The sequence below is a fragment of the Thalassophryne amazonica genome, chromosome 7 (genome assembly GCF_902500255.1).
Source record: "Thalassophryne amazonica chromosome 7, fThaAma1.1, whole genome shotgun sequence".
Classification (NCBI taxonomy): domain Eukaryota; kingdom Metazoa; phylum Chordata; class Actinopteri; order Batrachoidiformes; family Batrachoididae; genus Thalassophryne; species Thalassophryne amazonica.
Window position 1 is genome coordinate 102,932,456 of NC_047109.1, and position 72,089 is coordinate 103,004,544.

The 72,089-nt window shown below is 40.2% G+C and overlaps 1 protein-coding gene across 1 annotated transcript; it reads right to left on the reverse strand.

The window, feature by feature from the left end:
• Nucleotides 1-16,270: 16,270 nt before the first annotated feature.
• irx2a (iroquois homeobox 2a) lies at nt 16,271-20,845 on the reverse strand. Its single transcript, XM_034175256.1, has 3 exons — nt 20,259-20,845; nt 18,851-19,256; nt 16,271-17,796 (listed from the first exon to the last, which is right to left on the reverse strand). The coding sequence occupies exons 1-3, from the start codon at nt 20,496-20,498 to the stop codon at nt 16,967-16,969; spliced, it is 1,476 nt and encodes a 491-aa protein (XP_034031147.1). The 5' UTR covers nt 20,499-20,845; the 3' UTR covers nt 16,271-16,966.
• Nucleotides 20,846-72,089: the final 51,244 nt, after the last annotated feature.

Genomic DNA, 72,089 nt, shown 5'->3' on the forward strand with positions numbered 1-72,089 from the left:
CAGAGCGTCTCAAATGCATTTCTTCTGTCGTGAATGCACTGAGATTACCCATAATGCACCTGGACACAGCATGTCCACACTAAAACCTTCAAAATTAGTACATTACTTTAAAACTAAAACATATACCTGATATTTTCACTTTATAAAACTTCAGACATGACATTAATTGAAATAACTTGTCCGAAATTAGTTTGGTTAAAATTTTAACCATAAGTTAGAAGTGTATGCCTCTGTATGACTTGGGTGATATTTCCAGCAAACTAGTATGGGGTCAAAAGAAATTAGTTTTTTTTTTTCTCTCCTCTCCTGGGAGCAGTTCTCCTATCTCTGCAGAGAAAAGAGCAGTTTCTTCTGAAACTAGCTCTTCTCTGTTTGTAGAGGATAGAACTGCCCATCTACTACACTACAATCTTTGATGTCAGACTTTATAAATATTAGCAGTCTAAAAATTATCAGACCACAATTTATTGTAAGGTAATTAGCCCGCTGATGGTTTTCAGAATTATCTGAAAAGCTAATCCGATAATGAAAACATTAGCTTTGATGGTTAGCGGATTAGCGGAATTGTGCTCACCATTGTGCACTTTATACTGAAAAATTCAATTTAGACGAGTGGCCAGCTCTAGGAAGAGTCCTGGTGGATATAAACGTCTTCCATTTATGGATGATGGAGGCGAGGGTGCTCATTGCAACCTTCAAAACAGCAGAAATATTTCTGTACCCTTCCCCAGATTTGTGCCTCGATACAATCATGTCTCAGAGGTCTACAGACAATTCCTTTGACTTCATGCTTGGTTTGTGCTCTGATATGCACTGTCACCTGAGGGACCTTATATGTAGACGGGAGTGTGCCTTTCCAGATCATGTCCAATCAACCGAATTTACCCCAGGCAGACAGAAACGTCTCAAATTTGTGGAAACAGGATGTAACTGAGGTCAATTTTGTACATGTGATTTCTTAGTTATTTTTGATTTTTATTAAATTTGCAAAAATCTAAAAAAAGAGAAAAAACATTTTCACATTGTCATTATGGGGTGTTGTGTGTAGAATTTTGAGGGAAAAATGAATTTCATCCATTTTAGAATAAGGCTGTAACATAACAAAATGTGTAAAAAGTGAAGCTCTGTGAATACTTTCCAGATGCAGTGTAACTGACTCATATTTTCTTCAACTTAACTCAGTTTCTCATTCAAACTGGTTCTTCAGAGAAGCAAAACTGCAGGATTTATTTATTTATTTATTATTTATAAAATATTTCTTCTCTACTACATCAGCTGCCTTGGATTTTTGGGATCCTGGTTGCAACTTGAAGTGATCCAAAATGTTAAAAGCACATTTTTGTTTAACATTTTGGCAGGTTGTATCCAGTGCCTTAAACCTTGCCTGAAGGAATTTCCTTGGAGTTTATTTTATTCAGTATGGCTCTTAGCCCCACATTTTTTTTTCTACCTTTATATCCAATGCTGTTTGATTTCCTCCTCCCCCATCAATCAGTAAAAGTAGCTTTGGTGGAAAACTACAAATTTTCATGAAAAGTCACGGCGCTAAAGTGTACGCTGGAAGCAAAGCATGGTTTAATTTGCCAACAAGTTTGACAGATACTATTTAACATGAATGTCTACCCTGATACATCTCCCCAAGTACATGATGGGGGGAAAAAGATTGTGTGCAGATATGTGGAGCTCGTTTATAAAACACTTGAGACAGACGGGAAAAGAAAACCACGTTTTCTCGCGTCTGTCTCATCTACTTGGTGGGATTTCTGATTTTGAAAGCTGACACTTCTGGATCCAAAACAAAGAGTTAACTGAGTGTTAACTGCACATCACAGCATGCAGGAGCAGTCACGTGCATACAGCTTCATGAAAAAAGACCTTGTTGACCCCCAAAACATGTATCTGTTGCAAATCGTGAATTATCTGCAAACCATAAATGAAAATTTATGCAAACCTTTAATTTCTGCAAACCATTAATAATTTTGCTGCAAGCCATGAATAAAATATCCTACAAAACATGAACACAGGTCTCGCAAAACTAAGTCACAAAACTTGAATATCATTCATGATATATATTTTCTTTCATTTTAAGTAGTTTACGGATTTCAGTCTACAGATCCATTACTTCAGGAAATCTTAAACCCTGTCTCCCCATATATATATATATATATATATATATATATATATATATATATATTTTTTTTTTTTTTTTTTTTGGGGGGGGGGGGGGGGTCACTACACCTGCTAAGGCGGGGAGGTGAGCCCTGACTGGGCTCTCACTTCTGGTGTCAAGCGCATGACCCGCTCTGGGGACAGTGGCAGGTGGGGAGTATGACTGGGGTGGTACACCTGTCACATGGTAATGCAAGTGTCCTAAGGCAAACTCAGGGAGGACAGAAACCTTTGATAGAGCAGAAGGGCAAAAGCTCGCTTGATCTTGATTTTTCAGTATGAATACAGACATAACTGTGAAAGCAGGGCCTCACTATCCTTCTGACTTTTGGATTTTAAACAGGAGGTATCAGAAAAGTTAGCACAGGGAAAACATGGCTTGGCACAGCCAACTGTTTATAGCTATGTCAATTTCGATCCTTCAGCGTCGAATCACCAAGTACTGGATTGTTCACCCACTGATAGTTAGAGTGAAATTACACTGAAATGTTAGAGTGTAACAGGCATCCAAGTCCAGGGGTAGTGCAAAGCACCATGGTGCAATGTAAGTGAGAGGTGCACAGTCATAATCCCACAGATATCAGCTTCGCACCTTTGGCTCTTCAGCCAAGCATATACACCAAATTGTGAAGAAATTTAAGTTTTACGAGATGTGCGTTCACATTTCAGGAGAAATTTTTTTTCAGTATTCACGTTTTGCAATTCACGGTTTGTGGATAATTCACGATTTGCAGCTGATTCACGTTTTGGAGTTAATAACCTTCAGACACATGCAATAATTTATAAATAAAGGATTTTTGTATTAAAGTTATTGAAATGTTTAAATTGTCTGATGCAAAAGGAAGGTGATGGTCTCGTGATTAGTTGTGGGCTTGAGACCAGAGGATCCTCAGTTTAAAGCCTGCCAGACCGGACAGTCACTCTGGCCGTTGGGCAAGGTTCTTCATCCCCTAGTTGCTCCCAGTGTCCAGTTGAGTTTCTTGCATGGCAGCACCCTGACATTGGTGTGTGAATGGGTGAATGTGAGGCATCACTGAAAATTGCTTTGAGCTTCTGATTCAGATGGAAAAAGGCTATATGAATGCAGAAAAAAATGAGCTGTATTTTGGTATTGTCTTAGGCATGTCTTCTGATGTGCATAGACAAACCCAGGCTTGTACATTATGAAATGCAGAGTGCATGGATAGAAAAAAAAGCCTTGCCTACAATTTGTTAACATGATTACTCAAAAATAACAAATGCTATTTATTATCACCCAAATTGTCACACAAATCCTCCTGTACTGTACAGGAGTTAGGGAGGTACAGGCTGTACATTAAAAAAAGGTATTTTCTTACACCTCCTTCATTCACTTGTAGAGGAATTTTCACAACTGTCCCCGATCAGGATTGTAGGTTTTGGCTGATTTACAGCCCAAAGGTTCAGTCCACCAGTCTGTAGTGTTTACTCACCACAGGCATTACACATAACTGTCAATTAGAAGTGGAAGTGGAGCTCCTAATGGGCTTGTTTGACTGTTTGTGGACATGCATTAGCGTCTCTCTGTCTATGTGTGTTTGTGTGAGAGAGAGAGAGACGGCGGGTGTCATTGCACATGCATGTGATTATCTATGTGAATGTGTAATTGTGTGTGCGTGTTCCCAAATGTTGCACGGCTTTCTCTCCTTGATCATGCAGAGCAGTGAACATTTCACCTGACACATTTATGAGGGGACAGGACCCCAGACTCATTTTTAAAGATCTCTGTCCACTTTGATGTGTTATTAAACGCACCTGTGCCTGATTTGTTCACCACTCTCTTTCGTCTCTCGTTCTCTTCTTACGGGTAAGAACCTAAGTTTAGGTTCAGTAAGGCTAATAACTTCCCACTCCAATTTTGTTCAAGTCCACATAATTAATGTTACCAAACAAGACCAACGCAAACTGTTGCACAGACCCCTGCTTGTATGTTAAGATGGTGTACGGTTTAAAAGCAGAAGTGATAATAAAGTGTGGAAATGATTTATATAGTGAAATACTGGTGTTGTAAAGATAGTATATTTTCAAAAGGATACTTCCTCTACACTCGCCAATACAGCACCAAAAATGGTTTCAATCAGACAAGGTGTTCTTTATATATGGTGGGAAAATTATAACCAACATGATGTCTGTAGTGGCAATACTGGATAATAGTCGATTGCCATTCTCAAAAGGAACCTTCCTCTAGCCTCACCCAATAGAACACTAAAAAAAAATGGTTTCGATCAGACAAGGTGTCCTTTCTGTTATGTGTCGGACGCAGCTCGGAGAACCGACCAGCGTTTGAAGGACCCAGTATGAAATAAGCAGAGCACGGTACAAAGGCTAACTGAATTTAATACATAACAGTGATACAAAAATAACAAAAGAAAGTGCGGTCTGGCGTGGTGCACTCCCAGCAGCGCTAACGGTCCGGAGCCAGAAGCTGTTCGGACCCAAGGACCCCGCCGACACCCCCCAGGTGGCCGCAACAAACCGAGTCTGTGAAAGAAGGAACCATTATGTGAGTCCACACTCTACACACAGAGAGAACACTTAAAGGTGTACATAAACAGCAAACACTTCCTGGCTTAATTACTAATCAGCTTCCCAACCTGCAGGCATGGAACATCCAGTTCACAAAACTCCACTGCAGTGGAAGCCGATACATGACTAACGTACAGCTCAATATAATAAGGTGTGAGGGACACCACATTTACTGACTGTATAAATGTTAGTCACAAAATCTAACGTACCTCAGGAAGTGTGCTGACGAGCGTGAGACCTCACCCCCTCCTCTTTCACAGACCGTGCATCAAACCCTGGACGTTCTCTGCATCCACTGATGATGAGATGGCTCCCGAGATGACGATCTCACCCGTCTGGTCACAAGATCGAGTCTCTGGCAAATACACACTGTATACTCCAGTCTTAAATGCCACCATGTTCCAATCCATATAGATGCACCTCAGCTGTGAGTCCTGACGAGCCGCAGGTGATCAGGGTGAGGTCCTGATAACCTCAGCAACACAGCCACTCAGTCCCAAATGCAAGCCACCTGGAAGGAAAAACAAAAGACAGAAACAAAAAGGCAGCCAGGCCCCCCAGCCATACAACACTTTCATTATTGTGTGGAAACAAAAATCAAAATGGCACCTGTAGCAACCAGATTGGATGGTGGACAACCCCATTTTCAAAAGGAACCTTCCTTTATCATCTCCTACAACACCCAAGGGTGGTGTCCACAGCAGGCATATTTGTTGATGGACGATGATCATTTTGGAAAGGAAGCTTTCTGTGGCCTCCCCCAATACACCACCAAGAAATTGTTTCAATCAGACAAGGTGTTCTTTAATTGTTTTGTGAAAATAAAAAGTTTAAAACGGATGGCTAGACACCTGGAAAGACAGGATGAAAACATAATCCCCCCACAACTTCATTGAGTTGGGCCATAAAAATAATACAAGTTGGGTACAATGTTAACTTTCCACATAAAGTTGTTTAAAAATAATACTTACAACATTGCTTTATTTCACCTTGTATTTCTTATGTCAGAACATAAAAGTTGTAAATACAATGAGCTGCCTGTCTCTTTAAATAGCATTGGAGGCTACAAAATAATACAGAAATTGATTTACTTAATTTTAAAAGCTTCTGGATAATTGACATAATTCTGGGTTAACTGTGGAACTTTGGCTGTATGTAAAGCGGACCAACACAACCACTGCCTTACTGCAGGATAAATTAACAGAAATAATTAAGCAAAAAGGATCCACAGCAAAATTTTGGATTTCCTTAAGTCATGTTTGTCCTTCTGAGCCTTAGTAAAAGGATTCAGGGGAGTTACAAGTAACTGTAAAACCAATTACTCAAAAATATACAAATCTTGGGACCCTACAGACATCAAGAATGAAGGACTCCCAAACCAACAACATGGAATTATCAAATTCTAATTCCATAGAACCTCGGGGTCACAACTAAATGAAGGTGTTGGAAAAAAAAAAAATCAGATATGCAGTGTTGTCCATTTTTAAGAGGGTGCTTCATATCACCAAGACCTGATAGGGTGTTCACCATAGACTCTAAAATGCATCTAAATAAAGCTAGTTTGATTATCAGATAAGGTAGAGCATTTTTATGGCAATTTTTAATTAATGGGTTCCTCCTCCTTGCTCAATAACCACTAAACCTGTGTTGATTGAGTGCTGTGTGATGTCACTTTTCAATCAGATGCCAACAACTCTTTCATCACTTACTTTAATTATGACCTTGTTCCTCAGCTGCTATCCTGACGTTCAGAGGAGCCTTTCAAAGAATATATATATATATATATATATATATATATATATATATATATATATATATATATATATATATATATAATTGACTGGACTGTTGCTCGTGACAGCTTGGATCTTTTCGAGATGGTTCCTAAGGAGGAACTTGACTTGTGGAGATCTAAATTTTGATATGGATGCCTTGACTTAATTTTTAGCTTTCTTTTTAATATTTTTTCTTATGTAATTTAAATGTAAGACGCTGGTTCTACAGGCAGAGCCCGTGCTTACCCCTTAACCTAAATTATGCAACATAGTCATTCAGAACATTTTTTTTTTCAAAATAATTGCATCAATTTGTGGAATCTACTTGAATCTCCTATACTGTTTCTGAAAAGCCATTCAACTTGGTAGATGTAAACTGGTGAAGCGCTGAAAATCTGACACAGTAAAGACAAACTGAAATAAATTTATCTTGTAATGACTATTTTCTATAACTCCATAACTGGAAAACATAGACATTCAAACCTGATTAAATACACATAGGGTTATATCTTTCACCATGCATAGCCAATGCAAGTGTTATTGCTACATTCCACCCAACACTCTATGGTTTTTATGGGCAGTATGACCTCTAAATTGTAAAGGTCCACTTGTCCTTGTGTGGTGATGTTGGTCTAAAAATGGTTTAAAAAGTATTGGTATTGTGCATTACCTGAAAGCATTTGTGCCATAGACTAGGAAACAGTTCTAAAGTCCAGCACTGTGTGTTTTTGTACTGAAAGAATGTAACACTCAGGTGCACCTTACATAAGGGGGTTCACAACACATATACGCTGCCCATATACACAATTAAGTTGGAACATACATAATTAAGTTGGAAAGCACCGTCAGATGAACTGAAAGTCAACACCAATGAAAAAATACAAAATTTCCCCTTACTGCATCACCTCGGGTAGCTTTGGTGACTGTTGTGTGCAATTGCATACTGACAGGTTGGTCCAGATAACCCCATTTGCACCTTGCATTAAAATGTGTCTTGTCTCCAGGTTTTATCTAGATATGATTTAATGAGAATACAATACCTGATCATAATACACCTTGTATTAACATGCCTCCACTGACCACACTGAAATCCAGTGGAGATGTCCAAAGAAGAAATAAGAACACACATAACTAAAAATGATAATAATAAAAATCAAATGTCTAGTAGAACCTTAAAATCACATCTGAGATGGATAAACGACTTGTGCATCAGATAGACATATGACATCATCTTCCATTAATCCTCCTGCCGTGTTCACCCTCCTCCCCTCACTTTAGTGTTCCCAGTCAAATTTGACTAGTCTGTTTTAACTGCTCTTAAATTCACACAAAAACCATTAATCACCACCATTTTTTTATTTAACACTGTTTTTAGCTGTTAACAATAATTCAGAATAGTGCTTAACGTAAATAACTACAGTGAAAATACAAATAGGCACTGAAAATGTATTCCAAAATAAACATGTAATGGAAAAAAGAAATGGAAAACCAGGGACCACACTCCTCAAAATGACATTGTGTGTGTGTGTGTGTGTGTGTGTGTGTGTGTGTGTGTGTGTGTGTGTGTGTGTGTGTGTGTGTGTGTGTGTGTGTGTGCGTGCGTGCACGCGCAAGTGTGCATGTGCTTGTGTGTGTCTGTACTTGTGTGCATGTGAATTCATGCACGAGTGGTATCTGACACTTGTTTGACTCGTTGTTAGAGTGATATACTCCTGCTAGAATCCACAGACCCATGTAGGATTGGAGATCTACCAGGTCTAATTATCTCCAGGTGTCCCCAAACACACGCCTTCCCCTCCAGATTTGTCATCTCCAGTATGATTCCCTCAATCAACTGTAGCATAAAGAGTTGGAAGCTGGACTTGATGTCATCCACATGACATGTTGCATATACCGTATTGGCCCTGGTGTCATCTTTATGATGTTTTCCACTCTTGCCCTCCCTCTTCTGTCCTGTGGGGGATGAAGACCAGAGCAAGTCTCCACGCTTGGACTAGAATGTCTCCTCGGGTGTCTGTTCTTCAGATGCCTCTTCTCTCCATCTGTTGACTGGTCAGTCTCCTCAAAGTCTGGATCAAACTCAGTGTTAAGTTCCACTTTCAAGACATCCTCCTTTGTCTCTGGTTCAGCTTTAGTTCCCTCTTCATCTTGTTCTAAAATCTGGTCCAGAACCTGTCTGATGGAAAACCGCCTGGTGAGTTGTCTACTCATTGTGCTCAGAGTAAAAGGAGTGCAAGGTGAACACCAAGCTATATTTTGGTGGTCTGTGAAGATATGAGATTTTGATTGGTCTGGAAGGTGTGGATCACATGATGGGGGAGAGGGGGTCGCACAAAAGCACGGAAAAGAGATGGGTTTACAGACACCTGTCTGTGTGACAGTATGATACAGTGTTTCATCAGGAAGGTGGTTCACGTGGAACGACTGGCACATAAGGGTGGCAAAGAGGTGTACCTACAGTAGACATATACGAGTATATATATATATATATATATATATATATATATATGTCTACTGTAGGTGTCATGGATGGGGCAAAGCACAGCACTAGTGTACACTTGACTTGATTTGAATCTTTAAGAGCTGTAGTTCATCAGCAAGTGATGCCCTGCTATTCAGTCAGCAGACTCAATTTAGAGGTATTCTAATGAGTTTATGGATCTATGCCAATGTGTCAAAGAGAATAAATGGAATGGACAACAGCCATCAAACCTCCCTGAGGTGAACCAATAACATGAAATTTTGTATTTTTCCATTTGTGTTAATTTATTTACTTTTATTTCTTTTAATCTTTGTTTTCAAGTCAGTTTTGTTGTGTATACAGTAGTGTTCAGAATAATAGTAGTGCTATGTGACTAAAAAGATTAATCCAGGTTTTGAGTATATTTCTTATTGTTACATGGGAAACAAGGTACCATTAGATTCAGTAGATTCTCACAAATCCAACAAGACCAAGCAATCATGCTATGCACACTGTTAAGGCTATGAAACTGGGCTATTATTATACAAAAGTAGAAAAGGGGGTGTTCACAATAATAGTAGTGTGGCATTCAATCAGTGAGTTCATCAATTTTGTGGAACAAACAGGTGTGAATCAGGTGTCCCCTATGTAAGGATGAAGCCAGCACCTGTTGAACATGCTTTTCTCTTTGAAAGACTGAAGAAAATGGGATGTTCAAGACATTGTTCAGAAGAACAGCATAGTTTCATTAAAAAGTTGATTGGAGAGGGGAAAACTTATACGCAGGTGCAAAAAAATTATGGGCTGTTCATCTACAATGATCTCCAATGCTTTAAAATGGACAAAAAACAGAGATGCATGGAAGAAAATGGAAAACAACCATCAAAATGGATAGAAGAATGACCAGAATGGCTAAGGCTCATCCACTGATCAGCTCCAGGATGATCAAAGACAGTCTGGAGTTATCTGTAAGTGCTGTGACAGAGTCCAAAGTCTGAATTCAAGCCACAGTTCAGAGTGAAGACAGTGAAGCACGGTGGTGCAAGCATCATGATATGGGCATGTTTCTCCTACTATGGTGTTGGGCCTATATATCGCATACCAGGTATCATGGATCAGTTTGCATATGTCAAAATACTTGAAGAGGTCATGTTGCCTTATGCTGAAGAGGACATGCCCTTGAAATGGGTGTTTCAACAAGACAATGACCCCAAGCACACTAGTAAATGAGCAAAATCTTGGTTCCAAACAAACAAAATTAATGCCTCACAGATGTGAAGAAATCATGAAAACTGTGGTTATACAACTAAATACTAGTTTAGTGATTCACAGGATTGCTAAAAAATCAGTTTGAACATAATAGTTTTCAGTTTGTAGTGTCCACAGCAGATGCTACTATTATTGTGAACACCCCCTTTTCTACTTTTTTTTTTTTTTTTTTTTACTAATAGCCCAATTTCATAGCCTTAAGAATGTGCATATCATGAATGCTTGGTCTTGTTGGATTTGTGATAATCTACTGAATCTACTGGTACCTTGTTTCCCATGTAACAATAAGAAATATACTCAAAACCTGGATTAATCTTTTTAGTCACATAGCACTACTATTATTCTGAACACTACTGTACAAGCAGAGTCTATGTGCAGCCCATCTGCTCTGCGTACACCCGATCTCATCAGATCTCTGAAGCTAAGCAGAGCAGCTCTTGGTTAGTACCTTGATGAGGGACCTCTTTGGAAGACCATGGAATGTGTGTGTTTCCCCAGGTAAAACTTGAGTTGCATCAGGAGTTAAACTTATGCCAAATCCCAATGTGGTAAAAAGGCAAGCAACAAGAAGAGGATTTGTGTGCTGTGAACCCATGTGTATAAGGTGAATCTGAATATTGTACCAGAAGAACTTGACTTAATATGCAACTTTGATACTCTGTAGCACAGTCACTCTCTGGTTTCTCTTGATCCAATCCATGAACACTGTGCCTGACCGTACTTTATTAACAGATGAACACACCCATGGACAAACAGAAGCATGCAAGTGTACTAGCAAGTTAAAGAATGTGGGCATTGAGCAAGAAAATGACAACCACATGGATTGGTAACCAAGGTTGGGTAGGATTACTTTGAAATGTAATCCAAAAGTAATCAGATTACAAGTAATCCAAATGTATGTACATACATAAATGTAATCCACATGTATTCTTTCAAAGTAATCCCACCCAACCTTGTTGGTAACAAGCAATGACACTTGTGCCGGTTTGGAAGTAGAGTCCTGCATCTTCCATCTGACTGACAAACTTTAAATTTTAATTTTGAGCTAAGTTGTGAAGGCCTTTCTAAGGATCAACACTTGTTCTTGACTTCCATGTGACACAATTCCTATTTTTCTCCAAGTCATTGATGGGGCACCATTGCTAATTACTCCCTTGTTTTGACCTATTATCAGCTGAGCTCATTATGCAAGACTCACAGCAACTTGGCAAAGGTCAGGGCAATCACATGACTTAAAGAAACATGATTGTGAGCCATCTTATTTCAACAAATTCTCATGATGCATTTCTTATATTATACTAACTTAAGCATGACATTTCATGCGTATTCCTAAGAATGTCCAGGCACATTCACAATATGCTGTTCATATTTTGATATACTAACAAAAGAATACGCTGACACATTTTTTTTCCTAAGTGATCCATCATCTTGTCATTGAAATCATCACTGCCTCCCAGTCAAAGAATATGTGGGATATGTGCAAACTGATTTGAAAAATTCATATAAATATATATGATTTTTGTGCATTCCTTTATCATACATTTTAATTAGAATTTTTTGTCGAAATTGGCTCCTTATTTCCCAAACAATGCCTTCATAGTGATCACCATTGCCTGCTGCAACCATGTGAAGTCTAAATGCACAATGCAGAAGGAAAATAGTTTGGTCATATTTCCAAATAACTTCAATTATGATGTATTTAGCATGCCTATTGCAAAACACAAATGGCCCTTGGTGACTTCTGCCTTAAAGTATGTTCTAATATTTCCCATTTTAATTTATTTTGTCATTTACCCCTTTAAACTTTGTTTTCCAGTAGCTATGTCCCTTGTTGGCTTAGTGGGTGCTTCCCTGTGTGCCTGCCCTACACTCATGTAGCACATTAGGGTCCCCAAGGGTGGTGCAGGGCTGATGAAGTTAGTAGGTGTGTATTGGTGTTACCACTCTGGGTCTGATCCAGTCCTACATTTTTTTTTTTTTTTTTTTTTTTTTTATGATACCATCACAAAATGCATCACATTGTCACGATGCAGTCAAGGTTCAGTCACTATTTTTAACCAAAATCCTAACCATAACCAACCAGATCTCATGCCAGTTTGTAATGGCATCACAAAAAGTGAATGAATCTATGACTTCATGATACATTTCGTAAATGATTCACGAAATTAATTTTTGAAGGTATGGTTAGGGTCATTGTTATGGTTATAATTTAGGATTAGATAAATGGTTAATCTTAGGGTTCTGGGTAGGGGGATTAAAAATAGTGAAATAAACTTGATCACGTCAGGAAAATGTGACACATTTAATTTTGTGATATTGTCACAAAAACTTAACACATTTTGTGATGGTACCATGAACGAATACATGAAGTCACTTTTCCTGATGCCATCATGAACTTGGCATGAGATTGGGTTGCTGGGTGCCACTGCACCACAGCTGGCCCTTGGCGACCTTTGCCTTAGTGTATGTGCCGATATTCCCCATTTCATTAATGCTACTGCATAAAGACCCACCTGCTTCTCAAAATGCTGTAATTATTGTTGGCAAATCACACTAAACATAGCTGCATGAGCTTGCAGATAGCAAAGATTAATGTCTTAAACATTATGGAGGAGAAAGGGTTGATGGAACGATAAAGAACACAAAGAGCTCATGAATTTATCTGCATATATGGGCTGTTTATTTGATCAGTGATAAGAGGAATGAGTCCACTTGCTCTCTAGTGTATACTCACATGAAGCTGTCGAGCCTTGTGATACCATCAATTTAGCTTTCAATGACAACTAGTCCTCAGTATGGATGAACACGCCCTCGTTGGTAAGCTGTGTGACAGGATTATGACTGTATTTGATATGCAACGCATGGAATTATAAAATATCTGCATGTTTAAATCGCTTGCTCTAAATCACAAGCTTAGCTCAGACTTGTTCTCTACAGAAGAATTACCATGACACCACCTTGTCTCTGTTGCCCTTGAGGATCTATATCTCAACTGTATCAAGTGCAGATAGTTTCTTCTGCTGCAGGAACATGAGGCTGCAGGCTTCTTTAAAAAGGGCTGCCTATGTACTAATGTGACTAATTATGGCATAAATTCATGGTTTCTCGTAATGGGCTTCACAGCTTGATATTTGTCTTGGGCCCTGCTTCCATTTTCACCTGCCGTTGCTCACAATCAAACACAGAGGTGGGGTGGAAGTTTCTTTTCATGTGTTCAAAGGCAACCGGTTGCAGAGCGTTTTTTTTTTAACAGAAACAATAACTCTTTTTAGTGAGAACAAATGCTGACATTTGGAGGCAGCAGCAGTGGATGAGAGAGAGAGAGAGAGAGAGCATGAGAGGCCCCTGTGTGCTTTCCAGAGTGCCTCTGGTGCTATTTGACAACGCTGTTGAGCACCCGGGGCAGCCCACCTGAGAATAAAGCATGCATTTCAATAAATCAACCTTTAATGAAAGCGTTTCGGCTTAGCACGAAGGAGCTTGCCAGAGGCTATCGCGTCCACTGTTTCCATATAGGTGGTTTCCAGTGAAGTCGAGGTAGAGGTGAAATATATTGCTTCCACACTATGACGCTCCAAAAACAAATACAAGAATCAATTGCAGAAAACTGTTACTGAAACTTTGCTTCTTCCATATATTTATATTTATATTTTATATTTATTTATATATTTATTTATATTTATATTTCCATATATATTCCATATCGTATTTTTACAATTTGCTACAATGAAAACCACTTGTTTGAAGACCATAAAGATGTCTGTCAGCCTAAAATGCAGGTTAACCAAGTTTAGAAGGGTTTACCTGCCACCATAGCCCTGGTTGATGGGGAGTAATACTTCATTGGATGAGGCACGGAGTGGAGGAGAACCAAAGTGAAAGGGAGCCCTGCGAGATCTGAGCAACACTCGAGCACAAATTCAACTGGAAAATGAGGATTAGTGCTTCGTCTGGCAGGAGCAACGATAGAAGCCCTCTGTGCTGATATCTATCCATCTATCGAGATAGATAGATGCATCATAAAAGCATTAAAAATCATGAAAGCCTGATAAATATTCATAAATAATTGAAATGTGTGATGACTGTCACCTGTATAATCAATATGAAAACTGGGTTCTGTGTGTGTGTGTGTGTGTGTGTGTGTGTGTGTGTGTGTGTGTGTGTGTGTGTGTGTGTGTGTGTGTGTGTGTGTGTGTGTGTGTGTGTGTGTGTGTGTGTGTGTGTGTGTTTCACGAGAATATCAGTCACAGGACCTCAAAAACTATTTTCAGAAAATATGAATCAATGTATGGCTAATTGTCTTTTAGAATCATTTTAATGTTGCATGAACATTTGCAAGTTTGTGTGGTATTCACTTACAAGAAATTATTATTATTATTATTATTATTATTGAATAAAAAATATAGCGTAACTGTGTTAGAACTGATTTTGTGTTGATATGCCAATAAAAAAAGTGGGTGGGGGAGGGGCATCAAACACGAATTTATTATAACTCTGAGTACTGCGTGTACATATATACACTGTTAAAAAAAATTAAAATGCCAAATATCTAATTAACACAATATATAAATAATTAGTTGCAACTACTTTTCACTTTTAAAAAAATCCTCAATCAAATTAGAGTTTTTGCTACGTTTTATATTTTTTCTGAAATATTAACAATAATTATTCTAATTTAGTTCTTCGGGATTTAGGCTTTTTGCCTCTTCTGTAAACTGTTTAATTAGCTGTGTCCTAAAGGCGCCATAATAACCAAGCCATGATGAAAAGCACAGGAAAGCCTGTCCGATTAGAGCCCATCACACAGCTCATTGGAGCTGGCAGATGCTTAGATAGACTTTTATGGATTGCTCAATGCCGTGTCGTAATGAAACAGGCAGGGCAGACCTATCCTGAACCAGGCTGAAAAGCTCCAGAGACGCGCCCGCAGGGAGCGCGTAATGCGCGCTGCGTCCCTCGGCTGTATTAATCACACTGAAATATAAATGTGCGGCGGGGAGAGGGGAAAAGAGGAGAAAAATGAAATAAGTATGTCGTTTATCCCAATCAAGGTCGTGAATATGTGACCGAGAGAACAGAATGAGGCCCTAAAGGAAAATGATGGTCCATTTAGAAAGAATGAAAACTCATAATGTTTATGAAAAGAGAACTTCATCAAGTCGTTCCCGAAAGGATGGAAAAGCAATACAATGACAAATTTGTTTTTAAGTTTTTAGGGAAAAAAAGAAGTTGTGAGTAAAAAAAACGACTCCTCTACAATTTATTTTAGCTGGGAAAACAGTTTAATATTTTTTCCTTTGATTAATGGATGCCATACCTCACCAGTATATCTATACTGGTTCGTTTGATTTTATTTACATTCAAAGATATAAATTAGTAAAAGTACTCTTGATAACAAGATTGTGTTGATTTTTCCCCAAAGGCAAATAAAAACCGACCATATATGCATATGTATTTACAAAACAAACAAACGATGCCAGTTTCCCATTTCTGCAATACAACTTGCATAAATTATAGGAATCACTTTGCCATCATTTAAAAAAATAAATATCAAATGTAGGCTATTCCACTTTGAAGTCCTCACTTCAGTCTGCCGTGCGTCATTTAGGCAACCCGTTCAACACTTTTCACAGAAAGGCAAAAAAAAAAAAAAAATCCACACGTGAATATGCACTGAAATAATAAACAAACTATGGGAACCTGAGAAATATAACTCACATATACTGGGAGATATTTAATGTCGATTTGCAATTCACAATGCATTAAAAAAACAACTTGACAATATTAATGTGAAAAACACGTGCTGATTTTTCTTTGCGGAGCTGGAGACCTGGTAGCAGCTTTTATGGAGAAATGGCGGTACTACATACGGTTTTGTCTAAGGTTACTGGGGTTAAAACACGAGACTAAAAGGTGGAGACATTCGCGCAAAGCAATTGTGACACCTACCTGCGGACCATGGAAATCATGACAACCTAAGACGATCTCCCCGCAGAAAAAAAAAAAAAGAGAATCTATTTTTTAAAGGCTCTACATCCAAGTGCTCAGTAAAACCTTCATTAGAGAGGGGAAAAAAATCTTCAACCTAACCACCGTTAAACAGCTTCCCACGTGCGCAAGATAAAGTAAACTTATCCAGCAACTGTAAGTTGCGCAATCTGCATGACTGCGCAGAGCAAACTGGCTGATTTGTTTGCGTTTGGCTCACCCTGTGTGCCAATAATTATCCAAAGCTGGATGATGGCGTTTGGACTTCATTACGCACACAGGAGAGGAGACGTTAAAACAGGATTCCTGCTCAAAGCTATGGCAACTTTTTAAGGCCCGCCACCGTGCGCGCGCGTACGCTCTCGTGCGCATTGTCGGGGCCCGTTTGAGGCCTATCCTTCATGGCTACAGGTGTGCTTGTGCACTGATTTTATGACGTCACCCTTAATAGGAGGTCAAACTAAAACGAGACCGGTGTTAGGAAATTCAATCGTTGCGCGTAATACGCGTTTATTTTGTTGTAGGTGGCGCTGTAAAACTAATCTCCATAAATCGTTTCAGTCATAACATGCTCTCGCACAATTTCGTTTGATTGGCGAGTGAAAAAGTTACCAAAGAGGTAAAACATAAGTAATGGAAACAAGTGGATTCCTGTCACAGGCAACATTTCTATCCTGCGCTTTAAGAAAAATACAATCTCAAAATGCAACAAGACATAAAATACGTTTACAAACTGGTTATGATTTGCCTCGTCACGTTATTACGTACCTTTCTTTGCCTCTAAATTTGCGGATCTGAATTGTTGCTGCTCTACAACAACAATCTGGTTTGGGTTACTTTTAACGAGGGGGGAGTCTGGCCCGTGTTTGTGATTTGTGTCGGCCTCGACAGCCTGGTGAGAAGAGCTCACACCGTCGTTTGCTGCAGCAGCGGCGGCGGCTGCTGCCGCAGCAGCCAGACTCACTCCGGATGAATTAGTGTACCGCAGGATCCCTTGGCCCTGCAGGGAGCTGAAGTTGCCATAGTTTGTGTAATTGCTATAAAAGGGAGAAGTGTAATAAATAGGTCTTCCAAGGATGGAGGGGGCCGGGTAAAGGGAAGGGGAGCTGGCAGCTGGGGAGGTGGTTGAAGGTGTGGGGGGAGTGAGGAGGCCACCACTGGAGGAGGGGCAGCCCTGTTGCCCCGGCTGGTGTTGCTGCTTTTGATCCGAGGTAGCAATCTCCGCCAGCGACCACAATTTGGGCTTCACTGTGGGGTTCTGAGGCGCGGGTCCAATTCTGTTATCAAGGCATGGAGACGAAGATTTGCTGGTTCCGATGAGGCTGCGGGCCAAATCCTCTCGTTGGAGATGGTGGAGGTGCTGGAGGTGCTGGTGGTGATGTTGGTGATGACTTAGCACTGGCGCCTCGACTCCCATCAGCGGAGAGGATGTAACGGGTTTAGGGATCCTCTGGTTCTGCTCCTCGCCTTCCTCCTCGCATTTGTCGCCGCTCTGTTCGGAGCGCAGTTCTCCCACGCGACAGTTCACCTTCTCTCCGTCAGACTCCGCGGAGCAGGAATCCGTTAGTGTGTCGACATGAAGGCTAATGCCTAGAGAGATAGATGAAAATGTTATTTAAAAAAAGTAAAAGTTAATTAAGACAAGTAAACGCGTAAAAATGAATAAAGCCATGAAAATGTGTGCGTAAAAGTGACTCAAAACAGGAAAAAGTATACATACAAATAAAAAAAATAGTGCTTAAAAGTGAATCAAAACAGGATAAAGTATACATACAAATAAAACAAATTTGTGCGTAAAAGTGACTCAAAACAGGAAAAAGTATACATACAAATAAAAAAAACGTGTGCGTAAAAGTGATTAATAATAAGAAAATGCATGAATAAAAATAAATACATGAAAATGTATGTGTGTAACTGTGCGGGAAAATGGGTGCTTAAAAGTAGATAGGAAAATATATGCGTAAAAATGAAGACGTCAAAATGTGTGCGCAGAATGAATAAAGGCGTATAAACACATGCGTAAAAGTGGCTAAAGATGTGTGCGTAAAATGGAACTGGAAGAAGGACTTATATATAAATAAAATGTAAATGCCCAATAAAAATGTCTATGTAATGTATCGTGTATCCCTTTAAACAGAATGCTTTATAACTAACAAAGCAGGAATGACAACAAGTGTGACGATTAAGAGACTTTATTTTATCATTAAAAGTGTAATTATTAAACATACAGCAACTATAAATCACTTAAATTTCTCAATGAATTCATTTGCGCTCTCCTGCTACATTAACTTCCAATGACCTGAATTTAATAAAGTCAATGAAGAAAAACAACAACAAAAATGTTTCACAAGTGTTGGTCCTGCAATATAATATTCAGTGTAAAAGCATTCAATATATAAAACGCTGAGTTAAATAATCAAAGCCAAATATCTTCAATAAAGAGAAATATATGCGAACTGGAATGCGTATTCATTTTTTTCTTTTTTATCAGAATATTACTCCATGAAATAACTTTCGATGTTTAACACACACACATACACAGATGCGCGCGCGCGGGGGTAGGGGGTCATCCCCTCCTTTCACCCCTCAGCCCCCTCGGAATTGTTAAATGGATCATTGGACCAGTATTCACATTTTACCTCACCTTCATCATCCGCCGAAGCCTCGCTGTTATCCAGGTTTTTCTCCGAGCCCTCCACCTCTTTCCTCTCGCCGTCCCCGTCCTCCTCGTCCTCGTCCTCGCTCTTATTCCGGGGCGCCCATGTCATCTTGTTCTCCTTCTTGAGCCTCCTCCTGGCGTTGGCGAACCATGTGGACACTTGCGTCAGCGTCATTTTGGTGATAATGGCCAGCATAATTTTCTCCCCTTTGGTCGGGTAGGGGTTCTTCCTGTGCTCCTGGAGCCAGGCCTTCAGGGTGGCCGTGGCGTCTCTGGTGGCGTTCTTGCGGTAAGCCGGGTCGTTGAGCTGGTACGGATATCCCGGACTGCCGTACGGGTGGTAACTTAATGCTCCGGCCATGCCCGTCGTGTGCGCGTCATACGGAGAGCTCTGGACAAAGTTGGAAAAAAAAGAGAGAATGAGAAGGAGATAAGTTTAGTGCTTTAAAAAAGTTTTTCTGGGGTAAAACATATAACAACAATTATAATGATGATGAAATAATCAATCCTGCTGTAACTCTTATACTTTTAAAAGCACAGAAATAAATGTAATCCTCCTGTTTTATAAGTAATACAGACTGGAAGTGTTTGATGGATTACAAAAAAAGTGCATTCATGTGGGCGTTTATGTTATCAAATCTGTGCGCAACGTAAAAAAGGTATAATGACAGTAAAATCCAACGTGCGTAAAAGCAGGTGGCAGGAAGGCACGGACTAATGGTTAAGATCATTATCACATTAGCTAATGACAGAGTCGCTCTTAATACAGTCGTAAAGATAATAAAAAAAGGAAATTTAAATTTTAATCACCTATTAACTCCCCTTCCACCCCCACCCCACCCCCTTGTTTTCTTCCACTGGTTTTTGTTTTGCTGTGGGAGCCCCAAGTGTTAACATCTTCGCAGCATTACAAATCCCATTAGCAAATCACTTGATATGCACCTTTCCTAAAACGCTTGAAGTGGCCTGTGACATTCGTGGTGCGAGCTTTTCGTGTTTAAATCCCATTTATTCACGTCACAATGAAGTCTTCGTCCCCTGCTGATTTTAATGACTGCAACAAACCACATTATGATGACGTGATATTACACTTCAATCCGGCTTTATTTTAATATATATGTATATATATATGCACAATTAGGTGCGTGGTGGCTATTAAAATGTTTAAAACGCTGCAATCTGCAGTTTAAATGCCCATTTAATTCAAAAGGGTTAATGGTTTTATAATGAGGGTGCGCAGCAGGCCGAAGCATATGATCGTACATGTGCACTCACCAAAAAAATAAAGTTAAGCAACAACTTACAGATTAATAAATGGTGCGTAAAACCCGATTTGCGCACTTTCTTCCATTTTTCTGCTCTCTTCCAGAATTTCCGCACTGACATATTTTACCATGTAAGATGGGAATCCCGTGGTCGGATCTGTGGAGTATGACAGTGGACTGGAGAAGCCCGCACCAGCCGAGGCGGAGAAAGCAGCCGATCCGGGGTAAGGACTGAAGGCAGAGCCAGAGGACGACCTCGCCAAGTCTTCGTTCCGCGGGGCAGCCAGAGCCGAGGCCCCGTAAGCCGGACACGAATACAGAGCCAGAGAGCCCGGGGGCTGGTATAGGTAACCCTGAGGATAGGACATCGCCGATTCCCAAAAAAAAAAAAAAAAAAAAAAAGGAAGAGAGAGAGGGGAAAAAAGCGCAAACGCGCGCAGGAAGACGGGCAATAAGAGCCACAATAACAAGCAGCCAACTCAATAATCGGCCGTGCAAACAATCATCACACAAAGGGAATAAAAAAAAAAAAATCCTCCCTCCTCTGTCCCTTAAGTGGAGAAAAAAACCCGAAAGATGTGTTAAAGTGCCCACATAGAGGCGATGTGGCGTGCGTCCTGATCCCCTAGCGTCCGATGTTTTTAGTACGCAGCGCTATGAAGTGAGGAGTTAGGAGGAAAGCAGCCAGTGGAGTTTCACAGAGCATTGGGGGAAACTGGAGCTGTCACTCCGGCTCATCTGAATATCCCATCCCCGCCCCCTTTGTGCTCCACAGAAACGGAGCTCCGGAACAAAACCGCCGCTGCACAATGCAAACAAATAAGGAGCGGGATTTTAAAACTTTGAATTAAGCCAAATGAAACGTTTATGTTGGTTTAGAGTAACGCAGTTTGCAGTTCAACGTAGTTCTTTTTTCCCCGTAATTTCTAACCTTCTTTATACACTTCTTATTTTTCCACAAATTCTAGTTCTGTTTATTGAAATGGACACTTTTGTCGGGTTAATTATCCATGCTTAAAGGAAATGTACACAGAGCATCGAACTTGCGACCCTTCTTTAAAAAAATACAAGTAAATTAATGTCACATTTGTTTGTTGTAATATTGCTGCATTACGCGATAAAAATCGCGGTTGTGTTACCATGTCCAAACATTCATATTACCACACAAAAAGGCAGCGCTCTCTTGTTTATTTCGTCAGGCCAACGATACGTCTGATTATGTCGTGTGCGCGCTCTTTACGCACTGCGCGCCCTGGCCTGAGGGAGGCGTAACCGGCCCCGAACATTTTCACCACTTAGCGCGTCTCCAATAAGCTCTTTACAGCATTTGATCAGCAACACGAACACAGCTGCTGCCGGATGATTGTGCCTGCGTGAAGGAAAAGCTCCACTTCCACGTACACAAATCCCCCCCCCCCCCCCCATCCCCCCGCACTTGTCTTTCTGCGTATGAAAGTGCACGCTCGCGCACTTTTGTAAAGTTGGTCGCGGTCGGTCACCTGTCTGCGCCGCGCACTTTTAGACCTGTCCGCCCGCGGAACAGGGCGCAGCCTTGTCCTTTGTGATTGTGATTACAGACATTATGACCTCTGTTGGAGACAAGCGATACGGCGCGTCATGGCGCAAAAGAGATTGTCACAGCATTTTTTTTTTTTCTCTCTCCTTCCAGCACGCAGTGTTGGGAAGAAGACCCATCCTCATTAGTATTCAACCAGCTGAATGTCTTCGTCCATCAGGTGCTTGTTCCTTCACTGTGTGGCACTGATGTAAATAGCAACACAGAAATGTGCAACAAAGCCAATTTGCAGGAATGACGCATTTATTTAATCTGCACAGAGCGCATGCATGCACGTATTTAAAAATGCAAAAAGGCACTCATATAATTATGTTAAATAATCAAGAAAACCTCACAGTGCTGTGAAAAACAATCCACTGCAATGAAATCTGGCGAGATTATTATTATATTTATTTATTTATTACATTTTTAACATCTGGCATGACGTTGTTGTGGGCATGACTTTAATTCTTTTATAGTTGTGTAATGACACCGTGAAGAAAAGTGTTAAAAAAACACCCTATTAGACTCATTTAAGCTGCACCAAAGCTGCAACAGCAAATGCACAGTAAATAATATAGATTTTTTTTTCTTAAAAAAAAAAAAAAAAAAAAAATCAATTTCATTAGAAAATCTGGAATATTGAAATTAAAATTATTTTTGGCATACATTGCTAAATTTGTTAAATATCTGCAGCGTTTTTGGGTTAAAGAAAAGTCATTCAATAATAATAACAATAATAAAAAAAAACTGCAATATAGAATGTGATGCATATTCCATATCACAGACAAGATGTGATGTCAAGCAAGAATACTAATACTGACCTTAATATTTACAGTTTTCTCACTTTCAAAAATTTTTCCCCATTTGTCTTCCACAACAGTCTTGTCTTTTTTGTTTGTTTGTTTAGGTGAGACCCTTGACTTAATACACATATTTAAGGTTAAATCTGAAATTATTTAATGCAATTCATAACACGTGTAAATATGCATATTATGCACACAAATAACAGCACATACATATCTTAAAGGGTTAAAACATTTATAGTAATATCATGCATGAGCATGTATAAGAGTCACATAGCTCTTGTTTAGAGTAAATCAGAAGTATAGTGTTGTTGTTCTTTGTATTTTGCAGCCAATAAATGCCGAGCTGCCTTGTTTATGTATGCATAATACGTTATCAATTAATTTTCTTACTTACAAGAGATGTTTTTCTCTTTTTTTTTTACTGTTAGTGGATTATTTTAAGAGGCACGGCTGAGCAGGACTTCCAGGGGTCCGGCACCAGGGGGCACTGTCTCCTCTATACTCAGTCCACAGGCCACAAATTACTGTACCATTAAGTCAGAATGTGTGTGTGCATGTGTAGTGTGTGTGTCTTCCCTTGCATGTGTGCACATGCATGCAATAGTGTGCACGTGTGTAAATGTGTGCGCATAGTGCAGATCGTCTGTGTAAACGTGTTGTATCGTGCACCTGTCGACCTGTTAAGGTGCAGAACTTTGTGTGTGAGTGTTGAAGTAGACAGAACATTCTGGGTCTCAGTTTCAGACAGGCTGCAGCTCCTACGATATTTTAGTCCCACCCTGATGGAGACACGGGAGACAGGAGAAGGGAGACTGACAGACAGAGAGACAGTGAAGGAGGAAAGTCCTGAAGAGCATCAGAAAGAGAGGAAGATGAGCAAAAAGACAGCCTCAGTCAGTACACCCTGTGTTATCTGTGGTCAATTAATGTGAGTTATTAGACAGACCAAAATGACCAGACATGACAAAATATGGCAAATTTCATGTTAGAAGTGACATAAAACATAACTTAGAGACTGTAGGGGTGTGCATCTCTCACATATCTTGATACCTAGATAACAATCCAATTCAGGATTCAGTGCCACATGATGCAATCTGATACAATTCTTTATTTTATGTAGGCATTCATTTCCCATGATAAACTGGAACAAGCCAAAACTGGCATTGCTTACTGTCAAATACATATTTCACAAAAAAATAGTAATCTTCTGAGTTTTTACTACTGTGCTGCAGCACATTAGTGCTGAATCTGCTCACCTTTTTTTCATCACTGGGGGCAGCAACACATACAGTTGCAGGAAAGCACAGCATACAAAATGCCCAGAAGAAGTAGTCAGTTGTTGATAGCATAGCATAGCATAGCATAGCATTCCAGTTCTGTATCCGGTTGACAGTATTAATAAATTGTGGACCAAAGTTCAAACATGTACATTTATCCAGTCTCCTGCTAAGAGATATGTTGATTTTGGTTTTAGGTTACAAAGTTAAACATAACCAATTTCTAATATTAAAATCACAGTAGATTTTGATTGATTCAGGGAGCTCTGTATCAGTCTGGTCAGATATATTACTTTAAAATCAATTTTCGAATTGTATTGTTTAATTGTTACACCCATAATACATAGTGGATGTATACAATTTCAATATCAATTTAATTAGCTTATAATGCGCCAAATTACAACAAAAGCCATCTCAAGGCACCTTACACGGAACAATTAAACATAAAATTTAAATAAATAATTAAAATGAATAAAAAATTTCAAATACATAATTAAAAACATAAGTAAAAGTATAAAACAGATAAAAAAAAATAAAAAAAATATTTATAAGAAAGAGAATAAAAATGGGTTTTCAGTGTTGAATTAAAAATGTCCACGGACTCCGACTGCCTCATGGTCGCAGGAAGACTGTTCCACAGAGTGGGTGCACGATACTAAAAGGCTCTTACATATACATATAATCATTTTATACAGTACCTGCTTTTTTATCTTTTGATTTGTTGAATATTCACATTGTTTTTGTTTCCCTTTTGGGTGAAACACTTGCGGTCACTAGAAAAAAAATCTCTGTGATATACCAATAATCATAATACAATAACATGCTTTTGGAGGGTGGTATGCATTTTCAAGAGGCCTGATGTCCATGCCCAGTCGCCCAAAATGACAGCTATTTGCCCGAGTTAGACGAGGGCGAATAGTTGTCATTTTGGTCCCATTATGGGACCAAAATATTATGTCATTTTGGTCCCATTATGAATATTCCCATAATGGGACCAAATGACATAACATTTTTGGTTATACAGCGGGCGGGTATAGCCAGATAGCGTCAACGTAAATCTACAATACCGGCCTAGCAACGCCCCGGTAAAGTGATAATAATAAATAACAATTTTGCAAAATGTTTGGAGATTCAAAATAAAATATTGAAGAAAGGGTTCCTGCCATCTTTATGTTTCAACATATGTTTGACCAAATAATTCCTAACCATGTGCCCTATAAAATGCAGTAACTAGAAAGATACATTAATTAGTCCATTCTCTCTGGGTTGTCAAAATGATAACTTGAAAATTATAAATGCTAACATCTTGTACATCTCCAAATTAAAGAGAAAACAAAGTTAAATTATCTGAACGTTGATACACTAAGTCAATCAAAATTGAAATTTTGTTTTGCTTATGTGACATACAGTTGACATACATATCCCCTGGCTAAACACTACCACCTGCTGCTTGGTTAGTGGATGCTGGGTGGATGATGTGGAAACTAGGAGCAGGTGTGGATGTAATAAATCAGAGAAGTAAGCCATTATTTTCCACCTGTTTCACAGGGGTTGCATTCTAAAACTTAATTAAAATGCTCACATCACAAATCTGCATGAGTCGCAAGTCTGCACAACCCTCTAGAAAGGATTTTGTATGACTCTCTGAAGCAGACACTGCTTCCTTCTGTCTCACTCAACATATGTGTGATTTGAAGGTATATCAGCTTGTTTGCAAAGCCCAGGTCCGCTGGCCACTAAGATCACCGTTGTTTGTTCCAAATAAATTTAAATGGTTGAGTAATTACCGCTGTCACTGATTGATGCCCCAAATTACACAGAAGCTTTGGGAAATAATTAAAACTTCATACCGGACCATAAGCTCTGACAAAAATGTAAGTTTTGACTAAAGCAAATATGTATTTAATTCTATTGATACTTTATCTATTTATTCATTTAACAAAGTCCTTGTGTGTTCCTTTCTGCCATGAATCTGTGACTGGTGAAGCAACAGACAACATCTGCACTGTGCACTTTCTCCAGTCACAGCCACAGAAGCTTTTAACCTCCTGGCAGTTGTTTGTGTCTTGGTGGCTTCCTTCACCTATTTCCTTCTTGCCACTCAGCTTCTGAGAACAGCCTACTCCAGACAGATTTACTATAGAATGCCACACTGTTTGAATTTCTTAATGGTTGAGCTAAAAACATCCAAGACATATTTAGTGACTCAGAAATGTTCATGTATCCATCCCGTAATGTGTCTAAAGAAAAGTTTCTCAAAAATCTATGAAACATTTGTGTTGTATTAAAAGGCTGACATATTACACAATCTGCTATGTTGCTATTTATATTTTTTGTTGAATTTAGACTGTTAATCTGCCAGTGAAGTTGGAGGAGGTTATGTTTTCACCCCTCTTTGTTTGTTTTTCTGCTTGTTTGTTTGTGAACAGCCTGGAGCCCACAATTTTTCATATATTGTTATGAATTTTTTTCTGAAAATTCATACCCTCATAGGCAAGAACTGTCTGAATTTTCAAGGTCATAGGTCAAAGGGCAAAGTCAGGAAAAATCTTGTAAAACTGGAAAAAAAAAATCCAATCTTTAACATTGAACAAATGTTCAAAAATACATAACTCTGGCAAAGAAGATCAGATTTCCTTCATATTTGCATTATGTATGTAGGATGGAATCCTTAATCCAGTGACAAAGTTTGATCCACATCTGATCCAGATTACAGATTTAGCGGTCATTTAAATTTAGCATTGAAAACCCCTTTCAATGTATATTTTACATTATATCTTAATCAAATGTTCCACAATCACGCTCATATTTGAAATTGAGGTGCAGACTGGCACTCACTATCACCTGACAAAGTTTGATCCAGATCTGATCTGTATTGCGGATTTACTGAAGCTTTGATTTTAACATTGAAAAGCCCCTTTGATCAAAATTTTGTATTATATTTTGGTTTATGAAAATCCACTTATAACAGGGCTTTGACCTTAAAGTTTTTCCAAGGTAAAAGTTTGTGGAATTGGAAACTAGTGTTGGCGGAGGTTTGTGCTTTATGAGCAGCTCTAGTTATAGATATCTGTCCTTGTTTATATCAGAAATATAAACAACTAGAAGCACTCAGAGAGTGCAAACCTCCGCCAAGGCCATGGGGTCACTAACATCTACACGCCGTGGAATCATTGAACATAAAAAAGTCTAACAATGATGTTTGCTCAGTAGTAAAAAAAAGTTTCATCTGCTGTGACTGGATAGCATGTATCCTTAGTGCTTGGCATCACAGTTTATTGCAACTTGCACCTTTCCCAGAAGCTACTGTCATCTGAGCACTGATATTGATATTGCATGTGCTTATAGACAAAAACAAATAAGAAACAAAATTCAATTTATTATTCAACTAAACTGCAAATATATGATTTTTTTTAACATTTATGAAACACTTATCTAAACAAGGCCATAGGGTCACTGACCCTAAAGGCATAGTGATCTATTTCTTTTTGTCTCTTTCTCTAAAATTGTATATAATAATCATTACATTATTAATATATAAACAAAAATAAATTTAAGAAATATTACAATTTGAAAACAAATGCACCCGAATGTGATGACAGCTGCAACTGCTTAATGCTAACTTTTAACATTGAAAATGCTATAGACATGCTAACGTGTTAGCATCGGGATCCGGATCGTGATCCGGATCACCACTAAAATTTAATCACTTGTTCCTTTTGTCATTTCCAACCACTTCACAAAATTTCATCAAAATCCATTCAAAACCTTTTGAGTTATCCTCCTGACAAACAGACAAACAAACAAACGCGACCGAAAACATAACCTCCTTGGCGGAGGTAAAAATCTTACTTTATTTTATGGCATAAAAGTAACAATGTGTAAAAGTGTGTATATATACACAGCTTCAAATAAAACTCAACAATTCAGATAAGAGTTGGGTTTGTTTGCACTTTATAGTGTGATTCCTGTTGTTTATGTTGAACTTTATGTGTTTATGATGTTGGAGCAGTGGGGACGGTGTGGGTTGGAGTTGTGGTGTGTTTATACGTGTGTCATATTGTGTGGATATTTGTGGCTGTAGGTCCATAACTAACCGTATTGTGGTGCAGCAGAGCAATAGATATCTTATTGAACAGGCCTCAAATCAATACCGTTTGGAATACAGCAGCCTGGATATGACTGCGATCACTGTTTCCTTGTTTGAACTGTGCGCTGGCTTTGTCCACATTAACATGATGATTTTTGTCTTTGCTTGTCTTCTGATTTCAGGGCGTCATCTGTTTTTTGCTGGATAAAGTCCTGTTTCACCATTTGAAATACTCAAAACTCCCCAAATGTTTGATCTTCTGAGGGATGCTGAAGGAATGTGAGCATCTTAAAGTGGCACAAAGTGCGGGTTCATGTGCACGTATTTGTCTGCAGACACACAGAGAGAGAGAGAGGGAGAGCGTGTGCGTGCATCAGGATCTTTATTGTGCAACTGCAGTTCGCCAAGTTGATTTATTGCCAGTTGACCAAAACGTCTCCTCAGGAAGTGACGACGAGTTAAAGGAAATGGGTAAAACGTTGAACGCCCACCTGCATGTCATTACAACAGTGTTGCATTTGATGTGTTTTGATATAAAGTGCTGTTATGTTTCATCCTCCACCCCCTGTTGGGGGTTTGTCGCGGAAATGTCTTTGGTCTTTTTTTGTACTGTAGGGGAGGGGTCAGCAGATGGGAGGGGGGTAACTGGGACGAGGGGTTGGGTGGCAGACTGGCGACAAGCCGTCATCTTGCTCCCCGCCTGGCATCTGCCCACTGCTGCCAACCCTCTTCTAATCAGCAGCCGTCCATGTGCTTGGCAGCAGAGGGGGTTTCAAAAGAGCCCCTCGCCCCGAGTTAAAAACCCTAAGCCCTATCACTTTGTAAACGGGTACCTTTAGGGCGACTGCGGCAGGGGCGCTTCTGATGTGCTGAAGTGGAGAACATTGGTTGCCACGTTGCCTCAAATATGTTCCGCTGCTGTTGCTGTTGTTCATGTTGTTCATGTTTATAGTTGTTTTAAAGTGGAATCAAACAGCAGCTCCTTCTTTAGGTTTGATTTGTTTAACATGTCGCTAACCGACATGGGTGTTGGGAGAACAGTTCTCGACGGAGCTCGGAGAGGCGGCTAACCGATGGGCTTGAAGTAGTTTCTCTTGAAATGTGCAGGCAGGCGACTGCACTTTAAAGTCTTTATTTGTGCTTTTTCGTGACACGCTGTCTGTAGCGATGTTTGCTTCCGAAATCACAGGTTTAAAGCTTGTTCTCGCACAAAAGCCAAACTGCAAACATCACATTAAACTTCAGACATCACCTGGGACTTGGTTACGGATGACACCGGAACCACGGGCTTATATCATTTAACAATTGTTTATTACTGTGCACCCAGTGAAGTGATGATAGCAGGGTATTGTTTTCACTGGCAGGTGTGTGTGTGTGTGTGTGTGTGTGAGTGTGTGTGTCTGTCTTTGGACAAGATTACTCAAAAACATTTGGACACATTTCCTTCAAACTTGGTGAGAATATTTCTTGGAAGTTTGTAGTAGCTTGGTCAAAGGTCAAGGTCAAGGAAATCATGGTCCAAAAAACTCTCTCTCTCTCTCTCTCTCTCTCTCTATATATATACGAGGGCTGTCAATAAAGTAACGGTCCTTTTTATTTTTTTCAAAAACTATATGGATTTCATTCATATGTTTTTACGTCAGACATGCGTGAACCCTCGTGCGCATGCGTGAGTTTTTCTACACCTGTCGGTGACGTCATTCGCCTGTGAGCACTCCTTGTGGGAGGAGTCGTCCAGCCCCTCGTCGGAATTCCTTTGTCTGAGAAGTTGCTGAGAGACTGGCTGGTTTTCAATGAAAATTTTAACGGCTGATGAGAGATTTTGAGGTGATTCTGTCACTTTAAGGACTTCCCACGGTGCGAGACGTCGCTCAGCGCTCTCAGCCGCCGTCGTCAGCCTGTTCAAGCTGAAAACCTCCACATTTCAGGCTCTATTGATCCAGGACGTCGTGAGAGAACAGAGAAGTTTCAGAAGAAGTCGGTTTCAGCATTTTATCCGGATATTCCACTGTTAAAGGAGATTTTTTTAATGAAAGACGTGCAGACGGATCCGCGCGTCGGGACGCAGCCGACGCGGTGCGGCGGCACAGGAAAAACACCTCCGTGTTGATAACCATTTGTAAAATCCAGGTGGCTTTTGATGGCTTTCAGTGGAGTGAGTATATGAGAAATTGTTTAACAGGCAGGACATGTTCCAACTTGTCCTTAAGGCTTTCAACAGAGGTGTTTTTCCTGTGGCGGAGCGTCTGACGTAAAAACATATGAATGAAATCCATATAGTTTTTGAAAAAAATAAAAAGGACCGTTACTTTATTGACAGCCCTCGTACATATATATATATATATATATATATATATATATATATATATATATATATATATATATATATATATATATATATATATACAACCCCTGGCAAAAATTATGGAATCACCGGCCTCAGATGATGTTCATTCAGTTGTTTAATTTTGTAGAAAAAAAGCAGATCACAGACATGACACAAAACTAAACTCATTTCAAATGGCAACTTTCTGGCTTTAAGAAACACTATAAGAAATCAAGAAAAAAAGATTGTGACCGTCAGTAACGGTTACTTTTTTAGACCAAGCAGAGGAAAAAAATATGGAATCACTCAATTCTGAGGAATAAATTATGGAATCACCCAGTAAATTTTCATCCCCCAAACTAACACCTGCATCAAATCAGATCTGCTCATTGACATTGACCCTATGTGTCTTTTTGCAAGGAATGTTTTCACAGTTTTTGCTCTATGGCAAGATGCATTATCATCTTGAAAAATGATTTCATCATCCCCAAACATCCTTTCAATTGTCCAAAATATCAACGTAAACTTGTGCATTTATTGATGATGTAATGACAGCCATCTCCCCAGTGCCTTTACCTGACATGCAGCCCCATATCATCAATGACTGTGGAAATTTACATGTTCTCTTCAGGCAGTCATCTTTATAAATCTCATTGGAACAGCACCAAACAAAAGTTCCAGCATCATCACCTTGCCCAATGCAGATTCGAGATTCATCACTGAATATGACTTTCATCCAGTCATCCACAGTCCACGACTGCTTTTCCTTAGCCCATTGTAACCTTGTTTTTTTTTCTGTTTAGGTGTTAATAATGGCTTTTGTTTAGCTTTTCTGTATGTAAATCCAGTTCGGTCACAGACGTTGACTCCAGTTTCCTCCCATTCGTTCCTCATTTGTTTTGTGCATTTTTCGATTTTTGAGACATATTGCTTTAAGTTTTCTGTCTTGACGCTTTGATGTCTTCCTTGGTCTACCAGTATGTTTGCCTTTAACAACCTTCCCATGTTGTTTGTATTTGGTCCAGAGTTTAGACACAGCTGACTGTGAACAACCAACATCTTTTGCAACATTGCGTGATGATTTACCCTCTTTTAAGAGTTTGATAATCCTCTCCTTTGCTTCAATTGACATCTCTCGTGTTGGAGCCATGATTCATGTCAGTCCACTTGGTGCAACAGCTCTCCAAGGTGTGATCACTCCTTTTTAGATGCAGATTAACGAGCAGATCTGATATGATGCAGGTGTTAGTTTTGGGGATGAAAATTTACAGGGTGATTCCATAATTTTTTCCTCAGAATTGAGTGATTCCATATTTTTTTCCTCTGCTTGGTCTAAAAAAGCAACCATTACTGACTGCCACAATCTTTTTTTCTTGATTTCTTATAGTGTTTCTTAAAGCCAGAAAGTTGCCATTTGAAATGACTTTAGTTTTGTGTCATGTCTGTGATCTGCTTTTTTTCTACAAAATTAAACAACTGAATGAATATCATCCGAGGCCGGTGATTCCATAATTTTTGCCAGGGGTTGTATATACAGTGTGGTCCAGACCAAATTTTCCTTGACCGATGACCAAACTGCTTCAATAAATAAATAAATAATAAATAAATAATAATCACCTGTAGATATCCATTGAGATATATATAAATATTTCAACAACCAAGGTGGGAATATTATTTGGATAGATAAGTGAGGGTGATTAGATTTTGGATCAACGGTCAAAGTCAAGGAAAACATATCTGACATCTTTTTTTTTAACATATATCTCAACAGCCAAGAAGCCTTGATTGATCAAACTAGTCAAAGTAGTACTCACAATAAGTAAAGGCAAAAAACACAGGAAATGTAACTGATCAATGTCATGCATTGTAGAGATTGTGATCGCAACCTCTACCGGTAGAATCACAGTTTCTATCAGATTGCAGTTGCTGCTTTGACATATCTTTACTGAAAAGCACTATTGCAGACATTTATTATTTACCTGTACATTTAGACTGAGGTGTGCTTGCATCAGCCCTCTGATGCCTTTCATCTAAAAGCCAGTCATGTGGTGGGCAGTGTTAAGCTGTGGGGTGGAGGGTGAGGATTTAGGTGGGATGTTCATTGGCTTCAGAAGTAACAAGCACAAATGAATGGACTTTGTGAATGGGTGAAAGAGAAAAAAAAAAATCCACAAATTATAGGAATTATGTGCAGCATGGGTTTCAGACACGCACATACCCGGGCTGGCTGATTGACGAACCAAACGAGATCCTGAAAATCAAAGGGAGGAAATAAAGGGAAACACAAAGAGGGGGGCAGTTTGAAATGGACTAACCCTCTCCGGTGGCTCTGCAGCCAAGGGTCGGACAGATAGGGTTGCCTAGAAAGAGTCTGCTGACAGCCAGTGTCACTGGGCTTTGTAATCATTGTGCTGGACCTGATAGGGTTACTAGCGGCTAATCCAGCCTGACCTTGGTTAGGTGCCCTGAATGAGGACGGCTTTGTACAGTTGGGACAAGCTAAGAGTAGGATGGCGATGCTGACATATAATGTCTGCATGGGGACTTGCCACCGCAGCTCTTTTGTTGTGCTATCAAGTTGCACACACAAAATATTTCTTCTCTTTCTGCCTGGGTGGAAGAAAGGTGGCATTTAAATTGTCACCGGGGAGAAGGTACGTTTGTATCTGAGAGTTCAAGAGGTCAGCTTTTGTGCCGGCCGGTGTTCGAATGACTTCAAAACAAATCCCATCCTGATGAAATTTCATGTTGTTTCCGCTCACATTGTATTGTGTGCTAGGCCGCTAGTACGTGAGTGCGTCTACTGTAGATGTGATAGAAATGCCACCACTGATCTACAACATGTTCTTACAAAGAATATCTTCTAAGACAAGGCTAAAGCCATAGTGAGGCATTTTTTTCCGTTCCCTTGTGGAAACACTATGTATTTTCGAATCAGAAAACTGACATTTACTTCAAGTGAAATGTGAGAAAGAACACGTGAAGGATGGACAATAATATACGTATTTGTTCAGCTGTAGCAGGTTCAAGGAACAGCCAACAATTTTCAACCCGGGATCTATTTTTACATGTTTTCGGCTTAATCATTTCACAACTGGAGCAATATTTATTTAGAAAGTGAACACCATCCAGTGTATTCTCATGATATGGTTCTTAAATCATATACAAAGTAAAATGTACAATTATGTGCATATTCCTACAAATTTCCACAAGCATGCACAATGCCTATTTCACATTTAACATCCATACATGTGCATTTGTTTTGAGGTTAGAATAACAATAATAAGTATAACAAAAACATAAATTTCAAGCTTTTTCTGACAGGAACATTTTCCATTTTGCTTTCAGTGACATCATCATTGTATCCTGCATTACTGTTCATAGGCTTTACTATGACATTTTCATGATGACCTGCCCTGTCACTGGCTACTTAGCCAGTGTTGTGGGTTTTTAGTATATATATATTGCACCTATCAAAAAATGTTTCTTGAAGGGGAAAAAATATGTAATCACACTAAAGTATAAGTTACACCTTATTTCGATATTATCAAATCTTTCATTTGAGATTTTGTGCATTGTTGCAGTGTACTTTTTATTACTGGGATTTATTCTTTCATTAGTAGATTTTATTATAAATGGTAAATGGACTGCATTTACATAGCGCTTTTCCATCTGCATCAGATGCTCAAAGTGCTTTACAATAATGCCTTACATTCACCCCGAGGTGAGGGTGCTGCCATACAAGGAACTGTCTACACAACTAGGGGACTAGGGGATTAAGGACCTTGCCCAAGGGCCCTTAGTGATTTTCCGGTCAGGCTGGTATTTGACCCAAGGATCCTCTGGTCTCAAGCCCAACACTTTAACCACTACACCATCACCTCCCCTGTGCTTCGATTTGATTATTATTATTGTTAATTATGATAATAATGTTAATAGTAGTAAAAAAAAACAAAAAAAAAAAAACAAAACTTCTGTGTGTATACAATTTACTGGAAATTTTAAAATTGTTCTTTTATTGGTATCATAATTCACATTCTCAATTATCTTCAACCGCTTACTCCAATTAAGGGTCACAGGGGGGTGGAGCCTATCCCAGCAGTCCTAGCACATTAGGAAGGGTATAGCCTGGACAGGATGCCAATCTATTGCAGAGCCACATATAGACATGCAAACGCATTCACACACCTACGGACACTTTAAAGTTTCCAATCCACCTAACCTGCGTGTCTTTCGGTGTAGGAGGAAGCCGGAGCACCAAGAGAGAGCCCATGGAAACATGGGGAGAACATCCACACTCCACACAGAAAGGCCACGGGTGGGAATCAATCCCATGACCTTCTTACTGTGAGGCAACAGTGCTAACCACTAAGCCACTGTGGCACCGCTACTGTCATGATTAAGAAGAAGAAAAACAAACATATTTGGGTGATTCTTAGACTGCGGGCACTTATTATGTCCTTTGATCATATTGTATGAAAAACAGAAAAAAGGGGAAATGTCACACTTTTATAGTTATCTTCACAATGAAAGTGTGTTAAGAAATTTGTTCTAGTAGTCTATGATGACTTTATCACCTTTTTTCAGCATCATTATATGCAAATATTGCCGTTTTGTGCTTGTCCCACACCCAGACTTTTGATCTTCAATGATAAAAATGAATGGTAAAGAAATGTTTTTTCTAATGTTTTAAAATATCTCTGAATAAAATATCAGTAAAATAATCAAAACATAATTGGGGTATTCAATGTCATACAACTGTTGTGATTTTTTTAAACAAAATGTAGTTGTCCCACGTAATTTCCACCACAACACTGTAATGTCCCTTTAAACAGTTTGTATGAAAGATTGTTTGGGTAGTTTCTATGGAGATAAACAGTGACATCAGTGCCCATGTATATAGTGCCAAATCATAACAAACAGTTGCCCCAAGGCGCTTTATATTGTAAGGCAATGGTGTGGTGGAAATTACATTTACAAGGCCAATAGTGCCCGTAGTTAAAGAATCACCCATTTATACAGTATCACTGGGTGCTTCATAGTTTTGCGGAGTACTTATATCACAGGACTTTATAAAATTGTGTACGTCCTTTGTGTACGTCCTTGGAACATCTTATTCTGCTGAATTAGATGTGAAATAACAGAATATTAACCATTCATTCATTCATTCATTTGCTGCTGTGGCTGCAGACCAAGCAGCAGTATTAAGAAGAAAATAATAAACCAGTGTTTTCAGGACGCTCAACAAATTCCATCAAGAAAGAAAGTGAAAAGAAGAGAAAAGCTGTGTTTAAGACCTGCACTCACTCAAACACACACACACACACACACACACACACACACACACACACACACACACACACACACACACACACACACACACACACACACACACACACACACACACACACACACACACACACACACACACACACACACACACCTTCAGGCTCCAACCGGTGTGAAGGCAGTACAGAGAAGGCATCTTTGCCTCTCTTCCTGCCAGGGAGAGCTGTAAACGGGAATGAGATTCCCATCCCCTGGAGCCTGCTACTAATCCACAACAGGCCCACGACTGCTTTACTGGGGACATTTGCTGACATGCCAGTGAGCACACCCACAAGCATGTGAGCGCACATGGGGGGGCACGAGCACATATGTGCACAAACATAAAGTGGCTCGTTGGTGCAGGCGCATGTGCACGACCCCCAGAAAAGCATGCACGGTGATTGCCGCACATGCATGTTTGGATAAGAGCACATGCAAATATGCCAAAATATACAAATACAAAAAAACAAACAAAAAAAAACAGGCAAATCACACACATAAGCAAGACCTGGAATGCTGCTCGTGGCTTTAATATTTTGGCAGGACAATATAGAGATCACCATATTTCTCCAGTCAGGAATTGGCAGTGCTGGTTAAATCTGTCCTCTATTGTTCCTGCTCGTTTCTACAGCAGTTGATATGTACAGTTGTAGTGATGCCATGAGTCGCTTTCCACACAATTACACGCCTGTATTGTGCATTATGTACTGTATAATTAGATGCTGTGCGATTATATATCTGATGGAGAACAGGGAAAGACCATTAATCCTCTGCTTTTGACAAATGAAATTCACCACAGATTCCTTTGTGTCTGCTGTTATTTAATCAGGAAGAAAATGTCCAAACAAATAACTGTGGGAAAGATTTTTTTTTACCTGTGTGTTGATAAAATGCGTGATATTTGTCTGCATTTAAACACAGTGTGCCAGTGCAAGCAACAGAAAGCGCGGCACAGCTGTTATACACAATTCTGGATTTGCATCTTCAGTAGATTTTACATTAGTAATTTGAAAATTCGTTTGTTTCGCGTTTATTAAAGTTTAGCAGAGTCTTAAGGAGAAACGTATGATATATGAAAACAACGTCTTCAAGGAAAATTTACTTTTTTTTTTTACAACCTTCGTCATATTAAACCAAGATGAGCGGTGAAGCCTATAAGTGCTATAATCATGTTTGACAATTGCGTCAGATAAAGTGGGAAACAAATCTCTTTTCCCCACAAATTGCTGAAAATTACATATGTGAGTATCAGCAGGACACCAAACCTTAAAATCATGTCGTGGAGATATTAAACGAGTATTTATGATGCAGTACACCTGGTGAAAACTGAATGGACCAAACTGACTCCTGTGACTGGCGCATTGTTAAAATAAACCTGTATATGAGGGGAAAAAATACAATAAACAAACACCTATCTCGAGATATTCCCTCAAGCATTTTTTGGATGACTGACATGCTAAGGGTTAAAACGTAGGCTGTTCGTGTTATTTTTGTTGCTGTTTTGAATGTTCTTTGGATTTTTAACTCTCAAGGTGATTATAATGCTCCAAGGTTTCACGATGAAGATAATGTTTTAAATGCTTTTGAAATTACTTCATTTTTTTTCATTTAATTTATTTAGCACAATGAAAATCACAATTAGAGAGAGAATAAAAATGTGTGTGTGTGTATATATATATATAAACTATATAAATACACGTACATACACACATACGAGGTCTATTAGAAAAGAAACCGACCGTTTTATTTTTTTAAAAACTATATGGATTTGATTCATATGTTTTTACGTCAGCCAAGCTTGAACCTTCGTGCGCATGCGTGAGTTTTTCCACGCCTGTCGGTGATGTCATTCGCCTGTGAGCACGCCTTGTGGGAGGAGTGGTCCAGCCCCCTCGTCGGATTTTCATTGTCTGAGAAGTTTCTGAGAGACTGGCACTGTGCTTCATCAAAAGTTTTTCGAAAACTGTGAGGCACATCCGAGTGGACACCATTCGAGAAATTAAGCTTGTTTTTGGTGAAAATTTTAACGGCTGATGAGAGATTTTGGATTGTTTCTATCGCTGTAAGGACTTCCCACGGAGCGGGACATCGCACAGCGCTCCGAGGCGACGTCGTCATCCTGTTTCAAGCTGAAAACCTCCAAATTTAAACCTCTGTTGACCCAGGACGTCATGAGAGAACAGAGAACTTTCAGAAGAGGTCGGAATCTACAGTTTATCTGGACATTCCACTGTTAAAGGAGATTTTTTTTAATGAAATACGTGCGGACAGATTGGCGCATTGGCTCGCAGCCGGCGCGGCGCGCCCGCCACAGAAAAACACCTCCGTGTTGATAACCATTTGTAAAATCCAGGCGGCTTTTGGTGGCTTTCAGTTGAGTGAGTATCTGATAAATTGTTTAACAGCAGGGCATGTTCCAACTTGTCCTTAAGGCTTCCAACTGAGGTGTTTTTCCTGTGGCGGACGTGCCAATCCGTCCACACATCTTTCAATAAAAAAAATCTCCTTTAACAGTGGAATGTCCGGATAAACTGCTGATTCCGACCTCTTCTGAAAGTTCTCTGTTCTCTCACGACGTCCTGGGTCAACAGAGGCTTAGATTTGGAGGTTTTCAGCTTGAAACAGGATGATGACATCGCCTTGGAGCGCTGCGCGACGTCCCACTCCATGGGAAGTCCTTACAGCGATAGAAACAATCCAAAGTCTCTCATCAGCCGTTAAAATTTTCACCGAAAACCAGCTTAATTTGTCGAATGGTGTCCACTCGGATGTGCCTCACAGTTTTCGAAAAAATTTTGATGAAGCACAGCGCCAGTCTCTCAGCAACTTCTCAGACAAAGGAATTCCGACGAGGTGGCTGGATCACTCCTCCCACAAGGCGTGCTCACAGGCGAATGACGTCACCGACAGGCGTGAAAAAAACTCTCGCATGCCCACGAGGGTTCAAGCTTGGCTGATGTAATCACATGTGATTCAAATCCATATGGTTTTTTAAAAAAAGAATAAGGTCGGATACTTTTCTAATAGACCTCGTACATATATACATATATACACATAGGTATATAAACATGAAATTATAATAATAAAAAGAAAGAAATAAATATGAACATACTGTGCAGGGAAGAGGTAGAAGCCAAAATGGCTTATCAAAGACCCCCCCCCAAATTAAAAAATCACAACAATAAACAAAATAATTGTAACAATTCATAAAGTATAAAATGTTTGAATCAGTTAAAACCAGGTAATATTTTAACATTATAAATACTCATACAGGAGCTCTGCTTTTAATCCACTTTTATACTTGTATAAGGTGATGGGTGGATTTAGAAGATGTACTGTATTATTCCAAGATTTAACACCGTGATATCTAATGTGACGTTGATAACGAGTTGTTGTATGCAAAAATAAATGCAAACATGAGGTCTGCCTTGTTACTTCAGAAATTACAAAAGGTTATACAGTTGAAAGAAGAAGTAACTCCAAGATGGGACCTGGAACCTATTGGTGCTTTTAATTGCAAGCCAAACTGTTGAGTCAGCACATGAAAATCAATGCAATAGGGGAGGTGATGGTCTAGTGGTTAAGCGTTGGGCTTGAGATCAGAGGATCCTCGGTTCAAATCCCAGCCGGACTGGAAAATCACTAAGGGCCTTTGGGCAAGGTCCTTAATTCCCTAGTTGCTCCCGGTGTGTAGTGAGCACCTTGCATGGCAGCAGCCTGACATCGGAGTGAATGTGAGGCATTGATGTGTAAAGCGCTTTGAGCATCTGATGCACATGGAAAAGCGCTATATAAATGCAGTCCATTGCAGTTTGCTGTGAAAATTTTTTATGTTTTAGAGAAAGTGTGAACTCCTAGAAAACACATAAGATCTCTGAAGGGCTGTACAATGAATGAAGACCACAAACATATTGGATCCTGATTGGAATAAAGGTAGTGATGATGGTGAGGGTGTGTGTGTGTGTGTGTGTGTGTGTGTGTGTGTAACATGCTTAATTACATTTTCTAACCACTGCATTGTTTTAGTTAATATTATCATAGGTGGCATGGTGGCTTAGCGGCTTGCACATTTGCCTCATAGCAAGAAAGTCCCGGGATCGCTTCCCGTCTGGTCCTTCCTATGTGGAGTTTGCTTGTTCTCCACGTGTTCATGTAGGTTCCCTCTTGGTGCTTCTGCTTCACCCCACTTCCAAAGACATGCAGGTTACGTGGATTGGAAACCGCAAATTGGCTGTAGTTGTGTGAATAAGTTTGTCTGTGTGTTTGTGGCCCTACGATAGACTGGCGTCCTGTCCAGGGTGTACCCCACCTCTTGCCCTGTGAGTCCTGAGATAGGCTCCAGCCCCCCATGATGCTTGACTGGAGTAAGTGTGTATAGAAAGTGTGTGTATACAAAATATGCTGATAGCAATCAATCAATCAATCAATCAACTTTTTTCTTATATAGCGCCAAATCACAACAAACAGTTGCCCCAAGGCGCTCCACATTGCAAGGCAAGGCCATACAATAATTATGAAAGAAAAAAAAAACAAAAAAAAAAAACCCAACGGTCAAAAAGACCCCCTATGAGCAAGCACTTGGCCACAGTGGGAAGGAAAAACTCCCTTTTAACAGGAAGAAACCTCCAGCAGAACCAGGCTTAGGGAGGGGCAGTCTTCTGCTGAGACTGGTTGGGGCTGAGGGAAAGAACCAGGAAAAAGAGATCGATCACTAATGATTAAATGCAGAGTGATGCATACGGAGCAAAAAGAGAAAGAAACAGTGCATCATGGGAACCCCCCCACAGTCTACGTCTAAAGCAACATAACCAAGGGATGGTCCAGGGTCACCCGATCCAGCCCTAACTATAAGCCTTAGCGAAAAGGAAAGTTTTAAGCCTAATCTTAAAAGTAGAGAGGGTATCTGTCTCCCTGATCTGAATTGGGAGCTGGTTCCACAGGAGAGGAGCCTGAAAGCTGAAGGCTCTGCCTCCCATTCTACTCTTACAAACCCTAGGAACTACAAGTAAGCCCGCAGCGAAGCGCTCTAATGGGGTAATATGGTACTACGAGGTCCCTAAGATAAGATGGGACCTGATTATTTAAAACCTTATAAGTAAGAAGAAGAATTTTAAATTCTATTCTAGCATTAACAGGAAGCCAATGAAGGGAGGCCAACACGGGTGAGATATGCTCTCTCCTGCTAGTCCCCGTCAGTACTCTAGCTGCAGCATTCTGAACCAACTGAAGGCTTTTTAGGGAACTTTTAGGACAACCTGATAATAATGAATTACAATAGTCCAGCCTAGAGGAAATAAATGCATGAATTAGTTTTTCAGCATCACTCTGAGACAAGACCTTTCTGATTTTAGAGATATTGCGTAAATGCAAAAAGGCAGTCCTACATATTTGTTTAATATGCGCTTTGAATGACATATCCTGATCAAAAATAACTCCAAGATTTCTCACAGTATTACTAGAGATCAGGGAAATGCCATCCAGAGTAACGATCTGGTTAGACACCATGCTTCTAAGATTTGTGGGGCCAAGTACAATAACTTCAGTTTTATCTGAGTTTAAAAGCAGGAAATTAGAGGTCATCCATGTCTTTATGTCTGTAAGACAATCCTGCAGTTTAGCTAATTGGTGTGTATCCTCTGGCTTCATGGATAGATAAAGCTGGGTATCATCTGCGTAACAATGAAAATTTAAGCAATACCGTCTAATAATACTGCCCAAGGGAAGCATGTATAAAGTGAATAAAATTGGTCCTAGCACAGAACCTTGTGGAACTCCATAATTAACTTTAGTCTGTGAAGAAGATTCCCCATTTACATGAACAAACTGTAATCTATTAGACAAATATGATTCAAACCACCGCAGCGCAATGCCTTTAATACCTATGACATGCTCTAATCTCTGTAATAAAATTTTATGGTCAACAGTATCAAAAGCAGCACTGAGGTCCAACAGAACAAGCACAGAGATAAGTCCACTGTCCGAAGCCATAAGAAGATCATTTGTAACCTTCACTAATGCTGTTTCTGTACTATGATGAATTCTAAAACCTGACTGAAACTCTTCAAATAGACCATTCCTCTGCAGGTGATCAGTTAGCTGTTTTACAACTACCCTCTCAAGAATCTTTGAGAGAAAAGGAAGGTTGGAGATTGGCCTATAATTAGCTAAGATAGCTGGGTCAAGTGATGGCTTTTTAAGTAATGGTTTAATTACTGCCACCTTAAAGGCCTGTGGTACATAACCAACTAACAAAGATAGATTGATCATATTTAAGATTGAAGCATTAAATAATGGTAGGACTTCCTTGAGCAGCCTGGCAGGAATGGGGTCTAATAAGCATGTTGATGGTTTGGATGAAGTAACTAATGAAAATAACTCAGACAGAACAATCGGAGAGAAAGAGTCTAACCAAATACCGGCATCACTGAAAGCAGCCAAAGATAACGATACATCTTTGGGATGGTTATGAGTAATTTTTTCTCTAATAGTCAAAATTTTGTTAGCAAAGAAAGTCATGAAGTCATTACTAGTTAAAGTTAATGGAATACTCAGCTCAATAGAGCTCTGACTCTTTGTCAGCCTGGCTACAGTGCTGAAAAGAAACCTGGGGTTGTTCTTATTTTCTTCAATTAGTGATGAGTAGAAAGATGTCCTAGCTTCACGAAGGGCTTTCTTATAGAGCAACAAACTCTTTTTCCAGGCTAAGTGAAGATCTTCTAAATTAGTGAGACGCCATTTCCTCTCCAACTTACGGGTTATCTGCTTTAAGCTATGAGTTTGTGAGTTATACCACGGAGTCAGACACTTCTGATTTAAAGCTCTCTTTTTCAGAGGAGCTACAGCATCCAAAGTTGTCTTCAAAGAGGATGTAAAACTATTGACGAGATACTCTAACTCCCTTACAGAGTTTAGGTAGCTACTCTGCTCTGTGTTGGTATATGACATTAGAGAACATAAAGAAGGAATCATATCCTTAAACCTAGTTACAGCGCTTTCTGAAAGACTTCTAGTGTAATGAAACTTATTCCCCACTGCAGGGTAGTCCATCAGGGTAAATGTAAATGTTATTAAAAAATGATCAGACAAAAGGGAGTTTTCAGGGAATACTGTTAAGTCTTCTATTTCCATACCATAAGTCAGAACAAGATCTAAAATATGATTAAAGTGGTGGGTGGACTCATTTACTTTTTGAGCAAAGCCGATAGAGTCTAATAATAGATTAAATGCAGTGTTGAGGCTGTCATTCTAAGCATGTAATATTTAGATTTTTGGTTAATGATTCACTGAAAAGAAACTGGTCATAAATTCCTGGGTTTATGGCTAATCATCTACTCTTTGCTTTGTCACAATGTTATCATAACAGATAACTTGTCAAAGAAGAGCATGTCACCTTACTTCAACGTTGAACATCAAATCTGGAAGTGGGCCACATGATACACAATGGGCATAATAATTTGGCTATAAATAATCCCACCGTGGCTGACAACGTTGATAGGTGAACCCGACAGCCACATATCCCAAAACAACTGAGTCAACCCGATTGCTAATGCTATCATTAACATTGGCACTTTATTTGAAATCATCACCATCAGCCAGCAGAGGTAGCACAACCTATGGTAGCATCTGGGAATCATCATTGATCAGGAATTTTAATGCATATTTTTAGGTTTGCATTGATTCTTGTAACCTCAGTGACATTGAGAAATAATTTTCAAGTTTTGCATTGATTATCTCAAGAAGTTAGCCACACCCAAAGTATTCCATTTCAATAAAACCCCATATAAAAAGGACCAAAGCCACACCTACAATAAAAAGAATGGATATACGCTCCAAGGCTCTTAATTTAAAGACAACAAGGCATCATCAACTGTACTGGTTCTATTTGGTGATTTACTTTTTCAACATAATCTGCTATTTGGACTTGATAGTTTAGACTTTGCAGCTTTACCTTGTAGTGTGTCAGAATCAAGGGCGCAATTTAGAACTAGAAATTGGGGGGGGGGAGTGCAGCCCATAGGCCGGGGGGGTCTGGGGGCTGCTTTAGGCCCCCCGAAGCCAACGGTTTCTAGATAAGTTTAGATGCATTCTGAGCATCCAGAACAGTAATTTTAATGTTTTGAGAAGACCATAAAGTGGACACCATTTGACTTATGCAATTTGAAACTGTGGATATAATTACTTTATTCTGAGAATAGCCAGCATTGATTTTATTAACATCCTGGTGTAAATAAGGTATCACCACGTGTAGAACTCAAAAAGAATGATAGGTTGAGTTTTCATTAAAAAAACAACTACAATGTGGTAAAATGTATTCATAAATATGAAAGAACAGGCTCTTAATAATTATTAACTAACGCATACTGTATTTTTTTTTCTCAAGATTTGTTTTTGCATAAGTTTGAAAAAACAGATCATAAGTTTAGGACAAATTACTTATCATGAATTTAATTTTTGAAGTGGCACTAATGACAATCATACTGAACATAATTTCGCTTGCATAGACTGATTTTGGAGATCAATAATTGCAGATGGGCTTTCTGAGGTCCCAGATAGCTTTTCTGATTTCCGTTTCTAACTTTCAGAATTTAGTAAATTAGCATATGGTCCATTGATACTTATGTGTAGACACTAGTCCCTAGAGGCAACTATTTTTGGTTTCAAATCTGGGCAAATGCAGTCCCAGAAAATTCTGAATGTGACAAACAAGAAACAGGTGTTGTAAACAAGTCAATGCTGCTAAAAATACAAACTTGCAGAAACAAAGATGCTATTCTGACATGGTTTTGCACATAAGACTGAGATGGTTTGCACATAAGACTGGCATAGCATGTTTCAAGTACACGCATATATGTCAGAAGGTGGGGGGACATACCATATTCTGCCCCCCCCTATCCCCCACAAATTGCACCCATGGTCAGAATTGGGTTCATTTGTAGTTTTTAGTTACTAGCCTAGGCTGCCAGTGATTAATGTGATGTCATTGGTTACAAAAAATCATTGGCTAGGGTTTTAGTACCCAAATGTTGGACTTTTTAAAGAAATCATTAATTTTCTATACGTGCTCATTCCAGTCAAGGGTCAAGATGGGGCTGGGACCTATACCAGCAGTCATAGGCTGAGAGGCGGAGTACATCCTGGACAGGATGCCAGTCTATAACAGAGCCACATATAAACAAACAAACAAACTAGTTCACATCTGCATGCACACCTACAGTCAATTTAAAGTTTCCAATTCCTCTAACCTGCATGTCTTTGGAAATGGGAGGAAGTGGGAGCACTCTGAGGGAACCACGCAAAACAAGGAGGTCCACACACAAAGGACCTGGTAGGAAGTGATCCCACAACATTCTTACTGTGAGGCAACAGTGCAAACCACTAAGCCACCATGTCACCCTCTTTTAAAATTGTGAATATTTAAAGTAATGCTACAACAATTATGTTTCAATACAAATGAGTTATGCTAAAATATCTATGAAAATCATGTCCATATACAGTCAATAACACTGGATCTATGTATAACTGTAAAAATATATAAAGTTGATTATGTTGGAGTTACTTAGGAATATTGAAGCCAAAGATATTTGAACCCATCAGGCGGTAACAGGCACATTTTGTAATCTGCCATTTGTTCCAAAGATACTGTATGACTGCAGCAGTAAAACCCACTATGCAATAATTGGATTGGTATAAAGCTGTGACCATGACAAATCAGCTGTAATGCATTTCAGATGCAGTCAGGTAAATCTCAGCTCGTGATTAGGTCAAATGTGTTGGCTGTATTTGCCGTTAAACACTGTTCTGCTCTGGGGGATAAATGTTTGTGTCAGTAAAGAATAATTACACCCGCTGACATTGTATCTATTGTGTTAATCTCCACAGTAGCCACTTTATTTCCTAGTTTGTTTAATAGCTCACTCGCAGCTTTATTGTTTCAAAGTGCTTAATAGTAAACCTGTAAATTCTCTGTTCAACATTTGCCCCCATGGCGTTGTGGTTCATAGGAGCTGAGTGTTCAAATAAAGCAAAAGGCCATTGATCCGTAATCAAAGATCCTTGACAGGGGGTCATTTACATGTTGAGAGGGGCACCATTATGAACTCTGCTGCAAGGCATCTATGGAGTTAAATTCATTTACCATTTAACTGAGAGTATTGACTTAATGTAGCAAAGCGTCCAATGGCAGCACCAAAAGTTTGTTTTTTTCTAGGAGGTTAGGGTGGCAGGATGATTATTCAAAGGTGGAAGGACAAATTGCTGTAAATGCATAAATGCACATTTTATATCAAATTTTAACTGTCTGCTACATATATCTTGTTAATTCACACACAATACACAATAGTTGTATAAACATAATTCCAAGGGCAAATTTGGAAAAAAAAGAAAGGAAAACAGACACACACACTCCTCTTCAACCACTTATGCAAGATCTGGTGGCAGGGGGCTGGAGCCTATCACAGCAGTCATGGGGCAAGAGGCAGGGTACACCCTGGACAGGACGCCAGTCTGTTGTAGGGCCACATACAGACAAACAAACACATTCACACCTATGGACAATTTAAAGTTTCCAATCCACCTAATCACTCCCATTAGCCAGAGGATACACACCAATTAGCTAAACTGCAGGATTGTCTTACAGACATAAAGACATGGATGACCTCTAATTTCCTGCTTTTAAACTCAGATAAAACTGAAGTTATTGTACTTGGCCCCACAAATCTTAGAAGCATGGTGTCTAACCAGATCGTTACTCTGGATGGCATTTCCCTGATCTCTAGTAATACTGTGAGAAATCTTGGAGTTATTTTTGATCAGGATATGTCATTCAAAGCGCATATTAAACAAATATGTAGGACTGCCTTTTTGCATTTACGCAATATCTCTAAAATCAGAAAGGTCTTGTCTCAGAGTGATGCTGAAAAACTAATTCATGCATTTATTTCCTCTAGGCTGGACTATTGTAATTCATTATTATCAGGTTGTCCTAAAAGTTCCCTAAAAAGCCTTCAGTTGGTTCAGAATGCTGCAGCTAGAGTACTGACGGGGACTAGCAGGAGAGAGCATATCTCACCCGTGTTGGCCTCCCTTCATTGGCTTCCTGTTAATTCTAGAATAGAATTTAAAATTCTTCTTCTTACTTATAAGGTTTTGAATAATCAGGTCCCATCTTATCTTAGGGACCTCATAGTACCATATTACCCCATTAGAGCGCTTCGCTCTCAGACTGCAGGCTTACTTGTAGTTCCTAGGGTTTGTAAGAGTAGAATGGGAGGCAGAGCCTTCAGCTTTCAGGCTCCTCTCCTGTGGAACCAGCTCCCAATTCAGATCAGGGAGACAGATACCCTCTCTACTTTTAAGATTAGGCTTAAAACTTTCCTTTTCGCTAAGGCTTATAGTTAGGGCTGGATCAGGTGACCCTGAACCATCCCTTAGTTATGCTGCTTTAGACGTAGACTGTGGGGGGGTTCCCATGATGCACTGTTTCTTTCTCTTTTTGCTCCGTATGCATCACTCTGCATTTAATCATTAGTGATCGATCTCTGCCCCCCTCCACAGCATGTCTTTTTCCTGGTTCTTTCCCTCAGCCCCAACCAGTCTCAGCAGAAGACTGCCCCTCCCTGAGCCTGGTTCTGCTGGAGGTTTCTTCCTGTTAAAAGGGAGTTTTTCCTTCCCACTGTAGCCAAGTGCTTGCTCATAGGGGGTCGTTTTGACCGTTGGGGTTTTTCATAATTATTGTATGGCCTTGCCTTACAATATAGAGCGCCTTGGGGCAACTGTTTGTTGTGATTTGGCGCTATATAAAAAAAAAGTTGATTGATTGATTGATTGATTAGATCCTCATTTTATTTTTTCATTTAATTTAACCTTTATTTAACCAGGTTAGTCCAACTGAGATCTATACCTCTTTTGCAAGGGAGACCCGAACAATTATAAAGTTTCCAGTTCACCTAACCTGCATGTCTTTGGATGTGGGAGGAAACCGGAGCACCCGGAGGAAACCCACGCAAACACGAGGAGAACATGGAAACCCCACACAGAAAGGCCACAGGTGGGAATCGATCCCATGACCTTCTTGCTGTGCGGCAACAGTTCTAACCACTTAGCCACCATGCTGCCCAAGAAAGGCTACACATAAAGCAAAAATAACCACACATGTAACAACAAATATAGAACAGGTAGCTGAGTGGACTTATTTAAATTACATTTTTTTGCATGGATGTGCTTTATTTGAGTTGGGGTTACATATATTTATTAGATGGAAATCCTGCACATAAAGAAATTGAGTTCATCCAATGAGCCAGTGTGGTTAATGCAGGAAAACAAGCATATATTGTGTTACGTCAGCGGTGTGAATGTGCACAGCTGATGAGCTCCTCCTCCTTCTTGGGCGACATGGTGGTTTAGTGGTTAGCACTGGTGCCTCACAGCAAGAAGGTCATGGGATCGCTTCCCACCCTTTCTGTGTGGAGTTTTCATCTTTTCCCCATGGCTGCGTGGGTTTCCTCCGGGCACTCCGGTTTCCTCCTACAGTCAAAAAGATGCTTATTTAGGGTCTGCTCCTTTCTCTGCCCCTGACCAAGGCAGTGTCTCTACATCTGCAGTTGGTCCCTGGGCCCCAGACTGTGGTTGCCCACTGCTCCTAGTGGTTGGATTGTGTCTAACTGTAATTAGGATGGATTAAATGCTGAGGACAAATTCCAGAGGACAATAAAAGCTCTATTCTGTTCTATTCTCCTTCTTTCTTCTGATTGCAATAGACAACATCACAGCTGATCCACCTTCATCTCATACTGTCCCCCGCGTCTTCCTCTGTCAAAACAACCACATGCAAGTCCTCCCACATCCATCATCCAACTCTTTAGCCCCTGTCACAACCCACCGTGCATTTATTTTTTGCCGTACGTTTTCTGCGGATGCCATGGCCCTCACGTTTTCACAAAAACGTGGGGAGGCAGTAGCAAGAGCAAGGAGGGAGTACGTCAACGCACGCCCCCCATACTTCGGGTGAATCCGCAGCTCGACCACAGCGAAAGTTCTGCATGCACTAAAACCTCTGTGGCGTGTCTGCGTGCTCACAAAACCATAAGGAGGCAATACTTACAACGTACGGATCTCCAGATTTTGACCACGTTTTTGCAAGTAGACTGCACGCATGTGCAAGTACGGCAGGTTGTGACCACAGCTTTAGGTACAGACGGTTGCCCAGTTCCGGATCACCTTTTTTAAAGTCCCGCTATACGGAGCCATAATGCAACTGAATGTCCTTTAATTGTGTATTTTTGTATTGGTTATTTGGATGTTATTCAGCTGAAAAAGTCTGGGTGGAGTAGTGCTTCTACTTAAAGTGTGAAACCACATTATGTGTGGTGCAAACATTTGCCAGAAATGGATCACTTTTCCCTGTTCTGGATCACGACATTCTGTGTCACTTTGGGGGCATTCCTGGCATCTGGCTGGAGCCCTTCTAAAGCAGAATGATACACACTGTGCCAGAGAATGTGTTTTGAACACAAAATGATACAAATTATACTTATTAAATGAGAATTTACTTAGTTTCGAAAGGCACCATTATACATTTTTACGAGCAAAAAATGAAGTGTGGAGGTGAGATTTTTCCCGAATTAAAAAGTAAAAGCCCCCACATTCATGCCCATTCGTGATGTTGAGATGACCCCCAAAGTACACATGGCTCACAAGTACTGACACGAGGCTGCTGCTTCAGTGATCCACAACCGGCAAATTTTTGCGTCAGAGATAAATTAAACAGCAAGACATAACACACTGATATTTTCTACCCATGTAAGTAAGTATTTTCCCACTCTAGAACCAAAAACACAGAATGGCTAACTCACCTTTGCTATGTTTTAGATATCATTACTTTCAAACTTGCAGGAATGAGTGAGTGAGAAAAAGCGCGCACACCACAGACACCGGGATGTTTTGATTCCTCTGCTGATCACAAGGATGGCTGGATCCGGTCCAGCTTGTGGTCGTTTCTAGACAAAACATCAATCTTTCCATTGGTACCAAGTATTAGCTTATTCGTGCTGATTACGAGAAACGGCGGCGCAAAAACTACAGCAGTGATCCGGAACTGGCAATGACCTGGAACTGGGCAAGTGACTGTATTCCTCATCTCCTCTTACCTGGTGGCTCCATCCTCAGGATCCTTCTGCTGATGTATGCTCCACATCTCGTCCCTGCACAGTGCATTTCATTAATAATACGAGGTCTGTCCAAAAAGTAACGGACCTTTTTATTTTTTTCAAAAACTATATGGATTTGAATCACGTGTGATTGCATCAGCCAAGCTTGAACCTTCGTGCGCATGTGTGAGTTTTTTCACGCCTCTCGGTTGCATCATTCGCTTGTGGGCAGGCTTTGAGTGAGCACTGGTCCACCCCCCTCGTCGGATTTTCATTGTCAGGGAAATGTCTGAATGATTTGGAGCTTTGCTGCATCAAATTTTTCCAGAAACTGTGAGCGACAGCCAGGTGGACACCATTCACTAAATTCAGATGGCTTTCAGGGACGATTTTATGGGGATCACACAGATTGAGGAATGCTACAGCCGGTTTAAAGACCGCCCACAGCGGCTGAGAGCACGCCGCGTTCCGAGCGGCGATCGACAGGCTCAAGCGACCAGATCATTTCGAAACTGAACGCTGTGTTGATCCGGGACGTTGTCTGACTACCACAGAAATGGCAGAAGATGTGGACATCAAGACTTTTTCGGCACATTCCACTGTTACAGGAGTTTTTGTCATGGAAAGAGGAGCGGAGGAATGCGCCACCATGCCACGAATGGCGCGGGACAAAACCACAGGAATTTGCGTGTTGGGACGGAGCCGCATGGCGCAAAGCAATGCCGTGATGAAGCCTCACAGGACATGTTCTGGCATGTCCAGCTAATCCACAATTTCTCGGATAGTCACACGACTGAAAAGCCACCGAAAGCCGTCTGAAAGCCATCTGAAAGCCAACTGAAAGCCGTCCTGTGAGACCAACACGGAGGTGGTTTTGTGCCACGCCATTCGTGGCACGGTGGTTCATTCCTCCGCTCCTCTTTCCATGACAAAAACTCCTGTAACAGTGGAATGTGCCGAAAAAGTCTTGATGTCCACGTCTTCTGCCATTTCTGTGGTAGTCAGACAACGTCCCGGATCAACACAGCATTCAGTTTGGAAATGATCTGGTCGTTTGAGCCTGTCGATCACCGCTCGGAATGTGGCGCACTCTCAGCCTATGTGGGCGGTCATTAAACCGGCTGTAGCACTCCTCAATCTGTGTGATCCCCATAAAATCGTCAAAGCCTGCCCACAGGCGAATGACGCAACTGACAGGCATGAAAAAACTCACGCATGCGCACAAAGGTTCAAGCTTGGCTGATGCAATCACACGTGATTCAAATCCATATAGTTTTTGAAAAAAATAAAAAGGTCCATTACTTTTTGGACAGACCTCGTATCTCAGGGGTACAATGGAATCTGAGTGGGCTGTGTACGAGGTCTGTTAGAAAAGTATCCGACCTTTTTATTTTTTGCAAAAACCTGATGGATTTGAATCACATGTGCTTGCATGAGCCAACCTTGAACCTTCGTGCGCATGCGTGAGTTTTTTCACGGTTTTCGATTGCGTCATTTGCTTGTAAGCAGCCTTTGTGTGAGGATGGGTGGAGTCTCTCATCGTTTTTTCTTTGCAAGGAAATGGAGGAATGACTGGAGCAGCGCGACTGCATCAAATTTTGCCAGAAACTGGGCGACAGCCAGGTGGAAACCATTCGGATTATTCAGACGGCTTTCGGTGATGATCCTCTGGGCATCATACAGATCAAGGAGCGGTACAACCATTTAAAGACGTCTGCACAATGGTGGAGAGCGCACCACGCTCCAGTCGGCCATCAACATGCTGAAATGATCAGATCATTTACAAAGTGAACGATGTGGTGATGCGGGACCGTCGTGTGACTATCCGAAAATTGCGGAAGAGGTGGACATCAGCACTTTTTCGGCACATTCCACTGTGACAGAAGATTTTGCCATGAAAAGAGTTGCAGCGAAATTCATCGGCATGAAGCTGATGGCGCAGCAAAAGCGCCACTGTGTTGAAGCCTCACAGGACATGCTGTGACATGCCCAGCTCGTCCACAATTTCTCGGATAGTCACACGACTGAAAAGCCACCGAAAGCTGTCTGAATCTTCCGAATGGTGGAAGAGGTGGGCATGTCACAACATGTCTTGTGAGGCTTCAACACGAAGGAGCTTTTGCTGCACCATCAGCTTCGTGCCGATGAATTTCACTGCAACTCTTTTCATGGCAAAATCTTCTGTCACAGTGGAATGTGCCGAAAAAGTGCTGATGTCCACCTCTTCTGGATTTTCGGATAGTCACACGAGGGTCCCACATCACCACAGCGTTCACTTTGGAAATGATCCGGTCATTTCAGCATGTTGATGGCTGACCGGAGCGCAGCTCACTCTCCACCGTTGTGTGGACGTCTTTAAACCGGTTGTACCGCTCCTTAATCTGTTCCGCCATTTCCTTGCAAAGAAAAAATGACGAGAGACTCCACCCATCCTCACACAAAGGCTGCTTACAAAAAATGACGCAATCGACAGCCGTGAAAAAACTCACGCATGTGCACGAAGGTTCAAGGTTGGCTCATGCAAGCACACATGATTCAAATCCATCAGGTTTTTGCAAAAAATAAAAAGGTTGGATACTTTTCTAACAGAGTAGAGAAGCTTGAATCTTCGACTGGACTGGGTTGCTTGACGTGAGGACGTTTCGCTTCTTCTCTTCAAGAGTCAAGACAGAAGTCAGACTACCAGAGCAAGAATTTTAGCTGAGGAAGCTTCTGTGATTTGAAGCGAAACGTCCTCACGTCAAGCAACCCAGTCCAGTCGAAGATTCAAGCTTCTCTACTGTGGAAACCACCTGGACAACTGAGAGCCTACACAGAAACTTTTCTAACAGACCTCGTATAGGATTAGATCAGTCAAACAATGGCTGTAGAAAAAAAAATAAATAAATTGTGTAAAAATTGTTAATTTTATGAGTGCAGCTCGAACAAGTCAGAGCATAGAACTGCCTATAGAAGCATCTATAACAAGTGTTTAATAAATAAATATATAAAATTACTAAATATATAAAACTACTCGTCTTCTCAAGTATTATACCTTTTGGTGCTCAGTGCTGCCTGCTACTAATTATTAATAAATGTGCATGAGTTTTTTTCAAAACACATCCAAGTTAATTATCTAGGGACCAAAACAGAGAGAGACAGGCTTCATATTGCTGCCCTTGATTTGAGAAAAACGAATCATATAGGAGGCAAATGGCTCCTGAAAATTAGGCAGAGCCACTTATTGGCAGTGGATCAGGCACTGAGCCGTCCCAAGAGTCCTGAGTACTTATGCAATGTGTTGCAGCTTCTGTTAAAATTTGATGATTAAATGGGCAAATATTTCCTAGATTTGTAGACCGAGAGTGGAGCCTGTTTATTTTATTTATTCATAACATGGATATGAATAATTTAGCGATCAGCAGTTTTTTTGTCAGAGCAGGATCATTATTGTGCGTGGCAGGCTAAAGCTTTGTGATTTTTACATTTGGCACTTTTCCACTGTATTGACAGCTTCTGGCTTTTATCTGAATCATCTCGCTGCTTCCTCGCAAAAACAATCAGGTCAGTTTGAAAAGTAAATGTCTGTTTAATATATTGATTTTGCCAATATTTTACGAAAAACATATTTTATTGTGATTTTTAGGCAGTTTATTCCATGTTGCAGGTGTGTGTGACAAAGTAGCCAAAAAAAAACCCAATCATGGATATCTGAGATTAAATTCTGACTAATGTAACTCATAAGTATTAATGCCCAAGCATTTTTGTTTAATGTCAGAACTGTGCTTTGTCACGGTTTAGTGTTTCAAATTGACATTCACATTGACATTCAAATTGACATTCACATTGACAAATTGAGGTTAAACACATCAGACTTTGAATGGAAATATTGTGGCTTAGTTAGTCTGGAGCTACTGCAATTCTAAGGGGGCTAAAGCCCACTCAAACCCCAACCTAGAGCCGCCTATGATAATTAACACATTCTTTCCTCCACTTCATTATCACACCATCTGACACCTGAGCACATTATGTGGACATTGTAAATCATGTTTAATTATAAAACAAACTGGAAACAAATACCCAGTAAACAAATACAAAATGCAACAAATGAAATTGAGATCTTGGTTAAAGAATTAATGTTTTTCACCATATAATCTCACTGATAGCTATAATCACACAATGATGCTGCTGTTCCTATTTTTTTTTTAACACACTGAAAGCCATGGAGGCATTTTCATGTTCTCTTTTCCATCATAACAACAAGTGTCTTCTTTCCTCAGTCAAGGTCAGTTGAGTTCTTCAGTCTGTTATCAGTACGGTGTGGTGATGGAACGGTGGAGATAACAGAGTACTCATTCAAAATGGAAAGAAGGAGGAGATCAACACCTTATGGTGCCCAAATAATTATTGCAATTCATCCACATAGCGAATAAGTTATATATTTCTAACATTTAACATAATATCCCCTTCAATCCAAGTGATTAACAAGGTGGAGTGACTCATTTGGTGTGTAACATTTAAATCAGGATTTGGAGCATTTTGTCTCCTTTTAATTATACATTTTTTGACAAGTACTAAGAATTTTCCAAAAACAACAAAATGTAAATGGATCACCTGTTTTAAATGTATGTAACTTTATTGTAAAATAGTATGTCTTGGAATCAGAGGCACCCAGCGGGGGAAAAGTTGGATCAGATGGCTTAATTGAGTTGCTTTTGAAAAATTCAGATGTTACAGATGCTTGAAGTCTAATAAAGATAAGAACGTTTGAGGTTTTCATTAAATGTTTTATTTATGATATATAAAATAGTGGTACTTTTATTATCTTACATAACTGTTGGAGACCCTTGCTGTTTCACAAGCTGTAAACTTACAGTGTATGCCAAAGGTGCAAAAGAAGTAAGCAGGCCTTTGGACTTTCTCTTATCATGGTCAATTTTCTGTGTAATAATTTGCCTGCTGAGGGCAGCCAATCAAATTCTGTTAAGTCCTTAAATTCTATTGTTAAAATATATCGACTCTTAATTTCATACATTAACTATGAACATTCACTCAATCCAAATTTAATAAAGGAGTTTAAAAACCTTTTTTTCTGCATGTCACGTTTATAGATTTGTTTCATTTGTGTTGTAAAGCAACTTTGTAACAACTGTTTGATGATGACAATCTCATCTTCAACCACTTTTGATGATGATGATGATAATAATAATAATAATAATAATAATAATAATTCATTTCAATATATTTATTTATAAAGCACAAAATCATAACATACCTCTCCCCAAGGCGCTTCACAAGGATAATCTCTAACCTTACCAAGTCCCCTGAGCAAGCATGCAAGGAACAGTGATAAGGTAAAACTTTTTTTTTTGAGGAAGAAACCTTAAGCAGACCAGACTCAATGAGCTGACCTACTGCCTAGGCCATTCTAACAATATTAGAGACCAAATAAACAAACTACAACAAATAATAATCTAACATGCAATACAGGAACAAAACAAAAGTCCGATTATAGATCAGTGTGATTGTCCATGTCATCCTCCAGGGTGAAAAAGTTACAGGTTTGGCTCCAGATTCCCAACAACAGCACATCAAACAGAGAGAGCGAGAGAGCAGAATCAATCAGATGGAACTAATAACACACAAAACAATAATTCTTAGCAGTTAACCAACAGAATAACAGGATACTAATGCATATAATAATAATAATTATTGTTATTATTAATATTACCATTACAACTACAATACTAATGCATATAAAAAATTGTAATAATTATTATTAATATTATTATTGCTATTATGACTGTCATACAATAATAATCTAATTCAGTGTTCTTTTCATATTGAAATATTTGCTTTATATTTATGTATTTCTGTCTTAAAGAAAATAAAACTGATGAACACTGTTTAGTTTTTATTTTACGACTGCCTCCTCCCTCTGTCAGTGGCTTCATCACTAAAAAGTACCGACAACACTTTGACGGACCTCGATCTAACCAGACCTTTTCCCATCAAGACACGATTATGTGATAGCCTCGAGTTACATACAATAAAAGAAATGTCTCCCTTTTTTATTACATCTCCCAATCGTGAACAATGGAACGTTTGCCTCTGAGCCATTTATTCAGCTCTGATGTATGATTAGCACAGGGCAAATCAATACCATGTTGGATGATCTTAACGGTAAAGTACTGTGATTTCCCCTTCGTCACACGGCCAAGCGCTGATATTTGTCTGTCAGCAGTGACATGCTATCTCTGCCAGGAGCACTGGGGCCAAAACACAGGTATTGATCCTGTCAACATTGATGGTCTTAATGGTATGGAGGATGAGCGAAACTGCCTGCCACTGGAAATGTAATACACTATGTGGAACGGCCTCCTGAACCAGTAGAAGGAACATGATGTTTATCTGTTTTTATTGTGAGTTATACTGAAGAAGCACAGTGAACACTGCACAAAGCGAAAGTGAATTTGCTAACAAGGCAACCGAGAACTGTAATGAATTGAACAGAAACGCAGCACGTCGAGGAAAAACATGGAGAGGGCTGTGGTGAATGCTCAGAAGCTGTTGTAAAATGATGGAATGTTATGCAAAATGTAAAGTGTTGCTTTTCTATGTGATATTTTTTCCCACACTCCAGGTTTTGTGATTTCTTATTTTCATACTTTCAACAATGGCCACAAAGGCAGCTGTACATTCCCCAGAGGAAATCTACTGCATCTACAACTCCAAACCACACTATCTGTCTCCAGCACAAACAAGACAACATATTCTCATAATGCACTTTCTATGATATGATATGAAAAGTTACAGTTTGTGAGTTCCCACACGCATGCATAACACACTTTAAAATTTTGCATTTAACATTCACACAGGTACATTTGCATTTTTGTTGGGATTGTTGGGTTGGTTAGATTTAGAATAACAGTTAACTTGAGTAAAAGATGAGTTACCACATTTTGCCTCAGAAGAATCACCCTCTTGGTTTCAGTGACATCATCACTGCCTTCCAGGGGATATGTACAAAATACACACACACATAGGAATACAGTGGTCCCTCGCTTCACCTTTCACGGCCTCGCAGTTTCACGGATTTTTTTTTTTTTGTGCAATTTTGCATGCTTTTTTTTTTAACAGTGCATTGTGTTCTGCATCCTTATCAGGTGGGCCGGAAGCGGCACCAGTCGGCATCACCAAGATTGCTCTCACTGCCTCCGATGCGCTTACTGAATCTGCGGGCTCGGTAAACGCAGCAGCGGGCCACTCACACCGCCCTCCTGTCTGCTGTGCGGAGCTGCACCAAATCTGGCAACAGATCCAGAAACTACGCTCGCTGTTTTGATGCAGATGTTGACCGCAGCCGCAGAGCTCCGTGGCCACCGAGAAAGGACTTAGATTCTTTGCGGGTCCCGCATCCGTATCTCCAGAGGCAGTGAGCGAAGTGAGAGTTCTGCGTGTGTGTTTATAATCTTCTCGCCCAGAAGAAAAAAGAGAGTGTTTACACAGGAGAGAAAAGTGAGAAAATGTTAATGCCTCTTTGAGAAAAGTGTATAAAGTGTGTAGTGAGGGATTTTACAGCCTTAAAACATCTATAATAATTGCAAAAAATAGCGCTGACTACTTCGCGGATTTCGCTTATCGCGGGTTATTTTTAGAACGTAACTCCCACGATAAACGAGGGACCACTGTATGCACAAATCTTTCTATACCACTTTTTTCATGTGTTTTACAATTATTTTTTTCGTGAAAGTAACCTTAAGAATATGGTACAATGCCTGAATCAGTCTACAGGAAGCTGATTTGTTGATCTGGAAGGATCATAGAAATGCTCAGGAGGGAACCAAGCACCCTGAATCACTATGTTTCAATAAAATGGCAACATATAAATATGCAAAAATTTTGGCTTTTTCTTAACTAACCCAATCATTAAATTTTATGATGCTGCAATCCAGAAATCAGTCACACTATAACACAAGCTTCCCTCTGGGTTGATTTCTGATTATACCACTTCTGAGAGGGCATTCAGTTTTAAAAGGGTATGCACTGGTTTATGTATGTATTTAGTTATTTTTCTGGCTACATTTTGCTTTCAGGTCTGACTGACAGGTTAGGCTCCACGCAAATGCAGGACTCTGACAACAAGCTCTGTAAGTAAAAGCAGTTTACTGAAACAGTAAATGGGGTTCGGTACACACTGAGGCAGTCCAACAAGAGTAACAATACCTAAAACATCAGGCAAAGGCGTGGTCGAGGATACAGGCAGGTAGTCGTAATACATGTGTGACAAGCAGGTCGAGAATACACAAAACAGAGCTGGAGAGAAGGCACTAGGCACATCAATCTGGCGAAGGAATAAGGCAACCAGAGGAGCTTAAATACACCCAGGTGATGAGGTGCTGATTGGAAGCAGGTGTGCATGGAATGCACCAGAAAGAGGGTGTGGCCATAGAGAGGGAAACACCCACCACCAAGAGCCAGCAGAGACAGACAAGAGAGAAAGGGACAGACAGATCCAAACAGGAAAAACCCCAGCAAGAGAACAAACAGAAAGTAACCGAAAAACAAAATAAAGAAGAGCAAACCAAACTCAAATCCTGATATTTGCAACCACAATTATGAGAACAATTGTGCCAAATGACTTTTTTCTTCCAGTTCCATAATTGCAATGTTTTTTGGATATTTAGCAACATTACTCAAAAATTTAATGTTAGTCCAGGGAGCTGACTTGTGTTCTTGAAATAACTAATTGAATTAAATTTATTTATGCATTGTCAAATCACCACATAAGACACCCAAGGTGACCCATTTTTCAAGGTGGGATAAGTAAGATTCAAAACTTACCATCCCCATGAGCAAGCACATTGGCAACAGTGGTATAACAAAACCTCCCATTTTAAAAAGTCTTATTATTATAGGAAAAAACCTCAAGCAGTCCAGACTCAATTGGATGACCATCTGCTTTGGCTACACTAACAAAACAAAATAATGGAAAAAAGAAAGCAAAGCACAACAAAGAATTGCTAAATGTGCAAAAACAAAAATGGTGCAGCAAAGCAACAATATACTTGAGTACAGTGATCACAATGACCAATGGCTCAAAATACAACCAAAAGATGAGGAGCAGAATCCCTGTAAAATGGACTACAATTGGTGGGTCAGTGTGTGTATTAATCAGTTATTAAAGAAGACCAAGTTTTTTGTCCACATTATGGTCCCCTAACCCTTATAACACACTCTGCATTCAAGAGGTAGGCTTCCATGCTCACCACAGTTCTGTGCTCCTGCCTGGAATGCAGTAGAGGAACCTGTTGGTCCTGATTGCTCCTTGTTACAGATGTCATCCATCTTCATTTGTTGTGCCTGGACAAATGCAGCTCTCCCAAGCCTGGTCTTGGACAAAGAACAATGCAGAAGTCAATCAACCATCTTAAATATTGAATTAAAAGACAAAATGCCTATTTTCATAAGTTTTTCACATTTAACATTTCACATTAAATATTTTGAAAACTGTGTAATTTGAAATCTTCTGTTATCTTAAACATTTTAGAGTTTTTATTGTCAGTATTGAATCTGAGTGTGATGTATTGCGCATGACTTGTAACCCCAGAGCAGAGAACAACACAGGTAGGGAAAATCACAGTTTTTATTGATAACCCCCACACAAGAAATGGATAATTCACAGCAAGGAAGCAGTTCAGCAAACCACAGCTCACTTGGTGGTGTCAGCAAGTGAGTAAACCAGATAAACAGGCAGGAGGTCACAAAACACACTGAGGTCAGTCAACAGGACAGAATTGTCCTTGTATGAGTGAGCAATGAGACAATCTAAGAAATATAGTTGAGAGTTTAAATATTTAGCAAGCATATCAATGTACAGTGTCCAAAGACCTTACGAAAAACAAGGAAATCACAATGGTTGGCAACAGGAAATCAAATATGGAGGAAAAAAATGAGAAGACAAGCAAAAGACGTCTGGCACTGGAATGAGCGGCTGTGTACAGTAAAATAGTGAACCAGGAAATGAGCTCATGTTCATGGACTGGAAACCTGAGTGCCCATGGACAGGAAGTAAAGCCACAAACATGCACTAGGAAGAGGAGCTTCAGAATGAAAGCACCAGAGGAAGTGATCAAGCATGAATTCTGACATTGAGAATGTCTAAATTTCAAACATTTCTCCAGAGTAATAACCATTTACCTTTTACATTGATTTCAGGTTTGCATTTGTAAACCGGTGGCATTCTTGGAAAACGTACAGCGTTCCTCCCTGTTTGGAAAACATTTGATTGATTTGTAGTACAAACTCCATGCTAAGGTATCAAGTTGGGTTAGGGTATGCCATTTGCTTATTTGCTTCTTTTTTTTTTTTGGCAGACTTGACATGAATTGGGGTGACAGGAACACACTGTAGCAATACCAGAGTAGTCAGTTACAAACATTATTAGTTCTTTGTCACATAGACTGCAATAAAAGCAGTTTCATTAGTGAGTGTTTTGCCAAAGAAATGAAGAAAAGGCTTTGGATTTGGATTAATCCTCTTTGCTGGTGTGACACAGGTTTTTCATCACTTATTTTTTTTCTCCTTACTTCTAATGACTGCATTGTTTGCATGCTCATGCACACCTTTGTCATCACTTGCTTCTGTTTAAAAGCCTATGTTGCAGAGATGTCATTTGAAAAAGTAAGCGTTATCAAAAAGCCAGCAGCTGCCACTGCAGGATTGTGTTGTCTCCCACAACCCCTAGAACCGCACACCTTCCGTGTTACATTTACAATGAAACAGTCTGGATAAGCGGTTAATCCACCAGTTTGGCAGAAGTTTGTAAAAAAAAAAAAAAGTGGGTGTAATGAACACAAGCTGCCTTCCTGAAAGTAAACCAAGAAAAAAAGCAAGAGCTGATTGCTTTAAGGCAATTGGCTTTAAGCATCGTGTGTCTGAGTGGAGGGGAGACTCAGGTGGTGACTGGCAAGTAGTGCAGGCAGTGGGTTGGAAGTGTACAGTATGCATGCACTGTGTGTGTGTACGTGTGTGTGTGTGCGTGTGAGAGATGTGCAATTCAGTGGTCGTGTGCCGTTGTGTGAGCGTGTGTGTATTCAGCGCCCCTGGCTAAGTCTCTTTAGAACTTTTCTTGTTTATCTGTTTCCTGTCTAGACGCAGCCCTCGGGTATATGCTGGGGGCTAAAGAAACACAGAAGTGCAAATTTTTGTTTATTCATTGCCAGGAATTATCTACACAAATATCGATACAGGCAAATGAGGGGAAGGTTCGATTGCAATGGAAAATATAGTGTGAGGTCTTTAACTAGAAGTGTGGAAGGTTCCAGGTTGGATTCATAGAACCTGTTACTGCTTATTTGTGTTGTTTATGAGGAACATTTATGAAAATGTAATCACCTACAGATATCTATCCAAATAATATTCCCACCAAGTTTGAAGGAAATCTGTTAAGCCATATTTGAGTTATCTTGTGTACACACACACACATACACACACCAACAAAAAAAAAAACAATGCCCAGTGAAACCAGTAATCTGCATTCGGTTATGAGAAGTGCACCTTTGATGTGGAGTGAAATCATGATGTGATGTGGAATCATTTGGTATGAATAGGAGACTTGACATGATGTGAACATTTGGTATATTGGGATTATGGGACTCTGTTTAGTAAAGTGAGTGAAATTCAAACATAACCACAATACACTCATTCAGGATGTGGAGTTCAGATTTGATGAAACACACAAACATTTTTTTCAAGTAATCATGTGCACAAAAATCGACTGATACATGCATGGATGCAGACATTGATGGAGTTTAATTTTGTATTCCCCTTCCAGGGTTTATGGCCAACAGGGCAGAGGAAAAAAGCAAATCCAAAGCAGGTGCATGATCAAAAGAGAACTGAAGTGGTACATGAGGAATCGTAAAAACAAAAACACTTGAACAAGAGGCAAAGAGGCATGGATCAAAAAACACACACCAACACCAGCATCCATCCAAATATATATGCACATACTGAAAAAAAAATATAAGAAAAAGCAGGCAAATAGCCCAGACTATCAATATCTGTTTATTTATTTTTAGTGAAACAACACACTCATAAAAAGAAAAAAAAAAAAAAAAAAGCTGGCACAGTCAGGAACAATTTCTAAATTTATGGGCATTGAAAACACCAGTTACTGATATTTAGGAGGTGGAATGTTCCCACATTTAGCAGTTCTTCAGCTGTACAATCAGACAGCTTTGGTGCAACATTTTGCATTGCCAGGTAAAGTAAGTCTTAGAGTATGTGCTTGATGTGCTGAGCTATGTGCAGTGTTAACCACACCACACAACTGACCTGGGCCCTGGATGGAAACCACTCAGACAACTGGTCCATTTCCATCTCTCAGATGTGTGTGTGTCCTCTTGACCTTCTAACCTGTTGGAGTCCTCCCATCACCTCCCCTCTGGTTCATGCCCAGGATTTGAGGTGAAAGTGGGTATAAAACCTGATGATCCTTGGTTCAAATCCCTGTCAGACTGGGAAATCACGAGGGCAAGGTCCGTAATCTCTAAGTTTCTTCCGGTGTGCAATTGAGCACCTTGTGTAGCAGCATACTGACATTGCGTGAGTGTGTGTGAATGGGTAAATGTGAAGGATCATTATGAAGAGCTTTGAGTGTCTGCTTCAGATGTACACATGCTTTAGAAATGTAATCTAAAGAAAACCAGAGAAATGTGCCACATGGCCAAAGGCTCCCTCACCATACAAGTGATACTCCTCATCTTGGGGTCCCTCAGTAGTTATTCACAAAGTCATTTCAGTGGGACCCAAAGATCATCACAAGGGACCTACTACCAAAGACATATCATCATTGCCTTAGGTCAACTGTTAATGCCCATGTACATCAGGAAGCACCAGGACCCAAAGGACTTGGTCCTCATGACCTCCACAAGTTCTTCATTGGTTTCTTCTTCTCATCTCAAATGCAGAAGAACTAGAAAGTGCAAAGAATGTGAATGTCTCTAAAGTTCAAGATTTTCACTACATACATATACACTTCTGATGGCCAATTCCAGGAAGTTATTGATGACTTGGATCTCGGTCTTCATCCAGGACAATCACAAACCCAGGCACTCTGATTCCTGACTCAGCTTCTCAAATGTTGCAATCAGGTCATCCACTGATTCTGAAAAACCTACCAAAACTGCATTTTAGTATTGGTCAACAAAATTGTAAATCCTACTACATCTTTGAGAATGCAAGTTACTTGAGCAGTTGTGATAGGAAATGCTGCATCATTTTGAAATAAAGATGCAAAATCTCATATTTTCCACATGATGCCATGTTTAGTTTGTTTTAGTTTGTTTAGTTTAAAAATTTTGTCATTGCCACATTTGCTGCACCGCACACGACAAAATTAACCACCGACCAGAGTTTCGGTCTTGTTGATGGCGCCGATTGTACAAGCTCCTCGCGTTTGTGAGCAAAAGGGCTTTATTGAGGTTAAGCTCCACAACACACACAGAGCACAATGCCATCAGTTATCTCGTCAGTCATGGACAGGCAGGAAAAAGCATGTGCACGAAAACGAGCACACACAAAGACGTGCCAACGCTTACTCCCAGTGCTTCTGGATAGAAACAGAGAGTGACAGTGATAGAATTTACTGTGATTATATCAGCAAAGCAGCCATCACAGCTTTGGCAGATTGGAAGGCCATCAGGCCTCATCTCACCGGCTGTGATCTGCGCTCGCATCGTGACATCAGCCCGCCACGTTAACTCCGGGCCCTGAAAGAGGACTATGAACCATAATCAGCGATATCAAAACCACCAGAAATAGAAATCCACTTTCCTTTCCTTGAGGATGTCGGGGTGGCTGAATATTCGCGGCTGCCTCCTGGTCTGGTGTGGCCGGGTTTTTTTGGGCGGTCGCTCTCTTTTGGCTTCGGCTCTGGAGGAACCCTTCAGCTGTTTTCTTGTTCTGAAGGTTAAAGGATTAGGGGTTGTGTTTTCAGACTGGATTGCTGTCCTGGCACGGATTTAGATGTCGGCCACACACTATAGAAACTGGAGCTGCTGCACACGTGCAGGTGCATGCATGTACATGCAAACACACACTGGCCAGCGACACCACCGCTGAGCAGGAGGTTGCAGGGATTAGCAGGAAATACCACAAATTGATGGCTGAAGCATTTTTTTTTCCTCCTTTTTGAACTAAATAACAAAATGAGAACAAACCAGTGGTGGTTGTAAGAAGTCGTTTTGCAGCTCCCTCCCCCCTGCCTCCATTTCCATCCTCCTTCCTTCCTCTGTTCCTGTCTGAACCTGCTGACTGAGTGCATCATGGCATTTCCAAAAAGCCATTAAAAATCAACACGGTGTGTATTTGTTTTTGTTTTTTTTCACCTGTTTTTTCCTCTTTCATTTGATTCTTTAACGGTTTGCACGCCAACTTACCAAGATGTCCTGTACGGCCATGCAGGCAAAGTTGCAATGAATTATTGATCAATGACAGCTTCATCAGTGCGCCGCCTTGTGCACAAACTTGGCATTTCGTAACGGCAGATTTACAGAGAAGTGACACTAATGTGCTCGTGTCATCCGAACTTGTTTACATATCGGGGCGCGTCAGTGCACCATTTTGCTGAAGAAAAAGCCCCGACGTCCAGGTACCGACCTGAAAGCACCCACGAGCACAGAGGAGAGTGTTTGGGGTTTGCACACTAGTCTTTAAAAAATGTATGAAGAACACAGTCTTTTTCTATTTCGACAAAGAGAAAGAGAGCAAACAGCTCTCAGAATGCCAGGGGAAAACACAGTTCAAATAGTGTGAGGGCGAAAGGAGCAGATCAGAGAGAAAGCTGTTTGCAGTTCAGGCCTACAAGGCAATTCTTCCCGCGACTCCCAGGTGAGAGAGCTCAAAGAGAAATAAACCTGAGGTACCAATTTGCTGAGTTTTGTTCAATAGATGGGGGAGAGCCTGGAGATTTTACCCTGAGTGCATGGGAGCCGCGGCCAGTAAACAAAATTACTTAAGCATGCTTACATATTCTCTCTCTGTCTTCCTTCATGCTTGAAGGAGACAAACTCTTTGTGCATTTCATGCGAGTGCAGGTAGATAGAATGCAGGTGACGTGTACATGATCACCTCAATCTTGACAACTTCTGAGCTTTTTTTTTTTCCCTCTTATCCGCTTCGACAAGTCGTTGTCGTGAAGTGCAGCCGTGAAAGCTGAAACAGAAAACTTTATCAAAGCGGATTTTCGCTTTGGACAGCTGTGAAAGCACCATTTATTTACAGTTACATCTTGAGTCCTTCTTCAGCTTTGGGCTTTATGTAGCTGTGTGTTGATTTTCATAATGCAATGCTGATTTATGGAGAGAAAATTGTGAATAGCTTCTCTTACAGCCGTGTGCATAAACACAGACAGGAAGCTCTGCAGGTTTGAATAATTGCGGCAATGAATATTCGGCAGCGGAGATAACGCTCTGCGTTATTTCAAAACTGTGCAGACACATGGGTTTCATCATAAGGCTTGTGATAAAAGTGACGGTGACATACATCGCGGGACAGTCCGCAGCCATTTTACAATGTGCCCTTCTGTGCTAAACAGTGCGATGAATTCCCACACATCACCGGCGCCAAAGCTGCAGGCTTCCCCCTCTATTCAGCCCCATTAATTCAGCCAGATCACAATCCACACAGATTGAATTATTCCTCAAGCCATAACCATAATACAGAGCAGTGGCAGCACTATATTTTCAAACCAATATTTATATGTTTTAATGCCGGCAGCCTCTCTGTCAAAGACTCAGCAGACAGGTGGGAATGGCTCAGAGCACAAATAGAAATCGGCCCCAGCTGATTTATTAATGTTTATCCATTTAAAAGTTGCTTCATTTTTTTTCGCCCCAAGACTTCACTGCCCAAGTGGTTAGTGTGCTTGGCTTCAATGTGGAAGGTTCCTGGTTCAAACCCCACCCATGTCACATTTCTCCATGTAATGTGGAGTTGCAGTAAAAAAGGAATCCGGCATAAAACTTGTGCCAAATCAATATGTAGCTCCAACTTGGATCTGCTGTGGTGAAAACAAGGCCGAAGGGACTTGCTTTTATTTTATTATTCACATATGGGAATAATGTTGTTGAATTTTAAACATTTCTTATTAGTATACAGAGGTTTTATCACTTCAGAATAGTTGTAAGTCAATTGTATATATACTGGACAAACTCTCTGTGATGTCACCCAAGCATGTTCTGAAAGGCTGCATTTTTACCATTAAGACTCAGGAGATAAGAGACTTGAGCGTTTATTTCATATTTTGAATTTACAAATACAAGACAGTCTTTCTTTTGGGGCTGGTCCCCATTCTTGATGGTGTTGGGGAATTTTGAACTCGAATCCTGCCATTGGAAGAAGGCAGAGGTATAGCCTACCCCCGATGCTAGATAGGGACCAACTGATGGCAGTGAAGTGGAGGAGGGTGCAGAGCAGGATAGCAACCAGATGCCTACAGGAAACAAGTGAAGGCAACAAGAGGAAGAGGAGGAGGCAGAAGCAAGGCTAGCAACAGACAGAGTCCAAGGAGAGGAGGCAGAGCACAGAGGTGCGCAGGAGCCAAACTGGAGGCGGTGGAGCGGAGGAGGGAATGTCTCAGACAGCACCTGCAAGCAGCTGAAAGGTGAGTCAAAATTGATGTCTTTAAATGGCTTTGACATTTCCTATTGGTTGCTGTTGATGCCAAAGTTATGATCAGCTACTTATGATCAAGTACCGAGGTGTTATTAATTAGCAAATGTGAAGCAAAGCTAAAATCTGAGTTTTCCTTGTAGAACGTATTGGAGCTATATATGCAAATAAATTTAATTGAATTAAAAAAATTGAAATTTATATTTAAATTCCAATGTGTGCGAGTGTGTGTAGTTGAGAGTACTCCTGCATACAGTGATGTAGTGATTCATTGCTTCAACACATTCAAACAAATTGTACGATTTAAACAACTACCTTAAAAAATGTTTCGGCCTTTCGAAAAGTTGAAATCCCGTGATATACACCCAATCCATCCATTTTCTATACCTGCATACTACAATTCAGGATCACCGGGGTGGGGCATATCCCAACAGTCATAGGGCATGAGGCGGGGTACACCCTGGACAGGACGCCAGTCTGTCGCAAGGCCACACACAGACAAACAAATATATTCACACATACGGACAATTTAAAGTTTCCAATCCACCTAACCTGCATATCTTTGGATGTGAGAAGAAGCCAGAGCACCTGGAGCGAACCCACACAAACACAGGGAGAACATGCAAACTCCACACAGAAAGGCCACAGGTAGGAATCAATCCCATAACCTTTTTGCTGTGAGGCAACAGTGCTAACCACTAAGCCACCATGCTGCCTCAAAATAAAAATAAAATAAAGTCTTTGCTGTTTTTGCTCATGCTTAAAACTTTTGATGAAGCTTTCTCCATATTGGTGATGCTTGAGAGACCAGCACAGAGTTTGGCTTTTTTTGTGATTGACTGTGAAAGAAGAAGTTGAGAAGGGAGGAAAAAAGATAAATAGTTGTGAATCAAAGAGAAAGTGGGGGCATGCCTCAGAGACTGCAGATGTAGAATTCAGATGTATGGTAACAGATGGCAAACCATGCAAAAATCAAAAAATAGTTTTCATTTTTCTTTGATTTTGCAGTGGTAATATTAGATGCAAATGGAACCCATACTACAGAATGCATGGTCGCAAAAACAAAGACAAACAGTGCTTGAAGTTTGCTTTTCCTGGCGCTACTTTTCTGTGAAAATGAGGATTGCAGATTGCTTCACCTGTTTGTGTTCGGCACATTCATTTCTGGCAGCAGGAAACTACAGAGGAGCAGACTCCAAACAATCACCTGTCAAATGCAGAGAAGGTCTGGTGGGGAAAAAAAGAAAAAGTCATCATTGTTTACACTTGACCAACATTACCAAAGCCACACAGTGTGCACACAGAGTAAAACGGAAAAAAGACTCTTAGTGACATCAGTGCAGCGTATAACTCTTTCTCCGACGTGTTTGATCCTAATTGCAGCATGTTTCCAGAACCAGGTCGTTGTTTTCGCAGTGTGAGAAATTAATTCTCATTGTGCGCCTGTTGTAGTGTCACAGATGACGACTGCCCTGACCTGAGCTTGAACTCATCAGTTGAAATGAAGTTGTTCACTGAGCTGTAGAAGACAAACCATAGTCAGTGGGAATTAATCAACCCCATCAGACCAAAAGCGGCAGATGGCTCCTGCTTGAAATGGTTTCCACTTTGACCCCAGGAAATGTCGGATTAGAGCGATTGTGCGTGAGTGAAGGGCAAGATCCTGATGTACAGCATGTATGATGTCCTAAATTATATGGAGACTTATAAGAGATGTCTAATTTAACATGTGATGTTCCATTTGTGTGCTTTGGTGTGGCTTTGCTCTTGGCTACTGTTGTTTATTTTAGTTACTACAGTACCTGTACCTCTGTTTTACTCTGAAGGTCTTTTTGAGTCATATCATTTGAGAAACGTTTGTTTGTTTGTTCCACTACTCCTCTGTGGTGCTTGGTCCAGTTTCTACCAAACCTGCTGTGTGCATGTAGGTTGACTGTAAAATTGTCCATTAAGGGGTTTGTTTTGGCAAAGGTCAAGGTCATTAAGGTCAAACATAAAAAAATGGATATTCTGTTTGTCCCTTTTGACAATTTCTGTTAAACTTGATACATTGATGACATTCAACCCCAGAATTTCTTTTGAAGGGACTTCTTTGACAAAGGTCGAGGCTATCGCAGTCAAAGGATAAAATTAGATTTTTTTTTCACTAGAATGTTCACCAAACTTGGCAATCACGTGTAGGTGAGTTTTGGAAAAGGATAGTTGAAGACAGGATCAATCATTGGAGTAAAAATTGCTGGAGTCAAAGGTTAAAATTTAACTTTTTCACTCCAGTTTCCATCACACTTGGCACACATATGAGGTGGGCTCTGGAATTGCTCAGCAAGGTGAAATTTTCCAAAGGCCAGTCATTGGGTCAAGGTCATGTGTTCCTGTCTCTTTGATGTCCTACTCTGCACATGTCCTGACCAAAAAAAAAAAAAAAAGAATTGTTGTCAAAAAGTTGCTTTGGGTAAAGGTCAAGGTAAAGAAATTTGATTTTCAACCCATTTTAGACCATTTGCAGCATGTACTTGTGTTGATTCCAGAATTGCCCTAACATGGTCAGAAAGAGGTCAGTCAACTGGGTCAAGGTCAAAGCCACTTGGGTCAAAAGTCACATCATTGCAACCATTACTATCTTCATGCCCAGAGGTACTATTATAGCTTTTCTTTAAAATCAATGAGAAGAAGCAAGGCTGACACAGACCTTGAGGCCAGTTGCGTTGGGACACAGCCTAGATTAATGGTGTGAAGACAGTGACTTTCTACAACTGCCCCGGATGCCAGTCCATCACAGGTTACTTCCCAGGCTAAGGCTGATACACCTGGGTGGACTAGCAAGATACAGATGAAATTTTTTGTCCAAAGATACAGACTGGTAGCTTAACCCAGATCTGCATATTGGTTGAGCAACTCATAGCCCATTGACCTACCTTTTCTGGTATGTTTCCAAGGACTAATTATAATGTACAGCCAGGTCCATAGGTACAGCCACAGAAGCTTATAACTCCTTCAGAGTTGACTGGGTGGCTTGGTGGTTTCCCTTACTAGTCTCAATCTTGTGCGGTCATTCAGTTTTTGGGAACTGACATTTGCTGACAGATTTGCCATACTGTTTGTATCTGTGAAGGACTGAAGTAAATGAAGTGCAACAATATTCAGTAACTTGGAAATGTGCATGTATCCATCCCTTGACTTGTCTCAAGAAAACTGACTGTTAAAGTGATGACTTATGTTAAGAGTTTTGCTTATACAATTCTTTATGGTAAATGTTTAATGTCATATTTTTTGTTAACCCCCTCAAATTGCAACTAAAACTCTAAACTACAAACACATATTGATTCATTCATTCCAGCTCCACTGCGGTGGTCTACACAAGAAAAAAATATACAAAAAATGGTCTTTCTCCAAATACTTTGGACCTGATTGTTATTGTCTTTGTTGAATATTTGTGGAGTGACTGTCTTTGGTTGAGGCAAGAGTCAGTCAGACAGCCTGTTAACGCTTTGGAATTGTTCAAGTCTTTGTAAGAGAAGTGTTGATGGAGGTATGTGCTGTCATTTTTACAGTGTGATTATGGCACTGTGCATGTTGTGATTTACGTGTGATTTCTAAGCCGTGCCATATGTGACGCAGCTGTCGAGTCGAGCGAAAGATACCGTTAACATTTTCTTCGGTGCTGTGTTCCAGCTGTCCTTGCAAACACACTTCAGACAAAAAGAGTCCAAGATGACAAGCCAGTTTTGGAAGGAGTTGTCATTTCTGCTGGAGTTATCGTGTCTGGCTATTTATCAGTCCACCGAGTTGGACTGCTTCGAGTGAAGAGCGAAGCCAAACTGTGTTGTTTTAGATGGCACTATCAAGCCGGTGGCGCTCAAACACAGGAGGTCTTGACTAAACAGGCAGTGGTTATGCACATGAATACATAATATGAATAAAGTGTGATGATTCAGAGGCAAATATAGTAAAATTCAGAAGTTTCATGAGCCTGCCTGGTGGCAATTATGTTAAGTTTTAAAAAAAAAGAAGACAGCGCACATTCTGTTGATAGTAAAATCAAATAAAATAGTGATTCCTGAAGTTTGGGCTGCAGACCTCTTGTGGACCATGAAGCTATTGCAGTTGGATCGTCATTAAAAATACGTTTTAGAAAGTCTTTGAGGTTCAATTTAGTAAGTTTAAATTTACCTAATAATTAGTATTGGTTAGGCTCTTTGGCTTTTCCCTTGTTTCACTTGGGGTTGCAACAGTATATTGGACGGGGCACGTTAATTTGGGACAAGTTTTATGCTGGATGCCTTTCCTGACACAACTCCACATTACATGGAGAATGGGCAGGGGTGGTCTTGAACCGCGAAACCTCCGCACTGGAAACAAATGCACCTAACCGCTTGGCCACGACCTAGTAATAACAATAATAATAATAATAACAACAACACTAATAATAATCCATTTTCTATATATATTGTATGGCGTGCACTGCACACATTTTATGATTATTATTTTAAACGGATTCTCTTACTGTCAGCTCCACCTCCAAAGCACACATCCTGTTGAATGTTTTATAATATATAAACTTTCCATCTGTGTTTCCTTAGGCATAATCCACAGTGTTTGAGCCTGTTTGGCAAAAGTGCAGAGCAGAGAAGTGACTTCGAACAGCAATCGTGTGACTTTTTGAATCACTGATTTTTTTATTATTATTAATTGTTATCCAAGGCCAGCAAATACGGCCATCAGGTATTGTGAAGGCTTTGCGTCCGCCCATCCGCCTGGCCGTTTGTCTGTGCTCAGCATATAAGTCCAATCCTATTCCTGTCAAAGTGTTCAAATTCACAAGCAACATTCTTGGGATACAGACCTTGGACAAGTTCAAAGATGGCTAACCTTGACCTACTTTAAGAGGTTAAAAAGTCACATTCTGTTTCAATCTGTCCAGTTACATTTTTGAGTGGCAGGGGTGACAGCCAATCAGAGTCGAAAGGGCACCGTGATGTCACTGTCTAGTTGTTATAGCTGCAAACTCCATTTCTTTTGTGTATAAATATAACTTCTTTGTCATATACTATGTCAAAGCTAGCGAGAAATAAACACTTTAAAAACTGAAAACACTGTTTTTGGAACCTAATAACACCTCTGAAGTGATTTAAAAGACATTTAACAGGCGTTAGCGTAACGTCCTCGAACTCAAAGCTAACTTCTGCTTTTTTCAAAAGCTCATGCTCATATATTACGTAAAGGATAGCAAGAAATAAACACTTCTAAAACTGAAAATGATGTTTTTGTAACCCGATAACTCACATATGGTTTTGCTCCCATTTTGTATGAGATGAACTCAAAGATCTAAAACTTTTTCCACATACACAATATCACCATTTCCCTCAAATATTGTTCACAAACCAGTCTAAATCTGTGATAGTGAGCACTTCTCCTTTGCTGAGATAATCCATCCCACCTCACAGGTGTGCCATATCAAGATGCTGATAGACACCATGATTAGTGCACAGGTGTGCCTTAGACTGCCCACAATAAAAGGCCACTCTGAAAGGTGCAGTTTTATCACACAGCACAATGCCACAGATGTCGCAAGATTTGAGGGAGCGTGCAATTGGCATGCTGACAGCAGGAATGTCAACCAGAGCTGTTGCTCATGTATTGAATGTTCATTTCTCTACCATAAGCCGTCTCCAAAGACGTTTCAGAGAATTTGGCAGTACATCCAACCAGCCTCACAACCGCAGACCACGTGTAACCACACCAGCCCAGGACCTCCACATCCAGCATGTTCACCT

What these genes read in the sequence shown, in the direction of transcription:
- irx2a (XM_034175256.1), bottom strand. Translation starts at nt 20,498, where the DNA reads ATGTCCTATCCTCAGGGTTACCTATACCAGCCCCCGGGCTCTCTGGCT. An exon ending in CGGGATTCCCATCTTACATG is followed by an intron (nt 19,257 to 20,258) that starts GTAAAATATGTC and finishes AACTTTGTCCAG; the next exon opens with AGCTCTCCGTATGACGCGCA. An exon ending in GGCTTCGGCGGATGATGAAG is followed by an intron (nt 17,797 to 18,850) that starts GTGAGGTAAAAT and finishes CTATCTCTCTAG; the next exon opens with GCATTAGCCTTCATGTCGAC.